We start from the raw sequence: 71,875 nt of genomic DNA, 5'->3' as shown, positions 1-71,875 counted from the left end.
TGTTTTGGCTCAAGGAGGAGCAGTAGGGAAGGGGGATGGCCGGGAGCCCCTTCCTCGGGTGCTGCCGCACGAACAGAACCTTGAGGCCAAATGCCTGAGCTGGGTACCCAGCCCCAACTAGGGAGGATCCCCAATGCTCGAATGCACCGCACCTGCTCCTCAGGCCCCTCAGAAAACTCCACAAGTGCCCCGGGTTCCAAGGCAGCCCAGTGAGTCCCTTCCACCCGAGTGCTCCTGGGAACCAACATCCCAGTTTGGGTTCCCCTGCAAAGGGCAACAGTGAGGAGCACTTGGGAGCCAATCCTAGGATGCGGGGTCGGCAATGGGAAGAGGACCGGGAAGGGGGACAAACCAGCAGGGACAGTCCCCAGGTGTCCCAGGAACTGCCCACCCAGAGGTGGGCACAGCCTCCAGCACCCGCCGGCTTCCCTTCCCTGCTGGAACATCCCCCACCCACAGTCCTGGGCTGCAGCTGTGGCCTCATGAGCAGCACATGCCCCGGGTGGGGTGGGGGGACACAGCCAGCACCAGGAGGGTCTGCGCTCCCCCAGGACTGCCCCCAGAAGCTGGGCTGAAACCAGAGGGGGCCAGGGCAAAGCACCCCCCCACACAGCAACTGCCCATCGACTGTGGCGTGGGAGGCTGATCCCTGCTCGCCTGCCAAGCAACACGAGAACAAGGTCCGGCTCCACGGAGACCACCCTCGGGACCGAGACAGCAACCTGTGGGAACACTCCCCGCTCTCTGGGCACAGAAAAGAGGCCCCGTCCCAAACTGGTCCCAGTGAGGAAGGAGAAAGAGGTCCTGAGGTCGCCAGGGTCACCAGGATCGCTGGGGTCGGCACATGGCCGTGCTGCCCGTCTTAGAGCTAAGGCCCCTCCACGCGGAGCCCCTCGCCCCACATGGGCCTCCAGTTCCACCAAACCCACCACCGAAGCCAATTCGAAGCAGCGGCTGCAGGTCTGAGGGGCGCTCCAGCGGGAAGCCGGCTTCAGTCTTCGGGTCAAGGCCAGGTGCCCGCACCAGAGGGGCTGACACACCAACGGACCCAGGCGCAGCGGTGAGAACCGTGGGGGTCCTCTGTGGCCGACATGTGCTCCCCCAAGCACCTGAAGGGCTGTGCAGCCTTCGAACAAGGCCTTGCTCTCTGCACATGTACATCCGTTCCCACAAATGCTGCGTCGCTCTGGGAAGCAGAACCCTTTCCTGCCCAGCCCGCTGGGCCAGGGTTAGTCGGGACCGGGTTCTCAGAAACCTGCCTGCCCTGGCCCTGGGGCTATCAGAGTGGGACTGCAGCCCCCTCCCCACCCTCCCTGTCACACCCTGAGGCCCCTCAGTGATGCACTCGAGAGCTGGGGGGTGCGGTGCTGCTACTGTGAAGCAAAAGAATCATTTAAATTAGATTTAAAAGCCCGGGTAGGTCTGGCGGCCACATCACTAGAGAACTGAACCCTGTGCTGGGAAACCTTCTGCAGGCTTCCAGAGGCAAAATGCTTTTCCGAAGGGATGCAACGCCCCTCCCGGGGTCAGCACTGAGGTCTCACCTCCCTCGGGCAGACGGGCTCCACTGAGAACCCAGGATGTGACGGACCCAGAGCTCCAGGAGGGGGAGGAAAGACCGGAGCAGCCATGGGAATGAGCAGAGGATGAAGAGGGTCTCCCCGAGGGCGTGAGAGGAACCCCCACACCTGCCCCCAAGGAAGAGTTGCCCTGCGGACTCCGGAGTTGGCCCCGCAAACCTAATTCGTTGAGATGCGTTCCTTCTGGAACATACGGACACCCGCATAAAGCCGAGAGATGGAGCTGGGAGTCCGAGGGCGCTGGCCAGGCACGGGTCAGCACACTGTGTCATGCTGACTGGCACCCCGGTCACAGCGGCCAGCTGCAGAGCGGACCAGCACCTCTGTCTGCAGGGGTGAGGCCAAAACAACACAGACACACGTGCCGACCACCCGCCATCCGCCTGCGGCTCGTGGAACAGGGTGACAGCGCGTCGGGAGCGCCGGGGCAGCCACGGGCAGCAGGGCTCACTGCTGGCCTGGCCCAGCACCGAGACCCCAACCAAGGAACAGATGAGAGGCTGTGCTGGCAGGGAGCCGTGTCCCCATCCCCGCTGCAGTCGAGCACACCTGCCAATGAAGGTGACTCTCTCCTGGAGAACAAGGAAGGCGGTTCCGGGCCTGTCGCGGCACTCACGGCTTAGTGTCCTCCCTCTTACTACTCACAGCCGCCCTGTGGCGAGGACCCCCACCAGTCAGTGACAGAGGTCCGCTGGCCACGTGTCATCAGCTGGCATGGACTGGGCCATACTGGGGTGTGCACACAGTGTCTAGCCCCAGAGCCCAGCATGCACCTGTCCCTGTGTGGTGCAGCCTCCATGAAACCCGAAAGCCCACGTGCCCCGGCAGATACTCGCATTCCCTGGTGGCCATGGAAGCGGGGGGCAGAAGGAGGGGGGCTGAGCTGCTCAGTTGGGGAAAGAAGCTCAGAACTTGAGAAGAACCAGACAGTGATGAGGAGGCAGAGAGCGGGCAAAGTGGGGCTGGGACGACCTCGCACTTCAGCGCATGTGACTCAGCAGGTTTACGTGCCTAGGGCAAGGCCTGGGGAGAGGGGGGCGTCAAAGCTGTGGGAGAGAGAACAAGGGACCGGGCAGGTGGCACAGAGCGCAGACCACTCGGGGACTCCTCCTGTCTTCTGATAGCCAAGAAAGAGAAGGGATGCCCGGGGGAGCAGACGTGTCTGCAGGGAAAGAGGGAGTTCCAAACGACAGCTTCTGTTCTCCGTGATTAGGGGGAGTGATTCACTCCGTGATTCAGCCACGAGTGAGTGTGGATGCTGGGCAGGTCAGGGACAGAGCAGGACGGGAAGGGTCTGAAAGAGCCACTGCAGAGGGTAGGAGAGTAAAGTAGCTGGATGCTGGACACTCTCAATGTCCTCCGGCAGCACGGACAGCCCAGCGGCAGCTGGAGATCAGGAGCTTATAATGAACATATCATCTACACCACCAACAAACGCCAAAGAAAGTGTGAAACCGTCCCCAGTAAGAGGCCCACATACAGCCAAAATTTACCACAAGAAAGGGAGGAGTGAAGAAGGATGGACAGGGATGTATCAGCAAACAGAGCAAAATGGAGCGTGACATCTAGTTCTGAGTTTCCTGGACACAAAAACTTCATTACCTGCTAGACACCCATCCGCTTGAGAATACCTCCCCTAGCTTTGAACGCTGAGAACAGTGCATTCCTTGTATATTGCTTTATTAAAGTTTTTGTTAGGAGATTTAAATATCAGTACTACAGAAACACTGGATGATGGGAGAGGGGAAAAAAACACCCCAAATTCCAACATATCCAGTCCTTTATGTGAGGTCCAAGGAACAGGTGAGCAGGGCCATCACTAATGGGTTTCCAAATGATTCAGGAATATTCTTTCCATGGCCATTCACAGCTCAGTCTTTGCACAATGAGGGCAACATAATAATAAACTGTTTCAGGTATTCCTCTCTGAAACAAAACTCACAGTATGGACATGTCTTCCAGAAGAATCTGATGAATCCAAAGTAGAAATCAACTAATACAAAAGGACAGTTTAGAGCAGTTTAGAGAGTTTAGTGCAGTTTCTAAGCCAGTGGTTGTCAGCAAATATGAACTGAGGACCAATGCCAATGTGAGAACAGCTTGGGGCTTGAATTCAAAATACAGATTCAGACTTATCGTTGAAGATTCTGACTCCATAGCAGAGGTGTTGGTGATTGTGACAGTGATGATGATGATGACGGTAATGACGGTGATGGAGGTGATGGTGATGATGGTGACGGTGATGGTGGTGATGGTGATGATGAAGGTAATGATGGTGATGATGATGGTGATGATGATGATCATGGTCATGGTGATGATATGATGGTGGTGATGGTGATGATGGTGATGGAGGTGATGGAGGTGATGGTGGTGATGATGGTGGTCATGACGGTGATGGCGATGACGGGATGGTGATGATAATGGCAACAATGATAGTGATTTGATGGTCATGGTAATGATGACAGTGACAATGAAAACAATTATGACAATGACAGCAGCCAGCACTGCTTACTAATTTTCTGTGTTCTACACACTGTTCTAAATCCTTTACATGATGTCTTACTGATGAGGAGACTGAGGAAATCTTTATTTGAAAGAAGGTATGTTAGAACAATCATCTAGGTTTGATGATAACCTGCCCTACTCCTCTCTCTCTCTCTCATCAGCCCTTTGAGTCTTACTATCAGTTAAAGTGGGGAGGCAAGAGTAAGGATAAGAGGGACAGAATATTTAAGGACTGTAGGGACGCCTGGATGGCTCAGTAGGTTAAGCCTCTGCCTTCAGCTCAGGTCATGATCTCAAGGTCCTGGGATCGAGCCCCACAATGGGCTCTCTGCTCAGCAGGGAGCCTACTTCCCCCTCTCTCTCTCTGCCTGCTGCTCTGCCTACTTACAATGTCTCTCTCTCTCTCTCTGTCAAATAAATAAATAAAATCTTTTTAAAAAAAGGAATATTTAAGGATTGCTCAAGTATTGCTTCATAGAGCAATGAAAGCAGCCCCCAACCAACAAAAAGAGAAATGCATCTTCTTGCTCTACAAATGCTGTGGCCACAGCAGCCTCTGTAGAAAAGGAAAGGATTGTTGGCTACTGATGCCCATGTTAACAGTATCTACCCATACAGGCAACGTTCTCAATCACTAGTGCTATCGACACTCCATAGGGTAGGAGGGAAAATTACCATGAAGAAGGAAAATGTCTGAGGTTCCTGGGTGGCTCAGTCGGTTAAGTGTCTGCCTTCAACTCAGGTCATGATTGTGGGGTCCTGGGATCAAGCCCCAGATTGGGCTCCATGCTCATTGGGAAGTCAGCTTCTCTCTCCCCCTCTGCCTCTACCTCTCTTCCTACTCATGCTCTCACTTGCTCTCTCTGTCCCTCTCTCTCTCTCTCAAATAAATAAATAAAATCTTTTTAAAAAGAAGGAAAATATCTAAGCCTTGTTTGGTAAATTAAGGCAAAGGACTTAGGATGGTGTGAGCTAGCCTAAACATTGTCTTAGAAGAACAGATGATGAAAAAGCATTTCATATTACTATTTTCTTATTCCATCTCTAAAAATTAGGAATAAAGACATAGATTAGCTATGTCCTATATGTTTAATAAATAATCTATTTAACCATGGGGGATTAGTGTAAATAAAGTTATAGAAATAAACTTACTGATATACATTTATTAAAAGGAAATTAGTTCATAACATATTAATAGGAAAAAACAAATTACAATCAAGATGTAAAACTTCTGTGCCAAGCGCCCTGTAATAGGTTGTATCCAGCTAATGCTCCCACTGCAACAAATAAAATACAAATATAGAAGCCCTGAAAGCCATATTTTTAAAACCTCAAAGAGCTGTGGTAGCAATGGTGTCTAGATGAGCAAATATCCCGGGGAGGGAATGGTTTTTATAGTCAATGATTGCCAGAAAGTTTCTCTTGTGAGAACATTTGGATATCTGGGGGCCAATATGAGGATTTGGCTTGGCCAACGCAGAAGGAGTCTAGTAAGAGAAAGAACCAGCAGCAGAGCTTCTGATAGTCACATAAACTGCCATGATGGTTCGAAAACCAGAACTAGGGGGAAAAAAAAAAAGAACAAAAACAAAAACAAAACAATTTAAATCCTCAGGGCATTTGTTAAGTTGTAGGGAAACAATGGAGGTTGGGAGGGGGTGGGGCTGTTAGGGCCGATTTAATGTTAAAACCTGTTAAACTATCAGGGCCTGCTTAGCCAGAGCAACGCCATATTGCCTAGGTAGCCATATTGTAGTTTACACCCATGGACTTCATTCCGGGAATAAACGCCCCCGTAGTTCCTGGTATGGTTCCGGGTATCGATTCCGGGAGTAAACACCTTAACAATAGGAGCCACGTACCTTGGGTCACTCTCTTCGGAGGCGGCCCTGGCTGGTCAGTCTGACTTCTAATGCTTGGCATAGAATAAGGCTTTGCATAATGTTCACTTTGTCTGATAACGGATCCCAGCAGGGCTAGAGTCAAAAACCTTTCCTGGGCAGATGAAAATATCCTCCTATTAAGAGGATTTAAAAGACAAATTCCCAGGAGAAAGGGGACTGCCGAAAACACAGAGCCAGGATCCAGCTGAGCAAAACTGGACTGGAAGCTGAAGGAAGTGAGAGCGAAAGACCCAAGAACAAACATCTGAAAACAGAGATGAATGTCCCACAGCACTTCAGAGCTGAGGAGGCAGGTACCTGTCAGCCTCCAGATCAATAACCAAGGAGGACCATGCCCAAGAGAAAGGGGCTGAATCAGCAACCAGCAACCCAGCTCAACTCGACTAACCAGCTGCTTGAACTTAGACAGACAAGAAAACCACTTAAGAAGAAGATAATCCTTTCCAGAGGAAACCAACATCATCGGCAGGCTCTATGGTTCTTTTGTTCACAATGTCTGGCACACTGTCAAAAATTATGAGACAAATGAAGAGGCAGAATAAGGTGACCGAAAATCAAGAAAATGAAAACAAGACTATGTAAGCAGATTCACAAATTGCCCATGCGCTGGAGTTAGACACAAAGACTTTCAAATAACCATGCATAGTATGTTAAAGAAAATTTTAAAAGCAGATAAAGGAATGAAAAGATTAAGAATCAAAAAGAATCAAAGCAAACAGACATCCTAAAACCAAAATTATATTTGAAACTAAAATGCAGCAGAGGCATTGAAAACAGGCTGTACACGGAAGACAACAGTGAGCTCACAGAAATAGCAGTTAAAACGTGTCTACACCAAAGCACCAGAAGGGAAGTTATGACAAGGACAGAGCAGAGCACGTGAGGCATGTGGACCAGCACCCATGCAAGTAGAGGCCCAAATGAAGTAAGACAGGTGATGAGGTGGAAACAATATTTAACAGAGAACAGCTAAGAATTACAAAGAACTGAGGAAGGCCGGTAACCCACAGATTCGAGAACCTCACCAAAGCCCCAAAGGATAGAAGGAAAGAAGGATAGAAGGATAGAGTTAGGTATAGAAGACTATACCTAAAAACATTACTGGCAAACTTCTGAAAACTAAAATAAAGAGGAAGTCTAGCCAGAGGGAAAAGTCATATTAACTTCAGAAGAGTAATAACACAACGAACACACGGTCTTTTAAAAGAAAATGTGGAAACCTGGGAACAAGGGAATGACGCCAGTAAATGCTGAAAGAAAAATGAATCCCAACTAAAATATTTTATACCCAGGAAAAGATCCTTCAAAAATAAATGGTAAAGAAAGCTGTTTTCAACCCAGTGCAAGCAGCCGTTTGTTGCTAGAAGGCTCACACTATAAGACCAAAGGAAGTTCATAACTGCAGAAACAATCCCTGATGCAAGCACAGAAACGCACTAAGGGACGAAGGGCACTGCTGCAGGTAAATATGTGAGCGAGTACAGAACATATGCTGTTAATACAGCTGCACTGATAACGACTGGGCTTACAATGCACGCAACAGTAAAACATGTGACAATACTGGCACAAAGCACGGGAAAATGGCAAATGCAGCTAAAGCATCGCAGGGCTCATGCATGGGCAGGGAAGTGGCAGAATTCCTGAGACGGGCTGCCATCACTGAATCACACACACTGCGGGCTCCAGAGTAACCACTAAAGACAGACCAGCAAAAACAACACTGCATAAAGACCACAGGGAGTAGGAGAAAATACTTTCAGTAATCCCAAACAAAAGTAGAACAAATGGAAACAAATCATAAAATGATAGGCTTAAATCCAACCAAATTATACTTACTTTAATATAAATAAACACTTCAATTAATAGACAAATATCATCAGGCTACATAAGAGGATTAAATCCCATTATGTGTTTTTTACAAGAGACACAATTTAAATTTAAGGGCACAAGTAAAAATATTGGGAAAGACACACTATGCAAACAACAACCAAAAGAAACTGATTTCATTTTATTGATGTCAGATTATGGAACACTTTCTATATTATGACAGGAAATTGGGACTAGCTTATGATGATCAAAGGAATTCAACAGCAAGACATAACAGCTTTGCCCTAGAGAGAGTTAATGGGAGGAGGTCCATACCTGACCTGGTCTTTCAAGATCAAGAGGAGGCATATATACAATCTTAAGAATTCCCCCCTCCCGAGAAGGAATAAAAGATGTGCAGCAGGTGTCCCCAGAGTACCTCAGAAAGTATCAGAATCCCCAGCAAGGCTGATGAAAGGTGTTTCTCCCCTACAACCCATCAGTAGAGACTGGAGGAGGTAACTACTTCTTCAAACATGAAGACAGCAACACAAGACTTTAAGGAAAAGGGGAAATCAAGGAAACAAGACACCAGCAAAGTAACATAGCAATCTTCCAGCAAAAAAAAAAAAAAAAAAAGAAATGGAATCTGTAATTTGCCTAATAAAGAAGTAAAAATAGTTGATTTAGGGGTGCTTCATGATCCACAAAAAAACAAAAAGAGACAACACAACATAATCAGGAAAACAATAAATGAACAAAATGAGAAGGTTTAACAGAGAGAAATCATAAAAATGAGCCAAAAGAAACTCCGGAGCTAAGGAATACAAAGAATGAAATGGAAATTGCAGGCACCAGGGGTCTCAGTGGGTTCAGCGACTGCCTTCAGCTCAGGTCATGATCCCGGAGTCCCAGGATCAAGGCCCACATGGGGCTCCCAGCTCCACGGGGAATCTGCTTCTCCCTCTGACCTTCTCCTCTCTCATGCTCTCTCCCATTGTCTCTCTCTCAGATAAATAAATAAAATCTTTAAAAAAAAAAAAAAGAAAGAAATGGAAATTGCAGTGGAAAACATCAACATCAGGCTGATCAAGCAGAAGAAAGAATCTGTGAACTCAAAGACGGGTCACTGGAAAGTATCCAGTCAGAGAACGTGAACGATGAGATACTATTAAGAAGAACAATCTGTGTGTTACTGGAGTCCCAGAACGAGGAGAGGGAGAAGGGGCTGAAAGGAACAACGGCTGGAGCGCCTGGGTGGTGCAGTCAGTTAAGTGTCCAACTCTTGGTTTCGGCTCAAGTCGTGATCTCAGGGTTGTGAGATCGAGCCCCACATTGGACTCCAAGCTCAGCACAGAGTCTGGTTGAGATTCTCTCTCCTTCTGCCCCTTCCACTTGTACACTCTTTCTCTCTCTCTAAAATTAATCTTTAAAAATCTTTAAAAACATTAAATCTTTAAAAACATAAAGAAATAATGGCTGAGAGATGCCCAAATCTGGAAAGAGATTTGGACATCCAAGTTCATAAATCTCACAGGTTCCCCAAAATTTGCAGCTCAAAAAGATCTTCTCTAAGACACATTAAATAAAACCATCTAAAATCAAAGACAAAGAGAATTTTAAAAGCATCAAGAAAAAAAACAATTCCTCGCCTACATGGGAACCCCCATTAGGCTATCAGCAGGTTTCTCAGCAGAAACCTTGATACAGTCAAAGTGCTGAAAAAAAGAAACCACCAAGCAAGAAACACTGTACCTGGCAAAGCTGTCCTTCAGAAATGAAGTACAGATTTTCTGAGACAAATCAGAGCGGAGGGACTTTGTCGCACTAGACCCGTCTTAGAAGAAGTGCTATGGGGATTCTGCAGGCCGAAAGGAAAGGATGCTAAGTAAACAAACAGAACACCAGTGAGGAAACAGAGGATGTGAACATGCTTTACGAACAGCAGCTGACTGACCCATACAGGATGCTGAGCACAGCTGGGACACATCCTGGGAAGTGCAGTCCACCCACCAGGCCACAGGTGGCCTCACAGGGCGAGGCTTGACAAATTTCAAGTAATTCAAATCACACAGGCCACATTCTCTAACAAAAATGAAACAGACTAAAAATAAATCACAGGGAAATAGTAGAAAGCACACACCTGTTTGGAAATTACAAAAATCAAAACCCATAGCTGAAGATGAAATTACAAAGAAAAATATTTTGAAGCACACAGTGGTGCAAATGTGGATATTAAAAGCTGTGGGATGAAACAGTGCTCTGTGGGGACTCACAGCCCCAGACGGATACACTGAAAGAACACAGAACACGCTCGGTAAACTTCCCTCTCAAGAATCCAGAAGAGCAAAGTACAGTGGAAGGAGATACTAAGGGCCACAGCAAGCATCAGGGAAGGAGGAAGCAGACTCATAGCAGAAAATCAAAGTGAAATCATGTCCCTGGAAGACACTGATTAAATTAGGGCACCGGGTACGTGCCATCGGTTCAGTGTCTGACTCTTGATTCTGGCTCGGGTCGTGATCTCAGGGTGGTGAGATCAACGCCCTGCCAGGCTCCACGCTCAGCACGGAGTCTCCTTCAGACTCTCTCTCCCCTGCCCCTCCCTGATGCACACTCTCTCCCTCTCTCTAAAATAAATTAAAAAACATTAAAAAGATTTCAAATGTCCTCACCAGAATTATGAAGCAAGAAAAGGAAGTTACCACTATCGTGAATGGAAAACAGACACTGCTAGGATCTTACAGACCATGAGAAGAAAAGGCATTTATGAAAAATCTTGTGCTGAGGAATTTGTAAACTTAGATGAAAGGAACACACCTGTTGAAGAGCACAACCTAAAAAAAAAGTGAGCACAAGGGAAAGTAGAACATTTAAATAACCCTCTACCTGTTTAAAAACTGGATCAACAGTGAGAAACCTTCTCATAAAGAAAACTTGATTCCCAGATGGATTCACTAATTAATTTCCCAAACCTTTAAAAACAATAATATCCACCCAAAAAATATTCTTTCAGAGAAGAGAAGAAAAATATGGCCCTGATACCAAAAAATGACAAAGACACTATAAAAGAGAAAAGTATAGTATAGGCCAATATCTTTTATGAGCCTAAACACAACGATCCTAAACAAAACATCAGAGATTTGTATCCAGGGATTGTAAAAGTATAGTGTATCAAGGCCAAATGGAGTTTACTTCAGGAATGCAAGTATTAACATTCAAACACCAAAAAAAAAGTTATTCACCACACTAACAGAGTAAGGGACAAAATCACAGAATTATCTCAACAGATGGAGGAAAACAATCAATACTTAATCAATGATTAAAATGCTCACAAAACTGGGACTAGAAGGGGTCTTCCTAAATGTGATAAAGAAGTACTGAGGAAAAACCCTACAGCCAATAGCACACCTGATAGCAATAATAGGAAACACCTTCTCTGTGGGGTCAGGGTGCTCATTGTCACCTCTTCCGTTAGGTATTGTGCTAGAGATGCTGTGCCAGAGTAATGAGGCAAAGACAGACACATGATGGATGCGTGGATGGATGGATGGATGGGTGGGTGGATGATAGACAGATGATGGAAAAATAGATAGGTGATAGATAGATAGATGATAAGTGGATGAATGGATAGATGGATGGTGGATTGATGGATGGATGGATGGTGGATGGACAGGTGGATGGATGGATGATAGATAACAGATGATGGATGGATGGATGGATAGATGGATGGATAGATATCACCAAGACTCACAAATAACATATTTGCATATATAGAAATTTAAAATAATCTACAAATAAACTTAGAGTTAATAGATGAATTTAGAAGCACCACTGGAAACATGATGACTATGAAAAGCCCATTTTGTTTTTATAAACTAGCAACAAAAATTAGAAAAAAATTTCAAATACAGTTTAATACAGCATCAAAAAAACATCAAACATCTACAAATGATTATTTTTCCAGTGCAAGACTTCTACATGAAAAACTGCAAGACATTAGTGAAATAAATTTTAGAAGACCTAAGTAAAGGGAGAGATATTCTTTACTTACGGATTACAAAAATCATTATTTTAAAAAATGTCAGTTCTCCTCAGACTGATCTCCTGATTCAGTGTAAACCCAGTCCAAACCCCAGCAGGTATTTCTGTGTCATTGACAGCCGGTCCTAAAATGGTACAAAAATACATAAATAAATACATAAATAAACAAATAAACGTAGAACACTCAAGACGGGCTTGAGGAGCAACAAAAGAGCCGTGAGACAAACCATCTGGCAGTAAGACTTCGCAGAAGGAACCAGGGCAATGTGGCGTCTCTGCGTGATGGACAAACAGACAACCACAGAGAACAGAAAATGCAGAAATACACATGCCGGTATGGTCACTTGCTCTAAGAAAAAGAGGCACCAGAGTTCAGTGGGGACAGGGCAGGCTCCTCGAGAGAGGGCCACGGAGCCAACGACTGTCCATACGGGGAAAACCCACCGGATTTTATTCCACTTCAACCCACATCCAAAGATCAGTTCAAGATTCATCGTTAATCTAAATGCAAACCGTGAAACAGCAAAGCCTTCTACACAGAGCCATATTTTCATCGTCTCAAGCAGGGAGTTTTTTTTTTTGCAAGCAGGGCCCCACGCCCCACGGAGCCCAACACGGGGCTGAGATCAAGACCGGACTGGAATCAAGAGGGGGACGCCTGACGGACGGAGCCACCCCGCGCCCCAGGCACAGAAATACCTCTGAATGTGACAAAAAGCACTGAGAGAGAGAAAAATAAAACACTTGATAAATCAGATGTGTTAACATGAAGAAAACGCCTCTTTTAAAAGAATGTGAAGCAGAATCCATGATCATAAGAGGATGACACACACGCAGACGTGTATGAAACGTCTAGAAGACGGAGGGCGCCCGGGGGGCTCAGTCGGCGAAGCCTCTGCCTTCGGCTCAGGGCTTGCTCCCAGAGTCCTGGTATCGAGCCCCGTGTCGGCCTCCCTGCTCAGTGTGGAGTCTGCCTCTCCCCCTCACTCACAGTCTCTCTCTCTCTCTCAAATAAATAAATAAACAAAATACTTTTTTAAAAAGTCTAGAAGAGGTATACATTAAAACATCCGTGCTACACTGACTCTAGGCACAACATATATGAGTTGATCTTTATTCACTTTTAAAGCAGCTGTATGTTCTTATTTTCTCGAACTCTATGACGAAGTTGAATGACTTGCATGATCTTCATGAAAATTGTTTAAAGCGGGCCCGTAAGGATCTGGAATGCCACTTGCTTGAACCTGATCACACGGAGAGGAGCAGGGGCTCCGGGTCCAGGGCGCCCCCCAGGTCCTCAGCAGATGAGAGGAAACTGCCAGAGCTCATTCTTGGCAACCTTGGGGTAACAGGCTGGCTCCTGGCTTCGAGGTTATGTCGTTCAGCAGAACGTCAGTTTTATGGAGAAGAACAAAGAAAGGCCTTTTGCTGCCGTCCACGGCGGCAGCCCGGCCCCTCCCCGCCGGCTGCGTGCACCGTGTTTGTTCTGTGCACGGGGGCCATGAGCGCACCGCTAAGTTACAGCCCCGTCGTGCTTACCAGAGCAGATGAGTCTTAGGTCTCATAACCTATTTATTTCATTTGCATCAGCATGATTTCAGAGACCTCTCAAAGCCAAAAGCAATTATTTCTACATCTTTCCCTTTATGACTTAGCGTTCAAGGACTAGAAACAATTCTTTGACCTGGAGAACTGGAAACGGTGTTCCCAGGCTGGGAATTCACACGGGTTACATACTGTCCACCGGGGGCCAGGGGGGTTGTTATCCCGAGGTCCTCCGGTTCAGGTTGTTGACGGATGCATTTTCTGAGTCATTTCAACAAGAAACCTTGCCTATAATGCACAAGCGAGCTCCAGGGGCAGACCCAGACTCCGGAGTCCCAGAGGAGTCAAAGAACTATATTCACTGACCTCCTATACGGTACCAAAAAGCCAATGAATCAGTCCCCCTAATCGTATGAAAACATAAAATTCAGGATCCATATTTTCTTAATACAAAATCTAGTTACAGAACCTCATAAATCTTTAAAGAAGCCATATATTAACTTAAAAAAAAAACAGGCATTTATAGGGTTGTAGACTTCACTGGGGAACATGGCCAGATCCGGACGGAACAGCCAGGCGTGAGCTTTCACGGAGGAGGGGAGGGGCGGGGCAGGTGCCACAGGTGTGGGAAGAATTCGACCTCCCTCCCCACTGGCTTCTTTGGGACCGGTCAAAGGACTCGCTGCCCTCTCTGTGGCACCATTACGGTCCCATCCATTTCACTTCTCACACAGAGTTAAGATAAATTTAAAAAAAAAAAAAAAAAAAAGCAGACATTTAAAGACCAATGTGTCATACTCTATCAAGTCTGTACTTAATCACTGTCACCCCAAAAGCTACTTCATTAAAGTAACTGAGAAAAACAGAGCACAATTACGCAGTTTAAAAGGTTTCAATCAGAATGACGAATGGCAGTCTCTGCTTAGCTTATTAGCATGTCTAGGGACTTATTTTTCTGTTGTTTTTGTGTTTCTCAAGAGAAGAAACCCGGAAGGTCAGCATACCTGTAAAGACTTTTTGGCTGGAGACCTCTAGCTGAGTAGAAGTGATGTGTGTCCCCTTCGGTTAGTTCTCAAAATGGCCTGGGTGGTACCAGGATTTGGGGGGCAGTGTGCCTGGGGAATCCCTAAGCAGACCCCTCACCTCGCAGAAGAGGAAACCAAGCTCCGGCCCGGGAAGTGGCTGAGCCAGGTCACAGGCCGCTTGCTGGCCAGGCCGGGACACCCCTCTGTGACCTGCTATGCCTCGCTTGCTGTCTGAAACCTCCCTGAAGGCCTCTCGTTAATTGAAAAGAAGGCAGCACGCTGAGCGTACGTAAGGAAACTGTGGAGATATAAAATAAAAGGACAAAAGAAACACAGTTCTACAAAGTCTCCTTTGAAGCCACAGGTATGTGTTCCGCCTTCCACCGGGAGTTGGAGGACTCTGGCAAATGATGCTTTCAAAAGTTCAAAATACTGCTTTGCTTCCCTCTCTTTTTTTTCTTTACCTTTTCCTTCCAGCTTTGAAAGAGATGATAGGGTGACATGCTCACAATTTTTACTTTAAATGCATCGTGGAAAGTTTGTGGAAGGAAGTTAAATGGAAACCTCTGGGTTCCCGTCGAGCAGGCGCTCCATGCCCCGGGGCAGGCCGCCCTCCCCAACACACTCCCGCAGAGGAATATGCAGCCTCGTGAACCAAACGGCCAGCCACGGTTTTCCCTGCAGCAGAGAGCGGAGACAGTGAGGACCGGCGCTCGTTCTGAAACGGATTTCCCATGTAAGCCGCGTTTCCCGGGCTCTGCCTTTGCCCACGGGTCCTTCACTCAGCCACGGCCCGGCACCTGGTAAGGAGCAGGTTCTGCCTCCGTTTCCCTCGGCTGCAGTGTGAAACGTGACCACAAATGCTGTGCCTTAGCAGAAAACCCACAGATTTACCCTCTTCCAGGTCTGGAGATCAGAACTCTACAATCCAGGTGGTGGCCGGGTTCGGTCCCGTCTGGGGGCTCCCAGGGAGCATCTGCTTGCTGGCCTGTCCCAGCTTCCACAGGCGCCCAACTTCCCAGGCCCGGGACCCCGGCCCCCACCTCCGAAGCACAGGGCTCCATCCTGAAGTGGACGCGGCTCCGTCACTGCGTCTCCCTCCTCTGCCCGGACCTCGCCCTCCTCTGGAAGGAACCTCGTGATTACACCAGCTGGCCAAGGGGATTCAGGATAATCTCCCCACTTCAAGATACTTCATTTCACCACATCTGCCAAGTCCCTTTCACCAGGCAAGGTGACGTATTCACAGGTTTCAGGGCTAGGACACGGACACATTGGGGGGACCGGTATTCCGTCTACCACGGGCACGGTGCGGGGTGCCGGGAATCCTTGTCCTTCCCATGGGTGGTGACAGACAGGTCAAGTGACAAAGCCAGAAACCACAAGTAAACCATGTGGTCATCAGCAAATGTGCTCGGGGAATCCAGAAAAGAGGGTGGCATCCTGAGGGTGGGAGCCAAGCAGAGACTCGAACCCAGTTTCAAATAGACCCTATCCCGAGGGGCTCTCCGTCGACGGCACCCACCCGTGCAGCTCTGTCCAGCTTCCTGGGGCTCGCTGCTCTTCTGTTTGTCAAAGGGAAACGATTAAATTGAGCACAGCAAAATCCATAACTAGGCATCCCTCCTGCATACCCTTGTCAGGAGAACAGAAGCAGCTTCCAAGGCCACAGTCGTCTCTGTCCGTAAATCTAAAGACGGAATCTGAAGCTACTATCGGCACGTGCGTGCAAGGCAGTGAGCGAGACGCTGGCACGGGGCCCGGGGAAGGCAGGGCAATACGTTTTCATTTCCAAAGTGGCCTCACTCCTACGCTGGTCATTAACAGTGACGGTGCCGAGCAGATGAAAACCCAATTCAGAGACCTTCCCAACACGGGGCGTCACGCTCGCGAGGACCAAACGTGCACCGGAGCTGACCATTAATTACCAGGCTGCAGGCAATTACGCAGCTGTGTCAGCGGAAAACCAGGACGGAGACAGGAGAAAACGGAGTCGATACGGAGGTGAGCCGCTGGATACAAAGCCAAGTGTAACAAACCGAACCGTCGAGTCACACGGCAAAGCCTTCATTCTCAGGAGCGACTCTGGAATTCAGGGAGGCCCAGCGGAGCCGAGGCCAGGACTAGGGAACGTCTGCGTGGCCGGGACAGCCAGGACTCAGCACCCCTTTCCTCCCGCCTGTAAGGGCCTGCCCCTCCCAGAGGAACTAGCTTGTGGACCCGGATGTAGGGGCGGGGCAGGCCGGAATGAGACGCCCAATCAGTGGGGCGCACGTATATCCACTAGGGTGAATTGAAATTCAATTGGCTGCCTGTGCGGGGGCGGGGCTCAACCACCCCCATAAAGGTTGGTCTGCGAGGCTGTCGGGAGGGGAAGAAGGAGAGCCGCGGGAGCAGAGCTGTAGGAGCTGTGAGAGCTCTTGTCAGAGCTGTTGGAGCTGTAGGTGCTCTTGTCAGAGCTGTAGGCAGAGCGGAGACAGCGAGCTGCGGGAGGCAGGCGGTTCTGTTGACTCCCGCGCTCAAGCTGCCCTCGAGTGGCCCGCCGGGCCTAAGCCCACAGCGGAGGCGCCTCCACCGCGCCCAACGGCGCCCGCCCGCCAGCTGGTGCTGGAGTGAGCGCTGCAGCGACCGGATGCTAGTGCTGCTGGCCGCCGGCGCCCAAGACGGCCCACCGTCCGGCAGCCGCTTCGTGTGCACGGCGCTGCCCCCAGAGGCGGTGCGTGCCGGCTGCCCATTGCCCGCGATGCCCATGCAGGGCGGCGCGCTGAGCCCCGAGGAGGAGCTGCAGGCCACGATGCTGCAGAGACCGTCGTGCAGCAGAAGGAGACTCTGGTGTGCTGCGACGGGCTGGCGGGCGGCAAGGTGCAAGGCCCAGCAGCCACAGGCAAGGACACGATGGGCGATCCCCCGCGGGACCCCGGCCACGTCATGGAGCAGCTCAGCCGCTCGCTGCAGCTGCCAGTGGTCCCAACGCCTGCGGCCCCAAGCTGCCAGCGGCCCGGAGCCACCAGCAGTCCCGACACCAGCAGCCCCGCCCACACCGCGGCTTCGGCAGCGGCGCCTCGGGGCACAGCGGAGCCACCAGCAGCCAAGACACCTGCGGCCCCGAGATGCCTGTAGCACCGAGACGCCAGTGGCCCCGATGCCAGCGGCCCCGCCCACACACTGCGACCCTCGGCAGCGGCGCTGCGGGGAACGACCTAGACGGCAGCAACCTCGCCGGGAACCCTGAGCCGCTGCCTCGCCGGAGCGGTGTCATTCCGGGGAGCGGCTTCGTCAGGGAAGAGGCCTCCTCGGTGAACGGCCCTGCGGAAGCAGCATCGTCAGGGAAGAGGCTTCCTCCAGAGCTGCCTCGCCGGAGCAGCCTTGTCTGGGGAGCAGCCTCGCCAGAGCAGCCTTGACAGAGTGGCGTCATGAGGAGCAGAATCTGTGTCATAGGTGTTGTCCTCCCTGTCATCATCACTGTCGTCATCGCCTCTTCTTGGGAGCGGCCCTGCCCGGGGAGCGACCTCACCAGCAGTGGCCTTCTTGGGAGCAGCTCCAACCAGGGAGCAGCCTCATCTGCGGAGCAGCCTTGTCCAGAGCAGCCTTCTTGGGAGTGACCTTGTTGGAATCATCATCGTCGTCTTTTCGTAAGAGACAGCCCTGACCGGTCAGTTTGATTTTTGATGCTTGGCGTGAAATAAAGCTTTGATTTTTGCTTTATATCAGTCTCTTTCCTTTGATCATGGACCCTAACACCGCCCAGATATCACACACACTCCCCCTTGCGGAAACTAAAACTGACCCCTCCAGTTACACGCCCTTGAACATCTCACGATCACGGACACACACAGTGGTAGACACGGGCCCAGCAGTCTTCCAGATGTGTCATTCCAGAAACCGGACTATTCTGGACTACACAACACACATCACCAACGGACTCTGCTGGAAAAGTCTAACTCAGGTCACGAACGATCAGCGGTACCTGCTGTGATAGGTCATGAAGCACAGGCAGGTGTGGTGGCCCCTCAGACATGAAGTCAGAACCCCGTTCTTGATAATCCCAACCCAGCTGCCTCCAGCTGCCTCCACACATAGCCTTCGATCTGTCGGAGTCGGAAGGCTCTGGCTTCAGAGACCAGGGCACTCGCAACACGTACAGGCTGAGACATGTCTAAGGAAAACACCCAGCCGAGTGGCCAGGCCACGCTTCCTGGTTTCCTTTCATTAAACAAGTAAATTGCAGTTCGGAATTGTTCCTACAAGTGATTTTTCTGAAGCTATGATTCTTGTCTCAAAATGCACAAGTTCAGAAGATGACTTGACTGTCTCTTCATTAAATACTGTCACTGAGAGGCAGGAACAAGATAAATTCCTCCCTGCCTGACACTGAGCTAGCAAGGCATACACAGGGGTGGCGCTAGGGGCCTCTGCTGGCCCAGAGGAACACCCTGCAGGTCCACGGGGTCCCAGGAAGGCCACGGCAGGGAACCCTGAACCCTGGGCTCAAGGGCAAACAAGCTCCCTCGAGGCCTCATAAACAGGCTCGATGCAAAGGGACTGAGGCAGAAACCATTAGTCTGCCCATTGTCACCACAAAACAGGCGTCGAGGTCTCCCTCAGAACGGCCATCTCCTGGCACATCTCCGGGCACGTCCAGGGGCATCGGCCCAAGATGAGGGAAGGAAATCTGGGCCTGGTGGAGGAAACGGGTCTCCCCTCATAAGGACAGTCAGAAGGACTTGCATTCAAAAGCCACCTCCTCCTGGCACGCTCTGTTTTCCAAACTGCCCTGATGACAGAGTTCACTTCGTGGGGGTCCCTGCAGAGATGACAGCCAGGCAGGCCAGCGGGGGTGTCTCTGAGCCGGGGCACCCGGTTCCCTCCTGGGCAGGCAGCAGAGGGTAGTAAGCAGACACGGCAGAGGAGAGTCCGGGAGATCAAAAGGGACCATTTAACACTAGTGCGAAGGAGCAAGGACACGAAGAGTGACACCACCCAGCCAGTCACAGATCTGAGGCACAAACACAACCCACGAGATGAAGCAGAGGTAATTCTGAGGCCCCACGGGCTCCACGGGTGGCTCCAGGGCTCCTTTCTTCCTCCAAACACCTGGTGTCAGGGCTCCAGGAGTTTCACCAGCACCAAACTCTGGCCTCCGTGACTGTGAGAGAGGACGCGGCTCTCATTTCAAGGACTTTGTGCTGGGCAACCTGGGAAAGCAGCTGCTCACATCCCTGTGGACAAGCTCTGAACCCGGCCTCTGACCCCAACCCACCCCCCAACCCCCTGCAAACACAGCCCTACAGACACGCTCTGACCCTGACCTCTGACCCCCAACCCGCACCCCGACCCCCTGCAAACACAGCCCTATAGACACACTCTGACCCTGACTCTGACCCCCAACCCACACCCCGACCCCCTGCAAACACAGCTCTACAGGCACGCTCTGACCCTGATTCTGACCCCCAACCCACACCCCGACCCCCTGCAAACACAGCCCTACAGGCACGCTCTGAGCTGGACCCAAACCACAGTGCCGTACCCCGGCAAGCTCAGGTGCGGACACCTGCCGTCCAGGGAGGTCAGCATTCGCGTGTCAACCCGGTAAAACACATCTCAGTCCCTCCTTGGAAGTGGGCACCCCTGGCCGGGGAACACTCAGAAGGCAGTGGATATTGTTGTCGGGCTGGATTTTTTTACATTGTTTAAAAACCATCGTGAGTGAGGAGGTCCCCAGCCTCCCAATACCCGTCATGTCAGCCACAATAAGGTAGATTCAATCTGTCTTGATAACGTGGCTAATTACTAGCATTTCAAATTTAATTAAGAAAGACGCTTCAGGCTTTATTTGTACTGAGCCTCCTGTCTCTGCTCCTCCGGCATCCAGGGATTAGCAAGGAAAGGAACCCTTGACCCACAATCTTTAGGGCATCCAAAGAGCAGGACGCCTGGGTCTCCAGCCGCCAGACCGGCCTCTCCCCGCCAAACACGCTGCTGCGGCACCGACTCCGTGTGGGGCTGGACGCCGGAGGCTGGGGATCCAGAGGGGAACACGGCACTTCGCTGCCCCGGCAGGCGAGCGGACTAGGCTCCAGGGGTGCTGGGCATCCCCATGCCTGGACAGGTGGGGAGGACTTTGGGATCCCGGGGGAGGTGATCTGAGCTGAGCTTCCAAGGAGGCCAGGATGGCAACAAGACGGCAGGGAAAGGAGATGGATTCCAGGTAGAGGAAGAATTCTCTGTACAAACCTAGACCACAGGGCGCCTGGGCGGCTCCGTCCGTGAAGCCTCTGCCTTCAGCTCGGGTCACGATCTCAGGGGACTGGGATCCAGCCCCACGCTGGGCTCCCCACTCGGGGGAGTCTGCTTTCCCTTATCCTCTGACACCCTCCCTGCCTGCCGCTGCTGGAGGCACTCTTGCTCGTGCGCTCTCTCTCTCAAGTAAATAAAATCTTAAAAAACAAAAACAAAACAGAAATGATTGAAAGCTTTGGCTCCGGCCCCTGAGGCTCCAAACAATGAGACTGAGGTTGTTCGGGGGGAGGGGTAGAATGTAAGAAATGTCATCATCCCCACAACCCAGGACACACCCCACGAGCAACCGCGGCTGGCATGAGTCCTGTGCCCTTACACGTCGGGCGCGCCCTCGCGTAGCGATTCTCGTCCAGTCTCCCCGCGCCACCTACCAAGAGGGGCGGGAGGTTCCCGATGTTTACCTCTGAGGGACCTTGTCTTTGGCGAGAATCCATTGGGTTCTTGGGGTTTCTGGTTTACTTTGAGATTCAAAGACAGCAAGTCACCAAAATTCTGCCTGTTCAGAGGGGTGGAGGGTGGGTTGGCGGAGGGGCAGGAGAGAGCGGGAACGTAGCGCAGCAGGTCGCCAGGTCAGCAGTGGCACAAAAAGCAATTCACTCTGTGAACCGATGTCCCGGGCATTCAGGCCCGCACGACTCCAGACCTGGAGTTTGAATTTAAAGGAAGAAAGAGGGCGGAGACGCGGAGAGGGTGCCCTCCGGCGCTGGGGAAGAGAAAGGGCACCGCGCAGAGCTGCCGGGGGAAGAGCCAGCGGAGCCCGGCCGGGATGGACGGAGCAGAGGGCGAGGGCCCGCGAGGGGCCTGGGGACACAGAGGCGAACCGGGGGCTCACGGAGCCAGCTTAGCTCTGGACAGAGCCACAGTGATGCGGGCTCTGGGCACCAAGCTGGCTCAGGGGACATGGTTCTGTCTCACGCGGGAGGAATCGGATGCTCAGAGGGACCTGAGGGTGACACCCCCGTTTACAGAAATATTAAGTGCCGTTTGTGTTCCATTTAAAGCATCTACTGCTGTTCTACAAATAAATGCAGATGACAAATGCCAGGCACAGCCTCTCCTTAACGAGCACAGTGTCATCAGGGTTTCCCGTCGCGAGCGAGCCTGTGCATCGCACGGCTGAGGCTCCGGTCTGCACGCCCCCCTTCCTGATGCGTCTGAGATCCAATTCTCATATGGCCCCACCAGTGTCCTCTGTTAAAGGGCTGGTCCAGCCTGACACTGTTTCTGCATCAAAACCAGCAGAGAAGTTCGTAAGATCACTCGGTCTTCAGATTTCATGTGGACCCGACCAGCCCACGCACACAACGTCCTGAGCACCAGCCAAATAAGTGGAGCATGGATAGCTCCGGAGCCTCTGGCTGGGGGACGGGGCCATTCTAGAAGCAAATCAGCTACCAAGAGGGGAGAGGGGCTAAGGCCTTCCTGACACAGCACATGCCCCTCAAACCACACTGAGCTCTTGAGTCAAAGGAGGAACATGTTTCCCTGTTGCATGTACTTCATCCTCCTCGCATCTCTGCTGCCCACTCCGCTCCGTGGCTCTGCCAAGGAGCCCCACTGGTCCGAGTCAAACATCACGCTCACTTCCCGACCAGCTCACGTGGATCTTCCTCCGAATCCCCAGGCACCCAGGGCCCAGGCGCTGGCATCACCTGCCTGGCGGTCGGCCGAGGCCCTGCTCTGAGGTCGCCCCAATCACACGCTGGCCCACAGACTCCACCTGTCCTGTGTTCCTACCCAGCCGCCCGTGTAGGGGGCCTTTGGGCTTGAGTCCTTCCCTCCAGCAAACATCCTCCTTTCTGGGCCTGATTCACCTTCCAGTCTGGCTGGAAAACCCTTCCACGCATGCACACCAACAGCATGCTAGCACAGGGATCTACACACCAGTGGTAGGCATGCGGAAGGCGGCGGACCCCGGACAGCTCACCGGCCTCCACGCCTCCCGTCCTGACTCTACACAAGACCCACTTCCCCTGAGGAGAAAGGAAATCCCCCACAAGGTCACGTCATACTCTCACAGAGGGTTTGGAATGAGATTCATGGCTATTACAGATCAGCATTCCCTTGAATTCTCAAATGGAAGCATTTTAATTGTTCTACCACATTCTAGTTGTCTTATCAATCATTCATTTTCAAAATGGTATCAAAAAACTAGAGGAGGGAGGTGATGCTAAGAAACCCCTTCCCAATCATCTCCACCAACGGCGGGAAGGCGTCCCGTCCCTGAACCACCCAGCCAGGCAGGAACATCAGTGGACAGAAGTGCCCTGAGGTCCAGAGACGCGGCTGGTCACGCTGCGGCCCAGCTCCACACCCACCTGAGGTAAGACAGCTGAGACGAGGTCAGCACGTGAGTGGACGGCCGCATCTCAGACAGAAAGGATGGCTTGCTTTTTAAAATCCTTTTCATCATGATAAACGCACTCTTGAATCCCATCCCTGATTAAACCCATCCCCCATCCATCTCCCCTCTGGGAACCATCCGTGTGCTCTCTAGAGTTAAGATCTGTTTCTTGGTTTGTCTTTTTTTCCTTTGCTTGTTTCTTAAATTCCACATATGAGTGCGATCATAGGGTAGCTGTCTTTGTCTGACGTGCTTCACTCAGCATCATACCCCTTAGCTCCATCTGTGCTGATGCAAAGGGCGAGCTCTCGTCATCTTGACGGCTGCGTAGCATTCCACCATACATGTGACCCACACCGTCTTCATCCACTCAGCAGTCGATGGACACGTGGGCTGCATCCATAGTTCTGCTATTGTAAACAACGCTACAATAAGTAGAGGGGTGCAAAGGACAACTTTCTTAAATTGTTCCCTTAAAATACATCCCCAGAGACCATTGATGCAAGGCTGGAACCAAACGAAAACCCATGGGAGTTCTGCGTCCTATCCATAATGTGCTCGGTGAGTGGGAGAGGGTTTAGTGTAAACATGATTTAAATTACTGCTCATTAAAATCAGTCACAGACGTCGCTCCCGTGACCCCTCAGCCCGCCTGGGGCAGGCCCTCTCTGGTCTGCAGAGTCAGACTCACGGGAACGGAGCACCGGATGCAGCCGCTTTATAGCTTTCAAGCTGCCTCTGCCAAGAAACCAGTCACTTGACATTTCTAAAATTTATACCTAAATAATTATATGTGGTAATTGAAAGCATTAAAAGGCATGCTATGTGCCAAACAGTTAATTAAAAATTGAAGAAAGCATGCAAACACAAACATTTTACTGGTTGAAGAACTTGAAACTGCAGGTTGGAATCAATTCTACCAGGGCCCAGAGGCTGTCACGCTGACCTGTCAGAAAGGTGAGGCTGTGTGGGGACGTGAGAGGGACAGACGCGGGGTGGGGGGACGGGTGTTGGCGAGACAGGTGAGGCGGACTCGACGCTCACCTTCTCGGGGCGCCCAGCGAGCCCAGCAGCCTGTGAGCTTCCTGGAGTGGCCGTAACACATGCCCGTGGACTCCGTAGCTTAAAACCACAGAAGTTCATCCTCTCAAAGTTCTGGAGGCCAGAAGCCTAAAATCAAGGTGTGCCTGGTTGGCTCTTCTGGAGGCTGAGAGGGAGCCCCATCCTGTGCCCCTCATCCAGCTCGTGGGGGCCACCCGAATCCTCATCTCTCCATGGCTTGTGGCCATGCCCCTCTGGTCCCTGCCTCTGTCACCACACGCTGCTCTCCAGTGTCCTCTCATCTTCCAATAAGGATGCCTGTCACTGGGCTTGGGGCACATCCCAGGCCACACCCCAGCCCAGTATAGCTTCCCCTTAATTTAACTGGCTACACCTGCAATGACGTTATCTTCAAATCGGGTCCCATTCTGAGGTTCTGGGTGGGCATGAATTTTGGGGGGTGAGGGACACTATTCAACCCCGGACAGGCAGCAATGGCCTCCAGGTCCAGCCAGGGGCCAGAGCCATATGCTCTCCACAAGGAGAGGACCATGGTGTGTCCAGCAAGGCATCTTCCTGACTACCTGCAGGCTGTGGGGCGCTCGGCACAGCAGGCATCAGGGACACTCGCTGGGTCTTCGGAACCTCACCCCGTCCTTGTCCTTCCTTTCCCAAGAGCTCAGGTGCTCTACCGAATGCTTCCAACCACAGGATCGCTGGGAGCTACTGGTTCTTCCAAGCAGGGTGGCTTCCTTGGGGGGACTGGTTGTCCCTGAAAACGGTTCTCGCCCCAGAAGGCGCTGGTACGTGGCACAGGGCTTCTCTGGGAACACCGCACACCCTTCCGTCCGGGCCCACACACAGCGCAGGCTGATCTGTAGGGTCGGACCCCGAGCAGCACACAAGGAGGAGAGAGCACGCCCCACGTTCTCTGCCGGCCTCATGGGGGACCACTGCCTGAAAAGGACTTCAAGTAGAGCGGAGAACATTCCGGAAGGATGAACTGCGTGAATGAGGGAAGTGGGGAAGTGCTGGGTGCGCGTGAGGAAGCCTGGCATCGCTCCGGCGACATAAGTGCGAGTCAGCTGTGGGCAGCGGGTGGACACAGGACACAGCGTCGCTCCGGCTGCAGCTTCGGGGCTTTCCCAGATACGCCCCTGTGGCACGTCTTCCTCCCTCCTAGGGGGAATCTGTAAGGTGGGAGGCCTTCTCTCCTTCCCAAAAGGCCAGACCCAGTGCTGAGAGCCTCCTGCTTGTCCTCCACGGCACAGTGTCCTGAAGCGCACAAGCCTGCAAACCCTCCCTCCACCCTGCAGGCAGGCTCTCTGGGCGAGTGCTCCGGCCACCTGCAAACGCCGCCCCTGCCGCCCTCAGCAGTGCTCCGGGGGCCGGCCCCGGGCCCGAGGGTGGGGGGCGCACGGAACATGGGGCCAGGACTGAGCTTTGTTACTCCTGTCCTTAGGCCGGGGCAGGGGGACGTTCTGCAGGTGGGGCACCCCGGCGGCTGGGGGTGGCTTCCTGACTGGCAGGATGACTCCTGAGGCACAAGTAGCTTCCCTCCGATGAGTCCCAACCCTGGCTGCTGAGCTACCAGCGTCTCCCAACCACTCAGCCATGCTGGTCCCTGCGGCATTCTGGGCGGGTGAGTCTACACTAAGTAGAGCCCCAGGCAGCCGGGGCAGCCAGCACTCACTGCTACTCACATGTCTCTGGGGGGGTGAAACCACAGGGGGGCCTCCCCCAGGCCTCTGTCATGTCTGCTGGTGGCGGCGGTGTCCTCGGTGATCTCCAACCCAGAGCGGCCTTGCTCGCATCCTCTGCCCACCTGGCTCCTGTGTTTTCACATCACCTTCCCCCTGTGGGTCTGCCTCTGTCTGATGTCTCCCTTTCTGCAGATCAGCAGGCACACTGGATCGGGTCCCCCAAATGACCTTACTTACTGCGTCTATAAGGACCCTAAGTGCAAATAAAGTCACATTCAGAGCGCTGAGTTAGGATTCCCACACGTTATTCCTGGAGGGACACAATTTGGTCTGTGACAGGAGGTGAAGACAAAGATCCCAACAGAGGTCAGAGCCCGGCAGCTCGAGGCAGACGGACTACGAGGAGGCCACCTGCTCAGTGAGGGCAAGGGAAGGAGACGAGAGCCACAGCCCCTGTAGTTCAGACTGAGCTGCCCCGCCGCAGCCTTCACTTCTCAGATGTGCTGGGAACGGGGGCCAGCGACGGCTTCGTCACCGCCCAGTGGGTCGGCAACCCCGCTCCTCTTGCCCCAGCGTCTGCAAGCCCTTGCACCTGGCATAGGCAGCGGGAACACCCCCCACCAGACTGGGACCTCCCTGACCCAGCAGTGCCCGGGGCTTCAGTCGTCCCTGAGAACCTCAGGTATAAATGATGGCATTTGGCCATGACCAGCCCGGGCACTGCTTCTTACCCACCTGCTTTGGGGACCCATCAGAGCAAGTGTCAGCAGACGGGGAAGCACAGAACGTGTCTTAGTCCCCAGATGCCACAAATGCTGATGCGTCAGGATCCCCACCTGTCTGGGACCAGGGTCCCCTCGGTGTGGATGTTTCCAGGCCACACCTGCACCTCCTTTCATGTAAAACTGCATGCCTAATAAATTACCTTCATCTTTAGAAATGACATAAATGTCATTAGAAACTAACCCGAGTTTACCGGCTTTATTTAATTCCTGACAGGTACAGAATACAACATTAAAAATGCAATTACCTTGGGCACTGGGGGAGAGACAAACCCATCAGGGGCACGTGTTGTGGTGGGAGGAGACAAGCTACATCTCACACGTCTCACGGCTCTCACAGCCACACCCCGGAACAGGACGAGGTACCTCATTACCCCAAACTTCTGCACCGTTAGAGGCGCTACTTGTCGGCTATTACCGCGGATCAGATGCCAAGATAGAGGCTCCCCTCAAGCGAGGAGAGGTTCCCAGCATCACGCGGTGGACTGCAAGTCAGAGCGTTAAGTGCCACATCGGGCACACACAGGCGGCCCTGACCCTGCCCACTCTTGAGGGGGTGTCTGTGAAGGTCCTTCTGGATGAGACTAACATTTGGATCCACAGACTGAGTGAAGAGGAGTCCCTACCCTATGGTGGTGGGCCCCCTCCCATCAGCTGAAGGCCTGCTTGAGCCAAAGGGCTGGCCCGCCCACGAGGAAGAAGGCATCTTCTGCCTGACTGCCTGGAGCTGGGACACTGGTTTTCCCATCTTGGGACTCAAACAGAACCCCTGGCTCTTCCTGGGTCTTGGGTCTGCCAGCTTTGGCCCGGCATTTCCCGCCATTTACGTGGACTCTCCTGGTCTCTCAGCTTTGGACTTGTCAGCCTCCATTATCATGTGACCCGATTCTGGTGGTTCCATTTCTACGGACAACCCTGACGGATACACTGTCTTTGTACCGTTATCATTCAATGATTCAACAAGTATTTGCCGAGCACCACAGAGGAGTGTTACTTCATCCTCAATACCGGTTATGCATCGCATCCTCCAGAAACGCTACCCTGACTTTCTCTGGAGGCCAGCTCCTCCGCGTTCTCAGTCTGTGTGGTTTGGCTGGGATGGACCCCACCCCCCTTGCACCCCACAGTTCAGCATAAGCACGTGACCCAGGCCTGGCAACCCGGTCCTGGGGCCACAGCAATTGATGTGGGCCTGGGCACGTGACCCAGGATACCTAATTACGGAAAATCCCAGTACCCCGATGCTGGAACCACCAGAGGACTCTCCCTTCTCACTGGTGTTGGACCACGGAGGCCAGCTCACGGGGACCCACCAAGAGCCACGGCAGCAGAGAGAGAAGCAGAGAGCACACGGAGACGAGCTCAGCAGGGGCTCTAGCCCTCCAGCACTGTTGATTCTATGTCCTCCTTGCCATGGAGAGAGGGGTGTCTGCCACTGGCCACCCAAAGAACCCCACCTTGTGCCAGGGACCCAGAGATGGTTCACCATGGGCCCTTGTTGGGCATAATGGGGCTGACTTCAAGGAATAAGGCAAATGGACCTTCCATTCTGTACCACATAAATATGAGACACTGGGGACCAGTCCCATCCCCTTCAGACGAGGAGGTCATGAGGGTATCACGCAGCTGGCTCTCAGTCACAGAGCAAGCGGGTGAGCAGCACACAGGGAAAGTCACGAGTGGGCTCCATCACCATCTCGGAACAAGGAGATGCTGAGAAGAGCGAGACTTCTCCCAGGAAGAGCACCGGGGAGGTAGACCTAGAACACGGTGCCCGCGGGCCCCTGGAGCCAGCCCACATCGCTTCTGCTCGACTTTAAGAAAAAGTGGGAGCAAATTTACATGTATTTATCCCGAAACACGTATGTTTCCTGCACACGAGCTATGACCATCCCTCCCTCTAGGCTGTTAACCTGATTTTCTTGTTCTCTCCCATTTCACGGACATAACAGGATATAAGAAATCACACTATCCAACATGAACATCCGTAAAACTCAGGAAAGAGAAAACAAAGGCCCAGAGCAGGCTGAAATCGTCCTCATGCCCCCCTTCATGTCGTCAAGGACAGAAGCGTCTCACCCATACTTAATTTCACGGCTGTGTAACTGATCCTGCCCCTCCGCTGGCTTAGACGACATAATGAGCTCACGCGCCTCTGAGAGACAAATAACTCCGTGTGTCCAAACTGCACGTGTAAGGATGCTTGCCTTCCTTCAGCTTGGGACCTCCCTTTCCCACAACCTCCATCACGGCACGGGCACACTCAGCGTGCTACAAAGCAGGTGAGAGGCACAGGGGGCCGGGCCCGTGGCCGTGGTTGCTGGTGCAGCCCCACAACGAAGTGCAGATGCTGCCCAGCCCAGGTCAACACACCAGGTCCCACCACAGCCCCAAAACTGCTTTCTCCACATTAGGGGGAACATTAGGGGAAAGACACATCTTCCTCCCGCATCAGGCTCAGCTCTTAGCACTTTTACCACCACAGGCCAGCACCAGGGACAGTTCTGTTAACCTGCACACACACACACACACACACACACACACACACACACACAGAGCAGCTTTTTTAGAGCAACCCAAGGTACCAGGCGGCTGGGTCAGAAGCCACACATTACATCCAGACAAGAAAGCACTTCCTTCTGAGGCCTTAGGGAAGGACTACTTTCTGAATGCCCGAACGGTCAAAGCCCGTGGTAGACTGTATGTAGCACCGTCAGCCAGAGACGGGGGAAGGGGCAGGACCCGAGCAGTACACCAGATCTGGCCTCACTCCAAGGAGCAGAAACAGCCCCATCCCCTACACAGACACATATACGACGGCTTCAAGACCCCCACATCACCCTCTTCCTGCCCCAGGGAAACAGTAAGTGACTGTTGTGTCCCCCACAGTCTGCAAAAGACAATCACAAAAACAACAGTCTGATGTCATTCCACTTTCCGGAGGCCAGAGCAACCGGCCTTGGTAGGGGTCACCTTGTTAGCTCCCATTGTGCACGCCGATCTTCCCCGACACACAAAAGGCTCAGTACCAATCAGTGTTAATTGCTGGTTTTTGGGCTACCCTCCTGGCTCAGCTGTTTAGCAAAAATTGCATTTCATTACGTTTTGTACTAATCAGCTTCAAGAGCAGAGTGCAAAATTAACTTGGAATAATTTCATGCTCTCAAGTAACCTTTATTTCCTAAATTGGGGTGCTTCGCGGTAAGTATTTTATCCTACTGTATAATAACAGTGTTCTTTGCATTAGGGCACAGCACTTCTATAGCAGCTGTTATCTTAATCAAATACCAATGGATCATCTTTATTCCGGCATTAAGTCAATAGCACATGTCATTCGTTACTTCATAAACTTCAATACCATAAGTGTTATCGGTTAAATAAGTGTTCTCTAAAGTGGGATTTAATGAATCAGAACCAATTTAAAAGACAGTCTGGCTTGAAATACCGAAATCTGCCAAATTTAAGACTTCTGTAAAACATCCGAATCCTCAGGTAACCAAATGTTCAGCTGTCCTCTGAGCGCGCACCCTCATCCGACGAGCCTTCGCCTAGGGTGGTTGCGCTGAAGATGGAAGGGAGCGTGTGCACATTGAGGACTCACCCATGGCAAACCTGGCTCCTGGTTCACACTCCTTCCTAATCCATCCTTCACACGCACTTGCCCAAAGTTGTACCTCAAAAGCCAATAATGAAGCAAAGAAGCACCGTGCTTCTCGGACCTTAGCAATCCCGCATGTAAATAGGATCCGGGGGTTTCCATCAACTGCAAGTTCACTGTCAGACAGCAGAATAACCCAGACATCAAAAAGGCCAAAGCAATCTTGAGCTACAATAACAGAGTCCCGATATCAAGGAAGCCGGAGGTAATAGCCTTATCCTATAATTGGAACTTGCCTGGAGTGTCATATTTAAATACGAGCCCCTCACTTGGAAAGAAGAGAAAATAGAGGAGGATGACCTACACGGTTTAGGGACTGAAGTCGGGCCCTGAGAGATAAGAGGAAGGCTGGTCACAGGATTTGGATGCATGTCACAGCCACGGCACGGGGGCTGATTGGTAAAACTGACAAGCTGGGAGGAGATCTCTGCACACACAGCTGCTCTGGCATGGAACCAGCCATTTTAACAGGTCAGCCACTTGGAGCTGCAATTCCAAAGTGATGAAAAGCTACAGAGAGAAGGCCTAGCAAGCGGCCTCCTTGTGTCTGCTCTAATCGCTCTGTATTTCACTGAAATATCCTCCAGGCAGAGCGCAGTGGTCTCCTTGAGTTGAGGAGGTAAACTGAGACTCTACAAGAGACACCCACGGTGTGGCTAGAGGTCACAGAGTGCTGGCAGGGAGAGGGTTGCATGTGCTGAGAACACCGGAAACCCGCATAGGGCTCCCCTCAAGTATGGCCAGAGCGTCCCTGTGTAAAAGCTCCCTGAGACCAGGAAGAGGATTAGAGGGAACAGCAATGGAGCTCACCTAAAACGCCTGAGCACAACCTCCTTCCAGTAGCCCAACTGGGAAAAGTTTAAGTTATAAGGTATAGGGCAGAGCACACAGAAGAATTTTTGTTTCGGTAGTGGAATAAATGAACCCTGGGTTAAAATTTATTCTGTTCCTACCTAAGAAACACAAAATCAAAATCTGACAGGATCAAATTGTTTCTGTGGAACTTAACCATGGTACAAAACAAAGCTCAAAAATATTTATAGGAATAGAAAAATATCCAGCATACAAGGGAAAATTCACAATGTCTGGCATTCAATCTAAGACTATCAGACATATAAAGAAATAAGAAAATAATACCTATTATGAGGAGAAAGAAGCAATCCACCAAAACTGACCCAGCATTCACAGAGAAGACAAAGTTAGTAGAAAAGGACCAAGGCAGTTGTTATAACTGTTCTCTATGTTCCAGAAGATAGAGGAGGGACTATGCATGTTAGGAAGACATTTTAAAAGACCCAAAATGAAGTTCTAGAAATGAAAACTATAAGGTGTGAGATTAAAATAAATATGATGGGTAGAAATAACAGCAGTTTAAACACTGCAGAAGAAAAGATTACTGACCTTGAAGACATAAGTGAAATTAAACACAGACAGAAAATGGCTCAAACAAATGAAGAGCATCAGGTGCTGTGGAACATCAAGTGGCCAAATATACAGGCAATCAGGGCTCCTGGAAGAGGAGAGGTTAGACGTCGCACAGCCAATATCTAAATTTGATGGAAACATGAACCCACAGTTCAGAAATAAATACTCAACAAACCTAAAGCACAATAAACCTGAAGGAAACTACACAAAGGCACATTATAGTTAAACTGTACAATGTTAAGGAAAAAATATGGTAAAGGAAGCTAGAGAAAAGTGTTGCAGAGGACAAGAGATAAGCATAACAGCAAACGGGGACAGTTCCAGCTGAAGGACAACAGCTCAACTTTAAATTATTGAAAAACACTGTCAACCTAGAATCTTAGAATCCTCTTAACTCCATAAAAATAGCTTCAAAAACTAAGGCAATTTTTTCTGACACAAAAGTGCTTGAAATGATTATCACCGGTGAAACTACGCTGCAAGAAAGGAAGGCAAAAGGAAAATGAAAGCAGACGGAAATCTGTCTCCACTCGAAAGGATAACAGATTATCAGAAATGCTAACTATATGAGGTAACTACGAAGACAGATATTATTTAAATCACTTTAAGACAGAGCTGACTGTTTAAATCAAAATTACTAACAATGCGTTGTCTGGTTCATAGCATATGTAGAAGAAAAACGTAAGGAAATGTAGAGTAAGGAAGGGAGACAAGTATGGATAGTATTGTAAGGGTTTTGCATTTCTCACACAGCCAGGGAACACCACTTGGAAGTTGCCTGTGACACATTAAAGGTGTATAAGGCAACTATTACAATAAAAAACAAAAATTATAGCTAATAAAAGAGATAAGGTCAAATCATAAAAATAACAACTAATCTAAAAGAAAACAGAAAAAGAAGCAGCAGGAACAAACAACAAAGGAATAAATACAAAAGAAATAGAAGGATAGAAGATTTAAAAACAACCATATCTGCATCTCATTAACTATAAATGCGCCATACATCTCAATTAAAATGCAGAGGTTGTCAGGATAGTTTTTTTTTTTTTAAGCAAGACTGAATGATATGCTGCCTACAAGAAACCTGTTTTAAATATAAAAAACTAATGTTTAAAATGTTAGGAAAAGATTGATCATTCTAAGCCTGTAGAAAGTAAAGCTAGAAATGATACTTTAATATCATATGAAGTAGACTTCAAAGCCAAGAAAATTAGCAAGTTCATTTCATAATGATGAAAAGATCAGTTCCTGAAGATATGAGGTAAGAAGATAAAACAATCCTAAGTATTTGTGATCTAATGGCAGAACTGAAAGTGCATAAAGCAAAAACAGATCTGCAAAGAGATAAACAAACCCCTAATTACAGTCAGAGATCCTAGTGCCTCTCTCTCACAGACAGACAGAAAAAGTAAATTAAGAATCAGTAAAGATGGGGCATCTGCTGGACGCCTGGGTGGCTCAGTGAGTTAAGCCTCTGCCTTTGGCTCAGGTCATGATCTCAGGGTCCTGGGATCGAGCCCCGCATCGGGCTCTCCGCTCACTGGGGAGCCTGCTTCCCCCTCTCTCTGCCTGCCTCTCTGCCTACTTGTGATCTCTGTCTGTCAAATAAATAAAATCTTAAAAAAAAAAAAAACTACAAAACACAATCTTACCCCAAACAATCTACAGATTCAACACAATTTCTGTCAAATCCCAACGACCTTTAAAAAAAAAAAAAAAAGATGGGGCATGTGTGGCTCAGTAAATTAAGCATCTGCCTTTGACACAAGTCTGATCCTAGGGCCCTGGGATCGAGCCCCATGTTGGGCCCTCCCTTCAGCAGGGAGTCTGCTTCTCCCTCTCCCTCCACCACTACCCCTGCTTATGCTCTCTCTCTCTCTCTAATAAATAAAAAATCTTGAAAGAGAGAAAGAGAGAGGAAGAAAATCAGTGGAGACCTGACCCACACTACCAGGCAAGTTCACAGTGAGAGAACAGCCTGCCCAACAGCAGCAGAACTCACACTTGTCTTAGGTCCACATGAAACCTTGCCTCAGAGCACAGCTGGATCCATAAGATGAGTCCCTAAAAACTGAGCAGGATTCACACATACGTCTAGTCTGCTCTCTGGCTAAGATAAAATTACATTATAAATCAACAACAAAGATATCTAGAAAATCCTCAAGCATTTCACCACTAAATAACTCATTAGTCTTGGCAGTGGCATCATGGCTCCACAAAGATGTCCAGATCTTAAATCCCCAGAACCTGTGACCACGTGCCCTAACGTGGCAGAAGGAACTGTGGCTACCTGCACAAGGGCTCCTCCTCTGTCACAGGAGGGAGTGAACTTCTGAGTTGTTACAATCAAAAGTGAGTGGAGAGTGAAAAACTGAACCAATGGAGACGAGCCTGGAGAACGCCCCGAGCGGACAAAAGCCGTTCCGTTCTACAAGCCAAGTTTCAGTCAGCTTGTTCTGCAAGACCAACTTGACCAGGTCACTTTTTGCTTCTGCCTCTGGAAATCATGAGCAATCAATCAATCAAACAATCAATAATCAATAAATCAATAAAATTCCAAAGTTGATACAGGGTAACCACTAACCAATCCCCTGTCATTTAAGCAAATTCCAGCAACCTCGGCCATCGCCGTGAAGAATCACGGGGCGCCACTCACAGCTGTACGAAGCTTCCCAGAGCCTCGCTCCGTGTTTCGGCTGGAGAGCTCTGCTTTGCAAACTGTCTTTTCCATTGAGTTTGCAACAAATTTTCACAATTACCACTTCAGTGATTCACTGGTTTTATGTTGGCTCTTTCTGGAAGGTTTATGACCTGCATGAACCTGAGAAGTATGAAGTGGAGTGAAAACTCCCAGACTCAGAAGGTTGCGTCCACCTCGCGCGTCTCTGGGACATTCCCGACAACACTCTGGGGACTTAGGACACAGGTCAGGGGTCGCCAGGGGCTGGGGAGGCTGGGACTGCTGAGGCAGCAGGAGGGAGTCCGGGGGTGAATGAGCTGAGCTACAACCCGACTGAGTTTAAGGACTCTAAGCTCCCCAAAAAAGTCCCTTTTACTGGATGACAATCTTTAAAATAAATTTAAAACTAGTTTTGAAGAGGAAACAGACAACTGTGAAAGACGAGGCTTCCCCACTGACAGCACCCTGATGTGACCTCGGGGAGTAGGTCTGTGGGGCTGAGCCTGGGGTCCCAGAGGCAGGGACAGCCCGCCCTCTCACCGCGGGATGCTCAGCCAGCAGGAACACCTGGAAAGAGAAAGCCTCGGGGTCCCCCACTCGCTGGCCACTAGAAACGTCCAGGTCTGAGGGCAGCCACCTGCCACCAGGCTCAGTCACGCCGAGGGCCACTGAGGACCACAAATCCACACTCCATCTCGAGGTCCTGAGGAGAGGAGATGAGTGTCAGCACCATGCATGGGGCGCGCCCGCCTGACGCTCCGCCCCCTTTAGGAACACCCAGGACAGACGTATGTCCGTCACCACTCCTCACGTGGGTGCCCCTATTTTCCTTCCGTTTCTGAAGGAACCCGGCCAGAGGCAGCTCCAGGCAGACCACACACAGCTGTGAGGCCAAGTTCAGAGCCTGCCAGGCTGTCCTGCAGAGAGCTGGAGGTCACGTACACAGCCCTGCCCTAACTGGGCTCTGAGCCCCGCTGCAGCCTGCAGACCTAAAGGCTGCTGGGGCAGCCGAAATGCCATAGGTTCTCGCCTCTGAAGGCCCAACCGCAGGCGCCCTGGCTGAGAAGCCTCCACCGTTCCTTGCATCTGGAAGACACTCGAAGCACCAGGCGTCCCCCTGAGGGCACAGTGTCTGTCACCAGTGCAGCACACAGGAAACCCAGCCTGAGGCCTTCAGGCTCCCCGCCAGTGGCAGGGCGGGGCCTCGCTCTACCCCGGGCACCCAGGCAAACACTTACTTCTGACCCACAGGCCTTCAAACCATTCTCTCCAGGGGAAACTCACTGTAGCATAAATACGGTGCGCTCTGCTTAACCTTGTGCTACCTCACTGCATCCCCTCACTTGGAAAAGGGACAGTCTCGTTCTGTGGTCGAGCTGAAGAGAAACAGTAATGCACAGACCTGGTGAGGTGATTCTGGACTGTGCTGCTGGGCCCCAAATCATCACAGGGTCTTCGCAAGCGGAAGGAGCAGGCTGTACATGCGAACACAGCAGACGGCAGCGGGACAAAGACCCAATCCGACGTCACTGGCTTGAAGACGGAACGAGAGCCAGGAGCCCCATGACACGGGTGCCTCTAGAAGTTGCCACGGCAAGTGAACACCGATTCTCCTCTGAGCTCTGACGCTCCAGCCCCCTGACAGCTTCGTGTGTCCCTGGCTCAGACTTCTGAGCTCCAACATCGTAAGAGAATCGTGCGTCTTGTATTAGGGCTACTGGATGCGTGATCGTTTGTTACGGCAGCCAAGAGGACACATACATTCAGTTCACGGAGCAGCAGGGGGAATGGATACCATTCCTTTTCCTCTGGGAGCAGCACCTCGCCTTTGCTGTGGAAAACCACCCTCCTCTCGTCTTCCATCCGTGTGTCAGGAGAGGCCCCCACGCACGCCCGGCCATCAGGGCAGCCCCAGAGTCTGCAGGGCTCAGAGGCAAACACGTGTCCCTCCGGGCAGGGGCTGGCTCAGGGATGGCCGCGTGGCCTGCCGGAAGGAGCTCCGCTAACGGGACGTGCACTGGAACTCTCCGTGGCTGACTGTGTCCACAGGCGGGAGGGTCTGCTGCGAATGGAGACGTCGAGGAGGAAGATGGCTGAGCCAGGAGATGGATTCTTGACTGCGTCATCCCAACGCCTGGACCCGGCCACACCAGTGCACAGGCCAGCGGCCCCCGGGGCTCGCATGGGTGGGTTTCTGCTCCTGCAGTGAGCAGAAGCGCAGCCCCTCTTTCTGTGGCTTTTGTGCTTAGCACTCCTTGGCCTGGACGTTTTCTGCCCCCACTCTGGGAGTCAGCTATGCCGCCGTCCAGGAGGCCTCTCGGGCCCCCATGGCGCTCTCTGCCCCCCTGTCCCCAGAGCACGCCGCTCCGCCACACGCTGAGAACCGGCTGCTGGGAGCCTGCGGCGGCGGTCGAGGGAGCAGACTCACCCGTCCGCGAGAGGCCGAGCTCCTTGCCCTCGGGCCGTGCCTTCTCCTCTCACACGCCCTCTCCCACCACCGGACGCTGGCCGTGGAGCTGCAGGGCCAGACGTGTCTGCTAAACGCAGGGACAGATGTGTCCGCTAAACGTAGCTCCGCCGGAGGGAAGCGCTGCGGCACCATCCCTGCCGGGGGCTGCTGACCAGTGACAAAGCCAGTCGCCTTCGGCCCGGGGCTGCTGTTCTCGGGGGGCGGGGGGGGGCAGCAAATGCCAGGCTTCGGCGACAACAGCATCCCACCACGCGCCACCAACGTGCAGAAATGGACATGCTGACTCTCAAGGCACAGGGCGGCAGCCTAACGCAGCACAGAGCCATGTGCGCACAGGACAGCTGCACGGGCCCAGCAGAAGAGGCCCTGCGGGGACCGTCCTGCCCGCAGGGAAGGCCCTCGCCACCCACAGCAAAGCTGCGGAGATTCAAGTACAAACCCGCCTCTGGCCATCCATCTCGGGCAGACCTAACACCCCCAAAAAATGTGTACAGGGCCGAGGCCCCATGGCGCCCAACCCTGGGGACACCACGCTCAAGACACATGGCCGGCCCCGACCCCAGCCGCCCAGACAGCCGCTGGCCCTTCTTGTCACCACCCACAGGCACCGCGAGCTTAAAGACGCACACCCCGAGCCAGGGATCCCCTCGCCGAACCGCTTTTCGCTGCACGGTCTTGTTGCACAGACAGGCCCTCGTCCTCGTACAACGGCTGCAAACTCAAGGGGGAGCCCAGATCCTTGACTTCTTGCTCCTTCATCCCAGCCTCGAACCTCTGTCAGGTGTGGTCTTGCCCTGAACCGCGAGCCGGATGCACCGGCTGCCTCCCTGCCCGGCGCCAGGCCCCGGCCAGCAGCACGGCGCACCCAGCCCGACCCCAGCACACGCCATCCGCCTCAGTCACCACGTTCCCACCACGAGGTCCCTTTTTCTAGTTCACAGGCGTCAAACTCTCCACCCGAACTAGTCAGGAGAGGAAAGTTCATTCTCAAAACAGGCAACACTACAGTCTCTGTGGCGCCAGGAAGAAGCTGTATTTCTCACCTGTAAATTCCAGGAGGACCAGGTACCCTGTCCTCCCAGCTGAACGCGTGTTCGCCACCGCAGGGGAGGCAGGTGAGCGACACCAGCAGGACCGCAGCCCCGAGCGGTATCTTCAGTCGGAAGGCGACAAACGTCGGATCTGCTCACAGTCCAACCAGAGACCCAGTCTGAGATCGAGGTTCTGCATTCCCGTGAATCTAAATTATGACAGGAATTTGGGGGGGGGTGGTTGTCGATCCCATGGCCAGGGTACCCCATGAGGAGGTGACTTTGGACACAGAGCTGAACACTGAGGAGACAGGCGAGCAGGAGCGTGGAGGGCCAGCCGTGCTGGGGGACGGGGGGAGAACACTCAGGTCTCGGCCAGAGGCTGGTCCCCTTAGGCAGACGTCAGCTCAGCAGGACAAGCCTCACGTCCTCAGGGACTCCCAGAGCTGAAGTCACGCAGTCCCCAGAGCCCCGACTGAGTGAGCCTGTGTCGCCAAGCCCGAGACCGTCCTAGGCACTGAGATGGTGGGAAGATGGGAGATCCGAAGCTGCTGTTTACGACCACCCAATCACTTTAGAAGCTATCTTGGCTATAAATGACATCTTAAAATAAGCCTGTCCCATGACTCAGTAATTATACTTCCAGAAAATGATCAAGGGTATGTCCAAGCATGTAGCTATGGGAATATGAACTGAAGCTTTCATTTTAATAGAAACAGCCCCAAAACAGGAGCATAGTGAGGATATGTTTAGGAATGTGTGTTACACAGAACATTCTTCAGGGACACCTGGGTGACTCAGTTGGTTAAGCATCTGACTTTTGATTTCGGCTCAGGTGATGCTCTCAGGGTTGTGGGATCAAGTCCCATGTTGGGCTCCCTGCTCAGTGGGGAGTCTGCTCGTCCCCGTCCCTCTGTTCCCCCCCCCAGCTCATGCTGTCTCTCTCTTTTTTCAAATCAGCAAATTAATTAAATCTTTTTTTAAAAAAAAGAATTGTATAGAGTATCCTTCAGACATTAGGATAATATTTTGGAAGAATTTCTGTGTATGGGAAGCTATTTGTAATTTGTGATTGAGAGGTTTAACACATGAGAGTATCTGATTCGGAATATCAAAATAACAGATCAAAGGAGCAAGACCCAGCTGTATGCCAGTCTGAGAAACCCACTTAAACATGAAGACATAAATAGGGTACAAATACAAAGACGGAAGAAGCCGTACCATAGAAACACTGACTGAATGGAAGCCGGAATGAACATTATTTGTGTCCGTCCAAGGAGCCATCAGAACAAGGCACCTTGCCAGGGACGAAGAAGGATGCTACACAGACAGAAGGTCAATGAATCAAGAGATACGATCCTGAATGTCTACGCAGCTAATGAAAGAGCTTTAAAATATGTGAAGCAAAAGCTGATTGGGTTGAAAAGAAAAACAGATAAATCCGTAATTATAGTTGGAAACTCTGATACTTCTCTCTTTGTAATCAATGGAACGGGTAAACAGAAAATCAGTACGACACACAAGAGCGGGGAGGCAGTCTACCAGCTTGGTCTAATTAACACAGAGCAGCTCACCCAATGAGAGCAGAACATACATCCCCTTCATGGGCACATGAAATATTCACAGCATAGACCATATTCGGGGCCAAAATGAACTTCAACACCAGAAAATATTTAAAAACCAAAAGGCTTGCTTCTAAACAACCCGCAGGTCCAAGAGAAGGCACGAAGGACAGGAGAATTACTTTCCATTGAATGAAAATAAAAACACAAGGTACAAAAATATATACTTACACATTATATTCAATACATTTAACAGAGTTAATGATCTGATTGGAGTAAATCTGTCACTTGGCTAGTTATATTTCCTTTTCATCTAGTCTACTCTTTGTTCTGTTTTCTCTCTTTTCTTGACTACTTCTGGACTATGTGAGTACTCTTCATGACTTCACTTTATCTCCACAACTGGCTCATTATTTATGAAGGCAGCACATCCTACCAACCAAGGGACACTGCGGAGTGAGGCTTCCAGGGCTGGCCACAGCCCGCCCCACCTCACCGGGCCCTCCCCGGGGCAGCCCCCCACAGCAGGCTGGACGGGTCCCAGTGGAACAGCGTCCACGCGGAGGTGTCCATCCTGCCCCCCTCCACTGCCTGTCCTGCGACCACGGCGGGAAGCCCTAGCTGCTGCACGCCTACACAAACGGCAGCAACGCATCCGTCACCACCATCCCAGGAAGAGCGATGGGCCGTGCTTCACGGCACAGCGGGATCTTCAAGGATGAACCGGGCTGGTTCTATCCATTTCCAACATCAGGTGGCGGGGCTCAGACTTGCATAAAAATGCTCACATGGTCTGACTATTCAAAAGGTGAATAAAATTCTCAAAGACAAGGAAAAAGATCATTTCCCGACTTCCAATTAATCAGCCAAGGCATGTTCTTTCTACTAGGCTGCGAGGATCACTGAGCAATCTTGAAGCTCATGGAGCATCTAAAAATAAATACCTTTACCTTAACAATAGAGGGAGGGAGCGTCACTCAGCCGCCCGCACGGTCTCGTTAAGAAGATGATCCATCACTCTGAAAATCTAAGAGGACGCGCAGGCCTCTCAGATGTGCTGCTTCTCAATCACACACCAACCCTTTGTCCAATATTCTGATAAAACTCCAGTCCCAAGGTTTCCCAACAATGGCGCCATCAACGCACCCCTGAGCCCACCCTCCAGGTCATGCCCAGATGTCCTTCCACGTCTCTGGAACCGACCTGCGTGCTCTCCCTGTCGGCGGGCTTGGCAGAAGCCACGGGCCAGCTCAGGGGCTGGTGCTCCCAGACGGAGGCGAGAACCCACGTTCGTAGTGGGAGACAGGGCCACCCACTCCTCACGGCCAGGTGCTGCCACAGGCAGACGCCAGCCCAGCCAGGTGCTCTTTCTGGAAGGCCCTGCCCACTGCAGACCCCGAGACCATCCCACCAGAACTCTCAGGGCTGCTGACTCCTGTTCCCCCAACCCTGATCTTCCGTGTGTATGCCTGTTTGTCAGCCACACTGTTCTTCTAATAAGTCCTTCTTTTGCTTTTTTTCACCTGAATTCATTCCTGTTTTTCTATAAAACAGCAGTTGTTGCCTGACAATAGGCGGCAGGTAACAGACCTTTGGGGAAACAAGGAACACTTTGACGCCGTTATCCAGCTGCGCCGGCGGCCCCCAGAAAAGCTCGTTCCTCATCTGGAACGAGATGCTGCAGCCCACGGTGCCTGCATCGGGACAGCTCCTTGCGCTGTGCACTGGGCTCCCCCAGGCCGGCGCCACCAGGGAAGAGGCTCTGGGCCAGGAGGCACCTACCATGAAGGACAACGATGACAGTGAGGGGGGCACAGCAGCCACTTTGAAGGAGGGCCCCCCCTCCTCAATGCTCCCCCTTGGCCAGGCCCAGAGTGTCTCCTGTCTCTGCTACCCGAGGCTGGGCTGGGGCAGCTCACAATGCGATCCAGAGCTTGCCGGGGCTGAGTTCCAGCAGCTTCGGTTTTCTCCCTCACCAGTTCCTCTGGTGAAAGGCAAAGTGGGCTGAAAGGAGGGGGGCGCTGGCGTGGGCAGCGGAGCGGCTCAGGGGCGTGGGAGGGCAGAGCCACCTGGACCTGCTCCAGATCTGCGTTCCCATTCCTACGTCCGGGGGGGGCCTCGGGTTGCTAGCAACACCAAACAACCTGGAAAATCCAAGCCATTCGAGAATTCATTAGAAGGATAGGAAAGAAGCTCACATCGTCAAAGAAAAGGCCAAGCAACCAGGCCCAGGAAGGACAGAAACGCAGGCAGCTCCACGGAAACTCAAGGAGTTGCAAAACGGACATGCCGCGTGCTCCCCCCGGGGTCACACACCTCCAGCCACTTCCAACCTTTGCGTGCCCTTGCTCAGGATCCGGTATGTGGAGGAACGCCGGGCGGCCTTCTCCTCGAGAGGAAGGCTCTGGGCACCTCTGGCCATGTCCCATCAGACCTTGTGCAAAGGGGTTGGTGGGTTCCCCAAAAAGGAGCACTCTCAAAGGAGGGCAGAGTGGGCATCAGGCAAAGGGTCCGCAGTCAGCAGGCCGGCTAGAAGGACTCCCACCCCAGCTGGGACTCGGGACTGGGTTCGAGGGCTCTCTGCAGGCAATGGCGGAGTTCACGGTCTTGCCTTCTGTGGTGTGAAGGGTCAGGGCAGCCTGCAGGCTGCCATCCAAGCCCCAAGGCCATGTTTAAGCCCAATGGCATGAACAATCATACATAATCGTGAACGAAGTGCCACGGAAGGCAGGTCTGTGGCTCTCAGCCACGTCGTCTACTTTATTAGCCTCAACCATCGAGCACCGTGCTAATGAGACTCCCGCATCCCAGGGCCAGCGTCTGACTCTGGGAAGATGCTTTCATTTTTCAATTAAAAGCTGATTTTCGATGTTCAGCCCTACTCCATGTTACCATTACCTCTTTAATTAATTTAGCATCTCTCAACCAGCAGTTGCTAAATTGCCCAAGCAGAGATGGGAAAACCGGAGGCACGGTGCTGCCAGCCCAAGGTGAGCCGGCCTCGGGAGCGCCGGGGGAGGGCAGGCGGGTAGAGGACGGGAGCATTTATCTGACAACACTCGGCTTAAACAGCAATTAGTCGGGAAGGAAAGACAAAGGCACTTAGAAAGGCTAGGGAGGGGGAAGGTCTTCTGAAGCCTTAATTGGTTGCGGAGAGAATCCAACCCCTGCGTGCATTTCCGGGAGGTTTCCGTGGACCTTCGGACTTGCTTTCCTAGGGGTTTTGTTTTTGCTGTTTTTCTTCTTTCTCTTCAAGCCCCTCAAGGCCCCTTCCAAGGAGAGCCCCTTCCATTTGGCTGGCTGGTGGCTGGCCTTGATGCAGGTGAGGGGTCTGATTCCCTGTCCCTGTGGTCCTGGGGCACAGGAATGATCTGGACAAAAGTCCCAGTGATGTGGGAAACAAAGGCAAAGGGAAAATTAAATGCCCTTACTACCTACAGCCCCTTGACAAGTCCTTAAAACGAGCGGAGTGACCTTCGTCTTGGAACCCAGCTGCCTTGATGTTAATACTTTGCTAAGGGCAAAAGGCAATCCGAGCTTAACATTAACCCCCCCGCTCCCCCGACCCCCCAGGATCCTGTGAGTCCACTTTAACATATAAACTCCTCTGGAAGCTTCCTTTATCTCTAAACCCCGCAAGAGACCTTTTGGCAATCATCCCCAAGCGTACGGCCCACTGATCTCCATCTGAAGGATCTCCTGACTTGGGTCTTATTAGACGGTAATAAACGATCTTTTCCCAACACCAGTTAGCCCCTCAAAGTCCTGGAAACCTTGCTTCCAAAATTCCTCAGAGACTCACGCTCCCCCTGCCCCCTCCTGACTTGAAAGCCTAAAGCAGCCCTGACCCAGCTCCTCCTGACCCAGTGCTGCTTTCTGCCCATGGGTCCTGTCCCCATGGTTTATTAAAACCACATTTTTGTACCAAAGGTGTCTCAGGAATTCTTTCTTGGCCATCGGCTCTGAACCCTAACATCTTTCCTACATCACCAGGAAATCTGCAGACCAAAGGGCCTCCGTCTAGGGGCCCCCATTTAGCAGGACTCACCACGACTCGCTGGGCCACCCCACCCGCCCCGCCCAATGGAATCCGGGGGTTTGAGCCGCTCTCCCTTCATTAAAAGAAAAAAAAACAAAAAACAAAAAAGCCCTGGGTTAGCAAGGCACTTGGTATCAGCCTAGGGGCCCACAAGCAACACCACTCGATGGAGAGACCGCTTGGCCCCCAGCCCCTCCCCCGGGCGGCTGGGTACCCTGGCTGCGGGTTACGACCCAGACTTCGAATGCGGGAGTCGCACAGTGAGGCCAGGCGTGGTGGCCAGCCGCTAGCCTCTCTTGTAAGAGGCCTGGGGGCCCATGCCTTTGGGCAGAAGCCCCGTGCTCTCAGGAGGGGTCGGGGTGCCCACAGGCCCCAGAGCAGGGCAGACCCGTGTCACCTCTCTGGGACAGTTGGGGCAGCCGGGTCCACCCCTAGTCCAGCCCGCCGGGGTGGCCCCCACCGCATCACCCTAACGTGAAGCTCGTCCCTGTCAGACAAGGGGGAACCTCGTGTCCTCAGAGACCTGAGACTGTGGGTTGACAAAAGTCCCAGTGTCGGAGCGCTCTGCCACTCCCTGATGCTACCCCGGGGGCTCCCCACCCCGCTGCCCACTAGGATCCCGAGTCCGGACTCCAGATGTGGGGTCCCATCCCCAGGGGCTCTGACAGGTTCACTCCGGAGCAAGCCCAGACACGGGGCATTTTCGAAGCCCTTCGGGTGGGGCACCTGACTGGTCGGCCGGCGGAACGTGCGACTCTTAGGGTTGTGGGTTCGAGCCCCACACTGGGGTACAAATCACTTAGAAAAATACACTGAAACCTTCAAAATAAGACAGGACAAAACAAAACAAAATAAAATAGAAGCTCTTCATGTGACTGTAGGTCACCACTCCCGCTGAGAGATCCTCCCCAGCGTCGGGCTGAGGCCTCCCACCCTCTCCTGGCCGGTGAGGCCCCTACACAAGGCCTCCTCCCACAGCCAGAGAAGCTTCCGTGCAGCCGTACGCCCACCAGAAAGTCCGTCCTACAGGGGCTCCAAGGGCCGCTACTGCGCCGTCAGCGGGAGACCCGGCGCCGTCTCCAGGCAGCAGACAAGGCCACCAGCTCCCGTCACACCTGAGGGAGGGGAACAGGTCCCAGCCCCTCCGGCTCACCCCGGGCAGACTCACCTGCCTGCGTTCCTAATGCCTCCCGCTCGGGGACGCGGGCCCTCTGCTGCACGGTCACGTCATGACACCGCACTCAGGAAGTGACTCAGACTCTCGCAACACCACATGCTACACAAGGCAAATTTTAACAGACAGGCCCCAGGAATGACACAGTGAGACAGGACACGAAACCGCAGAGAAAGACTCGTGACTGCGGTCATCCCACTTCTCCACCCCCGAGCTTCCTGCCAGCCACTGCGAAAAGGGACATGTTGGTCTCCATCTTTGTCTTTAGCCGGAAAGGGCACCCAGGCCCATGGGACAGGAAGGATTCTCCTGGCTCCAAGCCACGCTTGCTTTGCTGCCGTGGGGTTTCCTCTGGGAGCCGGGCCGGTCAGCAGGTGCCTGCTGCTGTGCCAGAGACTTCCACACAGGCAGAGATGCTTCTGGAACCAGGGTTGGTTCCATGGAGTAGGTTCGTGGAGATCCCAGGGAGCCCCTCCTTCTTCTAGCGCTGTTGCCGGGGGCTTCCTCTTCTGGACCTCTGCAACCCCACCAAGTGTTCAGGACCCCACGCTCCTCCTCCTGGGCTCCCAGCTGCCCCACAGAGTCCATACCGGGAGCTCCCACCTGGAGGGAGTTGGGGGGAACTGCACAGAGTCTCAGGGACGGGAGGCCTGCCAGCCCATAGAAGGAAGTTCCTCTCTGGGAGCTGATGGAAGAAGGGTGAGGGAGCCCTCGGGTCCCAGGGCTGGCCAGCCTGGGGCCATCACAGAACCAGCATGGGACAGCATGGGGACAGCATGGGGCCCTTGGCCAAGACCAGGGTGTCCTCTGCATGCTCCCCGCTCCAGCCCTACCATCCTCCGTCCTTGAGCCTCTGTGTCTCTGGGCCCAGCCAGGGAGGCCAGGAGCCCTGCTCTGACCCATGACACTCCCCCTAAACACCCCATCTGCTCCTCGGCCTCCCCTGAGCCAGGGCCCAGAGACACCAGATTTTCCCGTGGAGGGGAGGACAGAGAAGAGGCAGCGGAAGGGAGCTGGTGGGGTCTAGCAGTACTGTTCTCCACCCTGCTGACCCGTCCCAGCACGGGCCCTGACAGCACTCCTGACCAGGCCTGGCCATGGACCCCAGCTCTCAGCACAGCTGTACTGGCGGCCTCCTCCAGCTCTCCCCACCTGTCCCAGAAGGGCACTGGGACTTTGTGCCCTCACTGGGCCTCTCATGTCCACACCAGGCCCTGGGCAAGACCCTGATGCCAGGCCCAGGCCTTGTGTCCAGTCACACTCACCAGTAACTCCAGCTCCCGCCCCTTCCACTCAGGAAATCTCCCCCCTTCCCACCCCACGCACAGACATGACCACTAACTCGCCTCCACCATGACAAAGGGTGGAACCAGGTTTGGACCGACGATGTCAGAGCTGGATGCCCTGCAGGCCCCCGCTGCTGACCTCTCGCATTGAGACTCAGTGTCCGAGGACGGGGGAGCCCGAGTCACCTCAGATCCCTGCGCATCCCCTCCCCCGACCACTCCCTGCGGAAGACAAGTGTGCGCGGGACAGACGGTGCATGTGTCATTTGGACCATGGAGCACTGAGGATGCTGGTGACTTCGCCTGTCCTGGCACGGCACTGGCCCCGAAGTTAACCACCTGCAGCCACCCAGGACACAGAGATGTGCTTGCGGACCGTCTCCCAGAGAGCAGACCAGCCATCCCGACGAGGCCTTCACGCTTCTGGGAAGACCAGCTTGACAGGGATCTCAAATGGTCCCTGCCTGCCACTGTCACCCACTGGCAGAGATCACCTCTCCGGGGCTGCCAGGGGCAGGTGTCCCCAGGCTCTCCACGGACCCCTCCTGCATTTTCCCCCCATCAGGTCTCTGAACGTGAACTTCAGCCTGCGTTTTTGGGAGCCTGGCTCCCTCCTGCAGAAGACAGATCACTGGTAATCACCCCGTCTGTCCAACATTGCGGCTCCAACGTCAATAAAGAGCACATTTGTACATGTTCCAGTGCCTCAGATGAAAGCATTTCTTGCAAAGAGATGCTGCGTAATCAAACTGCAAACAATAGCAAAAAAAATTAAACTTTAATTTTTACTATCTTGAGAGGTATTTGCTAAAAGCTTTCCCTTAAATAGCTCACTTTTCTAGAGAATAAAATTGCACTAAGTGCTTTCATTAGTGGACATTTGGGGTTTTTTTTCTGGGTAGATGTGAGAAATGTCAAATTTGGATTAGTAATTAGGACAAAATTCAAGCTCTTTAAATATCAAGTTTATGGATTATCGTTTTACTTCTCTGTGCGTTGGGGGACTGAGGGCCTGCTCTGCGCCAGGCACTGAGGAAATGTGATCTGAGCCTGAAACTAGTGGGAGGGATGGCGACCCAGAGCCGTGGCTGGATGCAGGGACGAGTGTGCATGCTCCGTGGGGCTGTTGGCGGCACGGCGGGCCCCTCCACACTGAGACTCCGTTTACTCACCTGCACCTGAGAAGCACGGGTCTGCTGACGTGCAAGCTCCCTTTCATTCATTCGCTCCCTCACTCATTCCTTCCTCCCAGTGTTTGCAGAGCACTGGCTGTCCTCCTTCATCCCACACTCCAGTGTTTGCAGAGCACTCTAAGGCTCTGCTCTCAGTTCTTGGGGTTCGGAAGCAGAATCCACCGCCTCCCGGAACCTATGTAGTGTGTAATGAGAATGGACAGCACACAAGACAAGTCAGTAGTTGAGTAGAGCGGTGCATGTTAGGAGAGCCGTGAGGGAAAAGAGCCTTGAGAGGATGGAGCCGGGATGCTGGGATGTGCAGGCAAAATGGGCAGCTCCCTCTGGAACCCCTTTGGGGCTGAACCCCAACCCTGCTTTCCCTGAACCAATCTGCGGCTGCTCTCCCTGGACCAATCTGCGGCCCTCAGCGTGGTTAGTCGGTCCCCCTCCTCGTCCAGGAGTCTCTTTTGTGAGTCCCCACTCCCCTCTATGGCACCTGCATGCTGGAGATCCCTCCGGGCTCTGCCACTGACCACCTCTATCCCCAGCTTCACTCGCTAGATAGCTGGGCTTGGCCAGGCTCTGACAGCTCACGCACGGACACTCCAGCCACAACCTTCCCTGGAGCCCCAGACCCCTGGAGGCGACGGTTCCATGACACCTGCAGTCCTGCTGCCCCCAGAGAGACCGCCCTCCCAGGAGTGCTCCCTTCCTAGTAACAGTCAAGGACTCAAGGCATTTTTCTTACAAAAACCAACACATCCGGAGTGCACACCACTGACCATCTCCCCTAGCGAGCTCTGACACACCGTGGGGCACCCCTGTCCTGCCCTAAGCACCTCGGGGGAGGGTACCAGACCCAGAGTCCCCTGAAATTGTCCAGATGGGCCAGCCTGAGCCTGTTTGCTTTGCCCATCTCTTCTCGAGGAACCCACAGTAGAGCCTCCTGCCCACACCCCCACCCACCCTGCCTCCTGCCCGGCCCTGCTGCTCCCCATGGGCCTGGGGTGCCCCCTATTCTTGGGACCTGTGAGTCACACACTTCTCTTCATTGACAACCCCCACCCGCTGGCCTTACCAGACCTGTGTGATAACAAAACCTGTATTGTTAAGGAATCTGCCCTAATTGTCAAGTCAACAGCTATACCAGTCATCTGTGCTGCTTCGCAACCCACTCCCCGAGTCTCAAGGACCTAAAAACTCTGCTTGCCGTGCTCCTGTGGGCGAGTGACTGGAGCTGGGCTCCGCCAGGCAGTTCACCTGCTGGCTCATTCCTGCAGGTCCCACTATCCAGCAGCCTGAGGGGTGGACAGCCCAAGACGGCCTTGGTCATGCCAGGCACTTGGTGCAGGCCGCCGCTGGGGGCCCGGGGCCTCAGCCAGGACAGCCCTTCTCTGCTCCACCCGGAGGCTACCCCGGGCTTCTGACGGTCCTCTCAGGGCATGCTCCTGAGATCAAGGCTGCAAAGCCTCTTGAAGCCAAGCCTCAGAAGCCGCACGCCATCACTAGTGCCTCTTGTTGGCCGAGCCACATCTCAAGACGAGCCACACTCCAGGGTTGGGAGACAAACTCCACCTCTCGTAGGAGTAGCAAAGTCCCATTGCAGAGGGACACAGAGGCCGGGAATCAGCCATAGCCTCGTGGCTCACTTGTCCTACTGGGTCTAAAACCAGGCTCTGGTATTCGCCCCAACCAGCCCCTCCAGCAGCTTCTCTGTCCCATCAGTGAAGCCTCTTCTGCCGGCGGTTCCGGAGCCCCAGTGTCAGTCTGGCTCCGCACACTCACTCACGCCGCACGACAGTCCGCAGCAAGATCTGCAGGTTCCACCTGCACATCGAAACACGCATGTTCCCCCCTCACTACCCCATGGCCACTGCCCTGCTCCAAGCCCCCAGTGTCTCCCAGCGGGCTCGTCCCAGCCACCCCTGCCAGAGCCTGCGGAGACTGCTGCTGAGGGACCCAGGGGCTCTCACTCTCCTGGGTCTGCATCTCACTGGACCCCATGCAGCCCACAGCACCTGTAGCAGGTCCGAGCATTCACTCCTGGTCCCTGTGGCTTCAAATGTGTCACCAAACAACCATCAGTGACAGATACAGTGTCAACGTTCTGTCCGAGATCTGAGTATTTGAAAGCTTCTGAGTTGGTATTTTCCAAAATGCGTTGGTATTTCACTCCTGCCCATTAAGAAGAAATGAGCATCTTGTCCTCGTGCATGTTCATTTACTTACATGCTAATTCTATACATCAATGAGCAAATCAATCTGTAATGCACGTGCCCCGCCAGACCTCTATGGCCCACCCTTCTCCTGGCTCTGCGCCTGGAACACTGTCCCGCACAGGCCACATCAACAGCCCCCATGCTCTGGTTTCCTTCGCATCTGGTTCCATGGTCTGGCCACCACGGGGTCAGGACACTTATTTCCCGGCTCCCAACATGGGGAATGTCATGATCCCAGAGTCCTCCCCATAGAGCCCTGTGATGCTGGCCATGCCTTCTGGTTTCCCTGCACCCTGACCACATTGTCTAAAGGGTCCCTTTGTCACTGCGTATCAAGGAGAAGCACAGGGCTCACACGATTAGGAAAACTCAGTAAGAGGTTAGTAAGTTTAGAGTTTAAGGAGCCCGACTCAAGAAAACACCTCCTCTAACACCTGTTCCACAAAGACATGGCAGTGGAGGAAAAGGTTTGCTTAAAAACCCTGAGAACCATCATTCAGGTTTCAGAACAAAACATTTAATTACCTTACAGTCGCTACAGCCATTTTTGCCGCACAATGGCTTCTGCGTTAGTACGAATTCCTGCAGAACACCCCGGGTAAAAATGCCTTGTGCACAGCGTCTCTCTCTGAGGCAAATCATCAGAAGCCATCACGCTGTCACGCCATCGGCAGATCGCCCTCGTTAGCCCCGCACAAGTGTATTTAAGAAGCATTATCAAATGCATAAAACCAGGCACACTAAGTCACTTCCTCGTGGAGGTCCAGCAAGGGAATATATTAGAGGTCCTCAAATCCTGACTCCCCGGAGTCTACTTTCCATGGAGAAATTGGTAAGTTCACCCCTGTGTTCCCATCTGAAAGGCCAAAAGAAAATGAATGAGTTTTCTGAAGAGTTGAATTGAGTTTCGTAGGAAGAGCATCAAAGTTCAGTGTCTTTATAGAAAGATGTCAACACCAATTTCCAGGAGGAGGAGATGTCTAAGTGTCAAAAAAATTATGCCTCCGAGTCCCTGATAAAAAGGGACGTGGTCCAGAGAAGAGGGTAAAAATGGTGAGAGTATGATTTTTGAATTATCTTTGTGAAATACGCCCAGCAATTAGATGAGGATGGATCCAAGGCAGCCTCCCCTCAGGCCCACCCCGCGTTCCCGCGACCTCTGCTCCACTCAGGAATGAGTCACAGACAGCTCCTCTACGTCAAGGGAAATCAGAACACCCACAAACTCGGGACGCAGACCTGGAAAATTCTTGCTGAGAAAATGCATATTTTTAGACATGAGAACATTTCCCAGATTTTAAGTCAGCATGACTAATTCGACACGTAAATACTAGAGATGGGTCAAACGGCTGGGTTTTGAAGAACCACGTATCCAAGGAAGAGAGGCCCAACAGGCCTGAAACCAGTGCCCGACTGGAACAGGATGGCGGCTCGGGGTTGGCGTCACGACGGGGGACGGGAGGACGGCGGCAGATCCGGAAGTGTGAGGGAAGCGTGGGACCCGCCGGGACGCCAGGCGGACGACGTGCAAACAGCGGCTGACAGAAGTGCCAGCGAGGGAGGACGTGGCTGACACAGCCCGTGCACCGCAGCGCCAAGCCCAGCCCCATGACGGCCCGCTACGGCGTCCGGGGGCCCCAACGGCAGCGAAATGAAACACCCAGACACATGACAGGGGCTGGGAGAGACTGAACTCGTCCGCTGCGAGACAACGGGCTGATAAACCCCATCCACTCCGCGGGGTGTCACACGGGACGAGACACGGGACGAGACACTGAGTGCGGAACAGAAATCAGAAGGAAACGACACATCCCACTGCGGGAGAGCTTGAAGCAGCCGCAGCAGAAGCCACGTGCCCACTCTCCATGTCTTCGGAGATCGCCGCCGAAGCTGCGGCGAGCGGACAAGCTCTGAGCTCCCACGAATCACGAGACCTGCGGGGCTTTGAATGTGGCCCTAAGAAGCCCTGCGCGACGGAGCAGCGCGCCCTGCCGACGGCACGGCCGCCCAAGGAGGGAGCTGCCGCTGAGACTGTGACCCCGTTCCTGCCCCGCCACCCGCGCGAGGAAGCGCAAGTCAGAGGACACTGCGATCCTGGGCAGAGGAGGGTCACCTCCTGTTTGCTAAGAGCCTCATCTCCGGAGCCTGAACGCCCAGCGACACAGCCCAGGGGAAACGAGTCCTCCTCGGCCCGGGAGAAAACCGGGTTTAATTGTGCGGGAATTAGCACTGGATTCTCGTGAAATGTGTCTCCTAAGACAAAACCCCATTTTCAACTTAAACAGACTGTTACGGCCGGCGTAAGTACCGCGGATATGGGGGAGAAATCCCCAACACAGCAGGCACTGAAACCACCCGCAGCCGGAGGAGCACAACCATCCGAGGGGCCTCCTGAAGGAGCCGGGGCCGCCCGCGGGCTCTCCAGCTTCCCAGACCTGCCGCGCACCCGTCCTCGCGCGAGAGGACAGCAGGAGGCTCACCCGGGAGCAGCTGGGTTTGGGGTTCGCTGCAGGGACCCACGGCTGGCAGACAATCTGGGCCTGCCCCAGAGCTGACCGGGCCCAAGAACCCATCTCCTCCTCACCGCCCCACAAGGCAGCCACTCTTTGCCTCTGGCAGCTGAGTCCGAGCCCCAAAACCTCGTAAAGTTTTCAAGTTGAGTCGAGGGACCCAAACTGAAAGTTGTCTGAACCCCTACCAGACAAGATCCGCCCCCCCGACTCTGCTTTGGGACACAGAGGGAGAGAGGCAGAAGCACCCAGCTCCAACCTAGACTCCTTCTCCGGAGACCGAAGGCTAGAAGGTTCTGTGGGCTCTGCCAGGGACAAGGGTGAGCGCTCACTCCCCGCTGGGCGTGGGGGGCACGGACGGCTCCCTGCCCTGGTGCGTCTCAGGGCGGAGGCCCCTACTCTGGACCAGCAGAGGGGGAGGGGGCTTCCCACTCGGGACAGAGTCAGAAGAGGTGGGTGTCAGCAGCCTCCCCTCGGCTGCCCCGGGCTTTTACAGCCACTCCATGTGCTGTGCGACCGAGCCGGGGAGGGAAGCAGGCGCGGGATCCAACTGACGGGACGCTTTGCAACCACGAGTTCCGCATGGAGATACTAGGGCGCCAATACTTGGAAGCAACAGGAGGGCAAAGCACAGATCCCCACACCTGTGCTGTCGCTGGGGGGGGGGGGGGAAAGGACACCTGTGCTGTGTCACTGGGGGGAACACCTGTGCTGTGTCGCTGAGGGGGAGGAACACCTGTGCTGTGTCACTGCGGGGGGACAGCTATGCTGTGTCACTGGGGGGAACACCTGTGCTATGTCGCTGAGGGGGAGGAACACCTGTGCTGTGTCACTGGGGGGGACAGCTGTGCTGTGTCGCTGTGGGGAGGAACACCTGTGCTGTGTCACTGGGGGGAACACCTGTGCTATGTCGCTGAGGGGGAGGGACACCTGTGCTGTGTCACTGGGGGGGGATAGCTGTGCTCTGTTGCTGGGTGGGGACACCTGTGCTCTGTCTGTGCCCCACACACCTGTTCCCGGCTGCCATGGGCTGCACTGTGCCCGACCCTGACCTGTGGGCTTCCCACAGTGGGCCTCTCGCAGAACTCAGAAGTTGCTAAATGTTTTATCTATTAGCAATTCCAAAGCACATCCACGTCTCCTCTCGTAAAGTCTCTGAGAAGGCCTGCAGGCAGGGCAGGCTTCCTTTCATGGATTTCCACTGGGATCTGTCTTTAGAACAACTCGGTAAGTGGCCTCCTTCCCCAGACGAACCGTACTGAACTCGCATCCCTAAATATCTTCACACAACAATAAAATGAACTTGGAAATAAAATCTCTGTAGGTCAACAATGAAAAACAAGACAATACTGTTTCCCCTTTCGTCCTCTGGCTGTTCCCACGGGCCCTCCCGTGCCCCAGCCTTAGTCAGAGCCTGCTGGGCTCAGGTTTGGGAAGCGGCTTCCCCAGGGCAACCTGGACCTGCTCTGCTCTCTGACAGGTGCTGCGGCTGCAGGGACACCAGCGTCTTGCCCCAGCCACCCTCCTCTGCCGTTCACGCCTCCAGCACCTCCAGCTTCACTCACACAGAGCCTGGAAGGTCCTTGCTTTGTTTTGAGCTCCGGCCTCCGCTGGGCAAAACAGATGATCCCCTTCCCGGAAACCAGGAGTGTGGCCATCCCCGGCCACCCGCCCACAGGTGCAGGTTCGGGCCGCGGCAGGTGGCCGCATTACGGCTGGCCCAGAGCCTGGCAGGCTTCCCCGAACGCCTGAGGAAGCGGCAGCCCCGACCCTCGGCGTCAACAGCACTTGAGGCCCGGAGACGCCCAGAGAACCCACAGTGTGGGGGGCGGCGCCGCGATGAGCCCTGTCCCTCTCGGGGCACAGGGGAGACCGGGGCCCGCGTCCCTGGAGCCGTCACTGGCGGGAGGGCCGTGCAGGGCCGGCAGCACCGGTGCCCCGGGGCAGGAAGGGTGAGCGGACGGTTGGTGAGGCATGAGAGCCGAGGACATAGGTGATGACCCGCAGGAGAGGCAGGATGGCGGCTCGGGTTTGATGAGGTTATGCGGACGGGTGACTCGGCTTCCCAGTGTGCCCAAGGGCACCGCGCTGGGCCTGCCTCCCGCTCTGTCTTCCGCCACGGGGAGGTCTGGGCAGCACATCCGGGGGCGGCTGGCCAGGAAACTCCCAGACAGCCAGATGCTGGCCGGACGCGGCGACCCTCAGCGCACCAGCATCCGCCAGGCAGGCCTGGCCCTGAGAGCAGGTTCCAAGAAGCCCAGAGGGTCCCAGGAGTGTGGAGATAAGAGATCACCCATGATAGCCCCCAACACTGCTGATGAGCTCGAGAGAGAAACACACGCGTGGAAAAGGCACGCTTCCAACGGCCGTCACCAGACACACTAAGGGGACCAGCTGCACGGGGCTGTGGGGGGCTCTGCCCCTCTGTAGGAGGAGGCCCGTGACCCAGGCTGAAACTCTGTGCCCTGAGCTCTGTGGTCCCAGGGCAGCCCCAGGGCCAGTGGCCAGCTCCTTAAAGCCCCCCAAAGATACCAGGTCACAAGCCCCAGGCCCTGTAAATGTAACCTTAGCCCAGACTGCAAATGCGACTGTTATCGTCCTTCCAATGGGGAGATGACCCTGGATTGTGCCAGTGGACCCCAAATGCCACCCCAAGTGTTCTTGGGGGAAAGGGGACAGCACAGGGAGACTCGACCCCTCGGGGCAGACCAGGGACCTGGCTGGGAGGCCACGGAGGCCGGCACACACTGCCACAAGCCAGAGAATCCGGGAAGAGTGTTGACGGGAGCTCGACCCTGCTGGCACACTGCCTGCACACTCACGGCCTCCGGACGTGGGATGATAGATCCCTGGGGCCTTGAGCCGCCCCGTGGGCCACAATTTGTTACGGCCACGGCAGGAAGCTGCCACAGGGCTACGCTGGACGTGTGGAGCCCTGCCTGGGGTTTCAGGCTGAATCCAGGAGAACCTTTTCCATCAAGGGCCCAGGCTGGGAGGATCAAGGACCGGACCTCCCGAGCCAGCCTCCCGCCTCCCGGAGAAAAGCTCTTTGCCGCAGGGAAGAATGCCAAGGCTCCAGGAGCCACAGGAACCAGTGTGGGAGGATCCGACCTGACCCCACAGCCACCGCCCAGCTCTCTCACTGCCCCACAAGCGCTCTCCACCGCCCTGAGCCAGCCGCGTCAGGCCTCTGTCTAATCATATTAGATGGAGTTGGGGTTTTTTTAAATTTTTTATTTAAACTCAATTTAATGATCATACTATATTATTAGCTTCAGAGGCAGAGCTCAGTAATTCATCAGTTGCATGTAACACCTGGGGCGCATCACATCCCATGCCCCCTTCATGCCCATCCCCCAGTTACCCATCCCCCCACTGCCCTCCTCTCCGGCCACCCTCGGTGTGTTCCCTAGAGTTAAGAGTCTCTCATGGTTTGTCTCCCTCTCCAATTCCCTCTTATGTTATTTTTCCTTCCCTTCCCCTGTGCTCATCTGTTTTGTTCCTTAAATTCCACCTATGAGGAAATCACATGACAACTGACCGATCATTGTTGTTGCAAATGGCAAATTTCATTCTTGACGGCTAAGTAGTGTTCCACTGTACATGAGAACCACATCTACTCTGTCCCGTCATCAGTCGACGGACATCTGGGCTCTTCCACGGTTTGGCTACTGTGGACGTTGCCGCTATAAAATCGGGACGCAGGCACCCCTTCGGACCACGTTTGTGTCCAAAGGAGTTTTGATTCACAGACAGAACAACCCTGCTGAGAACTGCAGACCTGAGAGATGAAGCTGCCTTCTGCGGACAACAGCTCCTGACCCAGGAGGACCGTACGGAGGTAAATGGGAGCTGAGCGGGCAGCGTGGGATGCAGGGCTGCTTCTGGAGGAGAAAGCTGTACTGCTCTCATACGTACATTCTTCCCTGCCCATGATGACGTTTGACTTCTATGAAAACCTTTCTGGCCGGGGAGAGACTGCCCCTCCCTGAGCTACACAATTCTCAGAAACAAGAGGAACCAGCGTGGCGAGCGCAGGCTATGCAAACCCACCACGCAGAGCCATGCCTCCCTTCTGGCTGGCGCACCCAGGACACAATGCTGCTCTGCACCGGTCATCCCAGGGCCAGCTGCCTGGCACCTGGAGCCCATTCCTGTAGCCCAAAGGCCACCAGAAATGGTCAAACAGCCAATCCTAAGGGTTCACCCTGCCCAGCCTCACCTTTCCCTTGGGAACACCAACAAAGGTTGTGCCTAGGTGCTCCCCTAGCTCCTGCCTGCTGCCCCCCGACCACCCTGGGGCTTCCCCACCCCAAGACAAGGGTTGCAGAAACAGCAAGGAGGTCAAGAAAGCGGAAGCCCTTTTACGCAGAGAGAGCGGGTATGAACAAAGACACGTTTGCTATGTATAGAGTCTGAAGATGCCTGAGTATGAATGCGTGCTCTACCTCTTCCCCCAATCCTATTTAAAATGTAACTTTTCTAGTGCTCGTCCCTTTCCCGAAGCATCCGTCCTCCTCTCTCCCCACGTCCCATGAAGACAGGGCATGGCCTAATGTGTTGCCTTGTCTCTGGCATCTGCCCCAGCACCTGGCTCTCAGTAGATGGGAAGTAAAACATTTCTAGTGAATGAAAGCATGCCCAAGTACAGTTCCTTGGGTCCGAGTGGCACCACGTCAGGCAGCCTGATGCTTTCCTCACTCTCCTCTGGGCTCCGGGGACATCTTTGGGGCTCTTTCACACATGGGGTACCTGTGAACAAACCCCCAGAGACGATCAGAACTGGGAGGACCAGGGTCCCTGGTCAAGCTCTTGAGCACGCAGGTGCTCCTAGTGTTTGCTGAATGCGCAAACGGAGGAGTGAATGGATGAAGCCACATGAAGGGTACTTGCTGCCCTTGGCTCGGGGCAGCCACTGGGAGCCCAGATGGCACAGCGACGAGAGAAGCAAGTCTCTGCGGGGAATCGGGATGTGACCGCAGGCCCTGTGTCGGGTCACGCCCAGGGACACGGCAGGCCCTGACGTCACCCTCCCGCAGGAAAGCAACAGGGCTCCCCCAGGAGGGAACTTGGAGCGCTTAAGACTACCAGGTACCACTCACAGAGCGGGACTTACGAAGGTTAGAACGAGTAACTGTACTAGACCCTGATGAGCCTCAGTGAACCGCCCCACACAGCTCTCGTCCTCCTCTGCCGAGTGCCTGGCTCCCAGGCCTGTCGGTCAGCTTTGCCGTGTAACAAACAAGGGTCTCAGAAGACTAGAGCAGCGGGGTTTAGTCTCTCCAACAAGCATGAGGCACAGCGGGGCAATGGCTCTGCGCTGGGGTGGCGCTCCGGAGCTCTGTGTGCCCCCTCAGGAGGGGCAGCCCCTGGGGCGTGAGCCCCTGACAAATGATAGAAGTCCCCTGGGGGTTCAGTAGCAACCTGCAACCCTGCCAGGGGCTGCGCTCAGAGTTGGCAGGCCATTACCTCCTCCCACACTCCACCGGCCCAAGCGAGTCTCGCAGCTGAGCACAGCGTCAAGCAGGACGGCAGGGTGGGGTGGGGGTGTGAAGGGAACGCATAGGTGACAGAACAGGGAGTCGGTGGCTGCTGACAATGGTCCGGTCTGCGGCCCGAGCCTGGGCTTTGCCACCTCAGAGCATCGCCTAGGGGTGCCCAGCACCCAGGGCATGTTTATTATTTAATTTTGACAATTACAGCTTAATACTGATTAAAAAAAAAAAAAACTGTAACACCACCAAACACAGTCCTCCCTTTGGGGACGGGCCACATGGGCTTGATGCCAGCTCTGGGAGCTGAAGTATAGGGCAAGTCACTGGCCTGCTAAGCATCAGTTTCAAACACCTTTAAACTCTGGGTACTGCCCAGCACCCGCGTCGCAGACGTCCTGCAGAGTCCCTGTGCCGTCAGATGAGGCCATCTGTGCGGCGCTCCCAGCACGGCCCCCGACCCTGAGGTCAGCCGCGCATTCGCACAGATGACCAGCACCTACAGGGTTCACGCCTCCCCCACAGAGCAGGGCAGCACCTTGAATGTCCCTTGGAAGGCCACTGTGGGAGACAGAGCAGCCCCCAGAAACGGTCCCAGGAATCTGTGACTATGGGACATCACATGGCAGACAGAATCAAGCAGGTGTAAGTGAGCCTGTGGGTCCCAGATAGGGAGATGAGCCTCTGTGATCAAGAAGGTGAGCTCCGAAAGGCAAAGAACTTTCTCCGGCTGAAGCCAGACAGCTGTGGGGGAAGGTAATTCACAGAGATTCCAGCATGAGGATTCCGTGCACTGTCGCTGGCTCTGAAGCTGGGACCCAGGCGTCTGGGGGCTAAACGAAGCCCCCGCTGACGGCCAGCAGGAAATAGGGCCTTAACCTACCACACGAGGAACTGAATTCAGCCATTACCCGGATGCCCCAGAGGTGGCTACTCCCCAGGGAGCCCGGGAGGCAGCGCAGGCTGCTGAAGCCTGGGGAGACTGTGTCACACTTGTGACCCACAGACGCCGTGAGATAATAGATCGGTATGCCTTCACTAAGACTGTGATGCTCTGTTACCAGAGCAAGAGAAAGCTAAAAGAACCAGCTTCGTGCCAGCTACCTGAACCGCAGAGTCCCAGCTCTGCCGGACGGAACCAGACTCCAGGCAAACAGCTGGGGCACGTAAGCTCCCCTGTACTCACCATGGGACACACGCACGCATGGCCATCCTCCCTGACAAAGACGTTGAGGAAGGGCACGAGCGAGCGTAGGAGCCAGAGCTCAGAGCCAGGCCACGTGTGTCCAGAAGGCCCCGCCCTGACCAGTCAGCGCACTACCCACCCCCCTGAAGACCGCAGACACCCCAGGGCCTGGCTTGGTGGCCTAGGGGCTCCCAGTGCGGAGGTCTGAGCTGGGCTCACAGCAGCCTGCAAGAGAGTCGGGCCTTGCCGCTGGCTACTGACGGCTGGACAGGACCGTCCCGACTGCCCGATCCCAGGCCAAGCACTTCCACCTGGGTCACCTGAGTCCTGCGTATGGACTCGTGACAGCTGAGTGTGTGTGTCCCGAGCTCTCTGCTGCCCAGACTCGCGGATGGGTCCCCACGCTTCGACAGCTCTCGGCCGTGCAGAGCGCCCCACTGCACGTAGGGACCCCTGGGAACTACTGCTTGAATCTATGTCCCCACTGGGGACAATTTCATGTGTCCTTTTCTCTTCTTGCCTAATTGTCTCCTCTCCAGACTAGAGCCCTTTCCGGTGGAGACAGGGAAGCGGAAGGACTCCCTAACAATCTCCCTAACGATCTGCTGTTCGTTCCTCCTCCGGCCTCTCTTGTGCTAGGACCACGCCCGCTTTCCTCGGGTCACGCAATAGTGTCCTTCCTCCTCGTAAGGGGCAAGAGTCTGTGATTTCTCCAGGACAGATACCAACTAAGGAAGGACCAGGTGAAAAGGACCCGACAAAGCGTCCAGGCCTGTGTTCCAGACCCCGCACTAGACATCTAAGACCTCCAGGCTCCAAGGAGTAACATGTGGGCTCTTGTCTTTGTCCTAACTGGGTTCTGGACACCTGAAGGACACGTACACAGGACAACAATCCTCAGGAAAAAGCCGAGACCCCGGACAAAGATGCGACCCTCCCCTCTCCTCCCCTCTCCTCTCCTCTCCGAGTCTCCCGACACTGTCAGTACCGCACTCTCTCTGCCCTCAATCCACTGCTCTCACCTCCTGCTGGCTCACATGGGCCCGCAACCCTGCGTGCAGCAGGAACCCTCCGCCTGGTCCTGTATGACCCCCTGGGGGCCCCCGGACCTGGCCTGCCAGCATCGTGATGACGCCTTCTGTCTAAATCTCCAGCAGGAGTCAAAGAGACGTGGCGTGTGCTGCGGCCTGGGTGCTTCTGCGACGCTGAGATGAACTCCCCGGGGGACGAGCCAGCTCGGAACCCGCAGGCTGCCGCCCGCTGCAGCTGCAGCCCGGGGAGGAGCGTTCCGAGTCCACAACATGTGTCCCCTGCGGCTGTGCCAGGTCCCCATCCCCTGCAGGAGCATGTGCCACTCAGCCTGCGTCTCCATAAGAACCTTTCCTTCTAAGGGTTCCGAGCGCTGCGGGTACAGATTATCTGGGCAGACCCCAGCATCCGGTTAGCAAGACCCCGCTTTGGTTCTGTCACCGCTGTGGGCGGAGCTGCTTCTGGGCCGAGCGTCGGAACGTTCTCATCAGAACGGAGAGATGTGTCAGAGCAAGAGTCCTGATTTCACAGCCTGCATGAGGCATGTCTTAGCACAGACATCACGGTAAACCGGTTGATTTTATTTTTTTTTTTAATATTTTATTTATTTATTTGACAGAGAGAGATCACAAGTAGACGGAGAGGCAGGCAGAGAGAGAGAGAGGGAAGCAGGCTTCTTGCTGAGCAGAGAGCCCGATGTGGGACTCGATCCCAGGACCCTGAGATCATGACCTGAGCCGAAGGCAGCGGCTTAACCCACTGAGCCACCCAGGCGCCCCTAAACCGGTTGATTTTAAATTATATTATGCCTCAAAGTCCCCTTAGCCCAGACCACATGCTCTTCTGCTTCCTAATCTTCACACATGTAGGCTGATGTATTTCTGCCCCTCCTGGGTTTTGCCAGCTAACAGGTAAGTCTTAATTTCATCAAATCCTTGAAATTTCTATTTCCTGTCCACATTAACACCTTAATGAACAGCACAAAGCCTGCAGCTCAGTGTGAACACAGAGAGGGCGGCCGTCCCCGGCTGAGTGTTGATGAGGAGGGCAGAGCCAGATGCCTTCATCATTCCCGGGCTTGGGGGGCAGGCACGGGGCACCTCCAATGACTGCACCCCCAGGAGGCACGGTACGAGCCGTATCCAAACGCAGACCAGCCCAGGGCCCGAGGAGCAAGAAGACCACAAACCTTGTGACGATGACGAAAGAGTACTTGGGCAGCATTCTCAGTCGCAGGCCTGTCTCCCACTTCAGGCGGGGAGAGGAGCTGCTGAGAAGAGGCATCTGGGGGTGACGGTGCGGAAGAGACGGGCACCGGGGCTCTGGCGGCAGCCCGCGGGGTTCTGCCCCTTCCCCCAGCGCACCCCTCCTCCCGCCGGAGCCGGGCAGCTCGAGTCCCCATCTGCAGACCGGAGTCCAGGACTCGCCATCTGCCTGTCACAGGGTGTCCTGAGAGCTGATAAGCAGCGTGACAGCGGCACTGACAAGAGGCATCGCCAACAACCAACAACTGATCTTATTAATCAAACAAAGACGCCTCCCGGGAAGCACTTTGTTTGCTGAACTACTGTCAGCAGAGAACTTGCTTGACTCCCCGTCAAGAATCAAGATCAATCCGCTAATTGTTCGGAGACTGGCAGAGCCTGAAACAGAAAGAGTGTGAACCTGCAGACCAGGTTTTCTCTCCGTGTCTACAAGCCAGGCAGGGATCAGGCTCCGGAAGCGGGGGGAGACCTGGCGCGCGGCTGTCAATCTCCCCTCAGGCTGCGGGGAGAGGAGGCATGTTGGAGCCCCGCGGGCCGCAGCTCTCCAGAGAGGAGCAGGCAGCCCAGGTCTCTGCTGCCAGGAGTCTGGGTTGCTGTGTTTTGCATAAATGCATAAATTTGCACAGCATGTTCAGGCAGCCTTAGGCCAGGTGGGCTCTGCAAAAGCTATCCTCTTCAGGGCAGCTCGGGGCAACTGGGTCCCAGCCGTCCTCGTGGCCCTGTGCCTGGTGAACAAGGTCCTCCCAGCTCGGGAGCCCGCAGAGCTGACCTCCAGGTGCCACTGCTGCCCGCCCCCTCTAGTTGGTGGCGGGGCCTTATGGTCTGCCTCCCGAGAGGCCGATGAGGGTGTGTGCCACCCCGCTCCTTCCTGGGACTCCCCCTCCCCAGGCTCCTCCTCCTCCCCCTCCCCGTCTCTTAGGAGGCCCTTCTAGGCAGTGGTTCTCAGATACACCCTTGATCTGCACTGTTCTCATCGCCATGGCGACTCTCCTCATTTCGCAGGAGAGAGAACCAAGACATGGTGCAGTGCGCGATCTTCCAAAATGGCCAACCAGGCACCCAGGGCTGAGACCCGTGGGCAGACATCTCCCCATTCATCCCTGAGCTTGGATCCCAGTGCCAGGCCCTTGTGGAGCTCCAAAGTCCCCTCTGTACCCCTTCCAGCCCCCTGTCCGCCCTCATGATGACCCCAAGCTCCAGGACCCGAGGTGCAAGGGAGACAGATAACCCAATGGTAGCCCAGTGGTCTCACCTCCAGGGACAGGAGCCCTAACACGGTGCTGGTAAACGGGTCACTCTTCCTCCCCCCTCTTCCCAGCATGGGAGCCACAGTGCGTGGGCACTGCCAGACCTTCCTGGGGCGGGGATGGAGAGAGAGGCTGCCCGAGGCTGCCGGACAGCGCCAGAGTCTCGGCCCTCGTCCACAAGATGCAAGAACCCCATCTGCGTGAGGCCCCTCAGCCCACGTCCTGAGACTCTCCCATCGGCCACGTGGGGCCCCGGCGGGACGGGGACAGCAGCTTGGTCCTCTCTCCTGCACCTGCACCCAGCCTTTCCCACTCTCCGCATCACCTGCCCAGGACGTGGCCATGTCTGCCCCCCCACACTGGTGCGGCAGACCCCGAGGGGCTCCCTGCTGCCTCCACGCCCGGTGCCGTCCGTTCCCCACCCCGGGGGACCTGAAGGTCACCTGAGACCATCGGGTCGGGACACCCCACCTCAGCAGCCCCCCACAGAACAGAACGGGAAATCCTCACCGTGGCAGGAGGCCCCTAACCCCCACCACCCTGACCTCTCCTGGCTCCTGGGACATGCCAGAACCCAGATGATGAGCAGTGTGGTTCCCCCTCCAGAGACGGCCTTTCCCCAGGTCTCTGCATAGCCACTTCCTTGTCCCCCCACATCTGTGCCCAGAGGTCATGTTCTCAGTGGTGCCCGGCTGACCACACTGTTGAGCACTGTGAACAGCACCTCCAGCGCCAGGAGCCCCCCCAGCCCCAGCCCCGGCTCCTGCTTGCGCTCTCCTTCCGCTGCGGCAAGTCCGCACGCGGGTCCTGAGTCGTCCACGCTTCTCACGTCGGCCTGTCACAGCCGGCCTGGGAGCGCCGTGAGGCCAGGACGCCTTCCTCGTGGACGTGTCCCCAACACCAGCGCTGCCTCCTCTCCGCTGAACGAGTGAGCCCACAGCGTGACACGCCAAGATCAAACTTGCTTCCTGGGACGTCTGACCTTCCCCAGTGACACCGATGAATGGACGGGAGCCGGCGCCGGCTTTCTGCGGCGCAAGTACACGGAGCCAAAGAGACCCGCGGACCTGCCAAAGGGGCTGTTCTGGTATGGATTTTCTCAGTTTGGGCCTTTAGACACACAGTCAACCCAAATCAATTTAATATCCATTTCTAGCCAAAACAAATCAGTTTTAGGCAAATTTTTAGGCGAGGAGGCCTATCTGAAAAGGCTGCTTTCAGCGCTTCACTGAGGTTTGGATGTTGGTGACTGGGACGCCCCAGCTGGGTCCCCGCTTCAGGCAATGTCTCCGGGGGCCTGCAGCCCACGTCTGCAGGGAGATCCATGAACCCCACCCGTCTAAAACCTGGCTGGCAGCTCCCGTGGCCCCACCAACACCTCCTTCTCCCAAACCCCCGTCTCAGCCAAGAGCACCCCCTGCAGGCACCAAGTTAGGGTCCCATCCGCCTCCCGCTGCCCCCAGACCCATGGTCTCCGTACCCTCCCCCACCTCTGGGAAGTGCCATTAGCTCCTTACTAAAAGCAAGAGAAGAGAAGAGAGGGGCCACAAAGCATGGACCCCGGCTACCAGCCCGAAGCCGGGAAGGGGAAAGGACAAGAGAAACAAGCCGTAGGGATCGTCTGTCTGAGCTTCCTGGGGCTGCCGTGACAGATCACCAGAAACGAATGCTCTCCTAGTTCTGGAGGCTGGAGGTCCAGAGTCCACGCGAGGACCGCACTGCGCCCAAAGGCTCTAGGAGGGAGTGCGGGCTCGCCCCGGCCCCAGGGGAGCCGGCCATCCTTGGCAGTCCTTGCCTCATGGTCAAGTCAGGGCGCTCTCTGCCTGCAGCATCTCATGGCCTGTCCCTCCGTGTGTTTGCATCTCTTCCGTCTTCTCTTTTCTCAGGAGAACTTGTCTTTGGAGTAAGGACCCACCTTCATCCACAATGACCTCATGTAGAAATATTTACCTTAGTCTGCAAAGACCCTTATTTCAAATAAGGTTACTTTCTCAGGTTCCGGGCAGACGTATCTTTTGGGGGCCGTTATCGGAGCAACTACAGTCTGCCCTCTGGCCCTTAAAACTTCCCCTGTGCCCTGCGTGTTGGTTGATGACATGACCTAGTAACCTGCTTCGTAAAGCTGCTCTGGTCCAGGGTCTGCTTTGGGCTCAGTCCAGGAGGGGAGAGCCACTGCCTCCGTCCTAGCCCCCAAGGGGGTCTTCCTGATGCCCAGTGCTCTACAATGCCCCACATGTAAGGGCACCAGGAGAAGAGGCTGCCCGCCTTCTCCCGAAGCTACAGGGCAACTGTGCATCCAAAAAACAGGAGCGAGTTCTCAGCCAAGGTCTGCCATCCCCAGGGCTGGAAGCTCCTGCTCTTGCTTCCCCTGCTGCTGCGACAGCGACCACTGCAGAAGGTGGACCCGGGGTCCCCGAGTGAGGACAATATGGACGAGAGGCCCACCAGTGCCTGACGGAGAAGTAGGGCCAGCACCTTGGTGGTTATGGGCCTTAGCATATCCCCACAAGACAGCACCCCAGCTCCGATGCCCTTGGCTGGCTTTGCTTTGTCCCGGGGAAGAAGTAACACAGCTCTTTCTCCAACATCCAGGTGTTTGGGGGCCCTAAAACAGACATAGATGTATTTTTATACCCACACATGCAATTAAGGGGATGTAGGTAAGCATATACAGATTATCATAGAATTAACGGGCTAAAGCCTTACGACATTAATCAATATGACTCAGAAACCCTAATACCAATGAATGTCCTGTTTGGGGGGAACTGTCCGTGTCTCCCTCACAGTCCAGCTTCAGGATATCCCTGGTGATTTTTTCCCACCTGCCGTTGATCCCCATGTCAGAGACCGACCCAGAAGAAGCCTTCGCCCTGAAGGAGTGAGGAGAACAGCAAGCTCTCTGAGGTCAGAAGTCTAAAGGCATTTGTGACCAGTAAGCGCCTTCCTTCCTTCCTTTCAGGAACAATCCAGGCTTCATCAGATATAATTAATTTAATGACAAGATTTAATCCTTGACTCTGCCCCGACTTCTCCCCACCTGTCCAGACTGACTTCAGGATAAGTCAAACGTCCTTGCTGCCTCACCCCGTGGCCATAGACGTGCTTGGTCAATTTGTTCTGGTTTCTAACACCCGAACTGTTAACTGTAAAATCAAAGTTCGAAGAGCTGTCTCCATCAACTAGATCACTTTGTCCTGACGTGGGCTTCTCACCAGCGCGGTGTACTTAGTAACGTGGAAAGCACTTACACACGTTCACATACGTTTACAAAGACGCGCACAACATACCATGATGGGCGGAATTCCGAAGGTGCCCCCAGATTCCCAGGCTGGTTTCCATCAAGCACTAACCTAGATACTGCCGTCTGTCTGCATAACCCCGTGCCACAAGCTGGGTGTTTTCCCCCTATTGTCTCCCCAGTCTAGAGACGAGACCTTGGAGCCGAGCTGCCATGGAGCCAGTCCCTCTGACTGGTCTCAGGGACAACCGTCCAGGGCTCCTGCAGCTTCTGGTGGCTCCGATGAGAAGTGCTTGGTGTTCCTGGGCTTGCAGACGCGCCCCTCCAGCCCCTGCCTCCGTCCCGCAGCGCTGTCTGCTCCCTGTCCTGGCGGCCAGCTCCTCTTGCCTCAGGAGGGCGCCTGTTGTTGGACTTGGGGTCCAACCTCATGCAGTCCAATTTCAGTCCTTAGCTAAGTGTAACTACGATGACATGATTTCTAACCCTTGTGAGGTTCTAGGTGGATATGAATTTCAGCCCACTCTAGCTGGGAAGGGACCGTGCAGATGGAATTGGGGTTCCTGATGAGCTGACCTTAACCCAGGAGAGCATCCTGGATTAAGGAGTGGGCCCTGTGCGGTCCCATGAGCCCTCACGGGCACCAGAGAGAGAGATGTGGCAGTGGGGAGCAGGAAGGGGACTCCCCTATGTGCTGGCCTGACGCTGGAGGATGGGTACCAGGAGCCACAGAGAGGGGGTACCTAGACCGGAGGGTCACCCAGCCGACAGTCTGTGTGAGAACAGGGACCCCACCAACTGACCTTGGAAATGGTTCATCCCCGAGCCTCCCGTAAGAAGCAGGGCCCTGCCAGCAGCCCCAAATTCATCCTGTGAGCCTCTGAGCAGTGAGCCAGCAAGATGCAGACAGAAGCTCGGCTGGGCTCTGACCTCCGGAACCAGCCGGAAGCCACTGGCATCACTGCGAGCTGCTGCCTGTGTGCAAAGTCGTCACAGCAGGAACAGGAAGGTGACACACGTACCAAGTGAAAGGAGGCAAGATCCCCGACCACCCGTACAGTGTGGCCCCTGTGCAAAGTGGCACACCCAGAAAAACTCCAGGAAGAGGGACCCCAGGGGGCTCAGAGCGTTAAGCCTCTGCCTTTGGCTCAGGTCATGGTCTCAGGGTCCTGGGATCGAGCCCCACGTCGGGCTCTCTGCTCAGCGGGGAGCCTGCCTCCCCCTCCCCCTCTGCCTACCTCCCTGCCTACTTGTGATCTCTCTCTGTCAAATAAATAAACAAAATCTTTTTTAAAATCTGGAAAGAAAAAATACCCACTGCTGAAAGTGGTCGCCTCTGGGAGAAGAGTGATCTTCAGAGTATGGGTGGGGGGAAGGGAGACACTGGGTCAGGTGGAGAATACACAGAGTTGACTTTTTTCCGTACGTCTTTCCACATTGTTTGAAATTTTAGAACAAGCATATATTCGTGTACAGTACATGTAAGTTAAGTTTTTTTTTATTACAAAATAATAAAATGACGCAAAACACTTAGGGAATATTTACAGCAACTCTGCAAGGTGGGTGCTGTTGCCACCCTGCTAGCTGGGGAGACTGAGGCACACGGTGGCCAAGGATCTCCCCTGAGGTCAGTAGTAGCCACAGGGTTCAAACCCAAGCCCAGGCCCCCAAGCTGTGCTGCTGAACACTGTCAGGATGCCTCTCTCTGCAAACCTGACTTCACACGTGGGTATGACGCTCTCCAGGTGATGTGACCAGCATCAAAGCAGGAGGCAGCCAGGGATGACAGGGACCTTCTCCTCCTGCTTCTCTTGCCTTTATATCGGGGAGCAAAGGCTTTTCCAGAAGGGCCCAGAATACCCAACCACTCCTGGAGCTCAGGCCACCACCTGTCACAGACACTGATCCTGTGAGCAGGGAGAACAGGGGAGACACCTGCAGGAACCACCAGGGTGTCGGCCAGAGCCCAGGGAACACATGTTCCCCACTTTCCAAACTCCAAATCATCGCTCAGCGAGGCAAAGAAAGGAGTGCAGAGTCCTACCCCGAGTCCTGAGGTTGCCCCCTCCCGCTGCCCATCCCAGCCCCCGTACCGCAGCCCAGCAGGAGAGGCAGAGACCACCTGCCGTCAGAAGCCCGCCGAGAGCCTGACCATGACGCTGGCCACTGCAGAGCATGAGGAGAGACCAGTCCTTCCACGAGCAGACCGTGCGGACCACACCAGGCAAATGCTGCCCGCTCTGTGCCGTAAGGGACCACTGCCAGCTGGGCCCTAGTGTTCATCCTGGACAGCAGAATGAGGATCCCCTCTCCAAGGTGGCGACAGTCCCCCCACCGCATTCCCAGGACCCACAGCTGCAGGAGGCAGAGTCACAGACAGAGGACCCGCCGGCCTCTGGAAGAGCCCTGCCCCCTGCCTGGGACCAGGCCCCCGAGCTTATCGATGGACTCTGCACCTAGAGCCACACGAATCAAGTGACCCACAATGGAATCAAGTGACGGACGCTGGGTGCTGGGTGCCGGGTGGCTTTGCGTTGCTTTGAAGGAGAAAGAGCAACCTGGTGGGGACATGGGCCCAGGGACGGAAGAGCACAGCACGACCGAACGCAGACCCAGCTGGGAGCTCAGGCAGGATGCCCACATCCGCCCCCAACCCTCCCCCTGTTTGATGCCCAGCAGGACTGGGTCGGTTTCTCTCACTACCCTCGTTCCTGAGGGGCCTCCCTGCTCCCTGTGGCCGCTGCAGTCCCCCGACCTGCAGACACACCCAGGGGGACCCGAGCACCCACTCACTCAAGATGTTAGCCACTGGCCAGCAGGCAGCTAAGACGCAGGCCGCGAGCTCTCTGCATTTCCTACGACGGAGACTGGGTCGTATTACGAAGCTTGTGTCTACAAGTGACATGCGTCACATCTTCGTCAAGTCGGCACACAACTCTGAAAGCTGGTGAAAAGAACTGAAACTCAGAAGCACAGACAGCACAGCACGTAGCCCCGAAAAGCCAGTTTCCCGCAGCAGATGACAGAGCGGGCTTCAGCACGTGTCCGTCCTTTGGCCCTGGTAGAAAGATCCGGTTTAGATCAGGAATAGATCTCCTCTCCCCTCTCCTCACTCTCCTTCCTCCCCACCCTCCTCCTCTTCCTCGTTCTTTTCCTCCTTCTCTCTGCAGAAGCTCAGCCTCGTCGGGGCAGCCAGCAGCCTGCCCCCCCCCCATTCTCTCAGTCTAGGGCTGAGCTCAGTGCCTGGCGGATGCCATCGAAGCCTGTCAGGAGACGGAACAAGCCACACCCGAGTGTGCGCAGCATCTGCTCGGGCAGCGGACAACACACCTGAGACCGCCCGCTCAGGGGTCTGCAGAACCACCTTCCTCGAAGGGAATGGCCTTGCCCACACCACCCCAGCACTGCTCCCCAGCAGCTACTGCCCAGAGATCCACCAAGGGGACCCCCGGCCCAGCCCACGCCCCAGCCCCAGGGAACTGCCATCTGGTGTCGGAGCCTCTGTGGTGGGGCAGACACCCACCGAGCCCACTGCTGTCCCGGCCTCCTCCTGCTCCTTCCCGTCCTCCCCAGCTCAAGTCATGGGGCCGCACACTCCCACTCACTCCCACCTCCACCTAAAAGGATCCAGAATTATGTCTGAGGGAGAGAGAGGCTGGGGTCTTGGGATGGCGACAGCCCTAGCACATGTCCCCCACACCTACCAAGAGGCACAGCCAAGCTGCCTTGTCTTAGGGTGCTGCTGGGGGCCCACCACACGGAGCCAGGGGCCCACCACACGGAGCCAGGGGCCCAGAACCCAAGGCAGCAGGTGAGGCCTGAGGCTGGATGCTCAAAAGGGAAGAAAAAAGGAGGAAACAGAACACAGAGAAGGAGACAGCACAGGGTCCAGAGGCCCTCGGGACACGCAGGCCCCAGATCTCAGCCTGCAGACAGACGTGGCTTGACTTCAGTCCCATCTTCCTCTAAGACCCGAACAAGATCCAATCCTGGGCCACAAAACTCCAGAGCATCGTGACTATGGGAAAGCTGTCCAGCCATCAGAAATCTCACTGTGTTCCTTTTCCATGTGTCCTGGGTTCGGTGAAGGCGAGTTTGATTTTAAACCCTGATTGATGGCAGAGGGAAGTTTATTTCTCTGAAACAGGCACTGTGTTGGGTCACGTGACATGTCTGGTGGCAGAGTCTGTAAGGAACCATGCCACGGGGACTCAGTGTGGCTGTTTACAGGAATGGAGCACGCTCGTGGATGAGTAAATTGACATGTCTCAGGTCAGCAGGAAGAACGTGTCGGGCAGGCGAGATGCATAAAGACAGGAGGGATGGGGACAGAGGGACCACACAGGTGTGACCACCAGGAGAGGACAGAGCGAGTTTGGCCAAGTGAGCCTGAGACCACCCGGGGGTTGGGGGTGGGGATCGGCGTGAAGGTCAGGAGGAATGCCCGGAGCCTGGGAGCCTGAGGGCCTGGTGCAGCTGCCTGCCCGCCCCACCCCCTGCCCCAGGGGCCCCACGTGAGCAGCCCAGCTTGCTGACAGACGCTGGCACTCCTCCCCTGGCTTGGGCGGGAGGATGGCGGCCAGAGCGATCCTGCTCCACGCCCCTGGCCTCAGCCAGAGGAAAGCAAATCCTTTGGGAGACGGTAAGGCAAGGACCAACTCTGAATTTCAACTGAAGCCAAAATCTAATAAAATTAGAAGGAGACTAAGCCAGAGTTTCTGAAGATGAGACCCACGATGGACGCGTTTCACACACGCAAAAGCAAGGGCCGGCCTGGGAGGTCTCCTCCTCCCCGGGCTTCCGTGGGATGACGGTGGGAGTCCCGAGCACAGTCGGTGACGGGGTTCCCAGAAAGCACAGAGGGCTCATGTCTGAGGACCCTGGGAAATGGTCACCAAAAGAGGGCCAGGGCCAGGGGCCTGGGATGCCCTCAGGGGACACAGGGCAGGGCAGCAGAGGGAGCGTCTGTCCAGCCGTGGCAGGAACACCAGGCAAAGGTAGGAATGGGGACAGCACAAAGTCAAGTACCAGCTGGTTCAATGGTCCCCAGCCTCTGCAGCTCCTGTGCATGCTGGCCTACCAGAAGAAAAGCCACGAGACCTCCAGGAGCTCCCGGTGCCTCGGCTGAGTGGGACTCTGGGTGAGCCACCTGTCCCATGGGGACTCAGCAGGGCCATCCCCACTCCTGCCAGGACCTCCCTTCTTTGCACGTGTAATGGGGAGGAAATTAACACAATTTAAAACCAAACTGACTGCCGTTGGGGAGTGCAGAGCGGGGAGTGCAGAGCGGGCCGTGCTTTCTACGCACAACACCCTGACCAGCCATGTCGGCTTTAGAAGGGCCACAGGCTGAGTCTGCAGGACTCGGCGCCACGAAGGGAGGGCGAGGTCACTCCGTACAGGACGCTGGCCAGCGCTGGGGCTGCTGCGGGGCTGCTGAGGACGGCTGTGGAGGATGGTGCGGGGGAGCTCGCTCTCTGCTGGACTCTGCTCACGGGTCACAAAAGCAGCCTCGACACACACACGCAGTGCGCAGCTGGGATCCCGCTTGTTCCCACTCGCTCTTATAAGAACAGGCACCACAGTGGACTCGACCCGCAGGCCCCGGTGTGCTGGCCCTGCCTTCGAGGGCCGGAGTGGGGGGGGCAGGTGGCCACAGAAGGTAACAGAGGCAAGTGCCCAGGCGCAGTGTGGGGCTTGTCCAGTAATTACCCTTGAAACTCAAGGAGCGTCCCCTGGTGATGTTTGCGGTACAAAAGCGAAGTGTAAATCGTGAAGCAAATAAAGATACCCCTGCCCCGCTAAGGACGGATCCAGAAATGTCATTCTCGTGATTCTTTTTCTTGTTTGGTCTGTGTTTTACGTCTGAGCCCATGGAGCATGAACCGACACATGAAGACAGCTCTAGAAACTGCAGTGGGGACAGAGCGTGACCTCGGCCTCCAAACTCTGATCCAGAGCCACATCCTGGGAGGGGACACAGACCAGACCTTGATCTCCAGACACTGCGTTCCAGAGCCACATCCTGGGAGGGGGACACAGCCTGGACCTCGGCCTCCAGACTCTATTCCAGAGCCACTTCATGGGAGGGGGACACAGCCTGGACCTCGGCCTCCAGACTCCCATCCAGGGCCACATCCTGGGAGGGGGACACAGCCTGGACCTCGGCCTACAGACTCCGATCCAGAGCCACACCCTGGGAGGGGGTAGAGCCTGGACCCCGGCCTCCAGACTGAGATCCAGAGCCACATCCTGGGAGGGGGCACAGCCTGGACCTCAGCCTCCAGACTCCAATCCAGAGCGACATCCTGGGAGGGGGCACAGATTAGACCTCGACCTCCAGACGCTGCTTTCCAGAGCCACATCCTGGGAGGGGGACACAGTCCGGACCGCGGCCTCCAGACTCCCCATCCAGAGCCACAACCTGGAAGGGGGCACAGACTACACCTTGACCTCCAGACGCTGCTTTCCAGAGCCACATCCTGGTAGGAGCACACAGCCTGGACCTCGGCCTCCAGACTCCGATCGAGAGCCACATCCTAGGAGGAGGTACAGCCTGGACCGCAGCCTCCAGACTCTGATCCAGAGCCACATCCTTTGAGGGGCACATTGT

Source organism: Lutra lutra, chromosome 14 (genome assembly GCF_902655055.1).
Source record: "Lutra lutra chromosome 14, mLutLut1.2, whole genome shotgun sequence".
In the NCBI taxonomy this organism is placed as follows: Eukaryota; Metazoa; Chordata; class Mammalia; order Carnivora; family Mustelidae; genus Lutra; species Lutra lutra.
This window is presented reverse-complemented; position numbering follows the sequence as displayed.